The sequence below is a fragment of the Diospyros lotus genome, chromosome 2, assembly GCF_014633365.1.
Source record: "Diospyros lotus cultivar Yz01 chromosome 2, ASM1463336v1, whole genome shotgun sequence".
Classification (NCBI taxonomy): Eukaryota; Viridiplantae; Streptophyta; class Magnoliopsida; order Ericales; family Ebenaceae; genus Diospyros; species Diospyros lotus.
The window spans coordinates 4,016,654-4,088,742 of record NC_068339.1 but is presented as its reverse complement, the minus strand read 5'-3'; the positions used below and the strand labels follow the sequence as shown (position 1 = coordinate 4,088,742).

At 36.8% G+C, this 72,089-nt stretch overlaps 5 protein-coding genes across 6 annotated transcripts in view; 4 read left to right on the top strand and 1 right to left on the bottom strand.

The window, feature by feature from the left end:
- The window catches only part of LOC127795921 (transportin MOS14), a 67,931-nt gene extending 34,553 nt beyond the window's left edge, over positions 1-33,378 (bottom strand). Inside the window, exons 1-9 of one of the 2 annotated variants that reach the window (XM_052327900.1) lie at positions 33,028-33,378; positions 29,751-29,828; positions 29,495-29,557; positions 28,361-28,408; positions 28,117-28,263; positions 26,653-26,784; positions 25,678-25,718; positions 24,112-24,203; positions 4,395-4,522 (exon numbers count right to left, since the gene is read on the bottom strand). In XM_052327900.1, the coding sequence (XP_052183860.1) occupies positions 4,395-4,522; positions 24,112-24,203; positions 25,678-25,718; positions 26,653-26,784; positions 28,117-28,263; positions 28,361-28,408; positions 29,495-29,557; positions 29,751-29,828; positions 33,028-33,150 (852 nt within the window). In that variant the 5' untranslated portion in view covers positions 33,151-33,378. Of the gene's footprint in view, positions 1-4,394; positions 4,523-24,111; positions 24,204-25,677; positions 25,719-26,652; positions 26,785-28,116; positions 28,264-28,360; positions 28,409-29,494; positions 29,560-29,750; positions 29,829-33,027 lie in introns of those variants that run through there. The other variant, XM_052327901.1, reaches the window with a different exon arrangement.
- A 4,199-nt stretch (positions 33,379-37,577) lies between these two features.
- On the top strand, positions 37,578-43,298 carry LOC127796077 (polynucleotide 5'-hydroxyl-kinase NOL9). Its single transcript, XM_052328141.1, has 9 exons — positions 37,578-37,860; positions 38,900-38,997; positions 39,154-39,187; positions 40,004-40,173; positions 40,321-40,504; positions 40,903-41,083; positions 41,318-41,417; positions 41,896-42,023; positions 42,997-43,298. The coding sequence occupies exons 1-9, from the start codon at positions 37,673-37,675 to the stop codon at positions 43,048-43,050; spliced, it is 1,137 nt and encodes a 378-aa protein (XP_052184101.1). The 5' UTR covers positions 37,578-37,672; the 3' UTR covers positions 43,051-43,298.
- A 969-nt stretch (positions 43,299-44,267) lies between these two features.
- Positions 44,268-48,981, top strand: LOC127795459 (probable myosin-binding protein 5). The gene is made up of 4 exons (XM_052327133.1): positions 44,268-45,472; positions 46,296-47,174; positions 47,301-47,525; positions 48,504-48,981. The coding sequence occupies exons 1-3, from the start codon at positions 44,743-44,745 to the stop codon at positions 47,507-47,509; spliced, it is 1,818 nt and encodes a 605-aa protein (XP_052183093.1). The 5' UTR covers positions 44,268-44,742; the 3' UTR covers positions 47,510-47,525; positions 48,504-48,981.
- A 4,280-nt stretch (positions 48,982-53,261) lies between these two features.
- Positions 53,262-57,312, top strand: LOC127795084 (5-formyltetrahydrofolate cyclo-ligase, mitochondrial-like). The gene is made up of 7 exons (XM_052326537.1): positions 53,262-53,556; positions 54,672-54,812; positions 55,239-55,403; positions 56,221-56,262; positions 56,363-56,408; positions 56,726-56,796; positions 56,898-57,312. Exons 1-7 carry the CDS (start codon positions 53,310-53,312, stop codon positions 57,032-57,034), a joined length of 849 nt encoding a protein of 282 aa, XP_052182497.1. The 5' UTR covers positions 53,262-53,309; the 3' UTR covers positions 57,035-57,312.
- A 3,864-nt stretch (positions 57,313-61,176) lies between these two features.
- On the top strand, positions 61,177-62,032 carry LOC127795096 (germin-like protein subfamily T member 2). The gene has a single exon (XM_052326554.1). The coding sequence runs from the start codon at positions 61,252-61,254 to the stop codon at positions 61,927-61,929; it is 678 nt and encodes a 225-aa protein (XP_052182514.1). The 5' UTR covers positions 61,177-61,251; the 3' UTR covers positions 61,930-62,032.
- Positions 62,033-72,089: the final 10,057 nt, after the last annotated feature.

Genomic DNA, 72,089 nt, shown 5'->3' with positions numbered 1-72,089 from the left:
GGTACTATGGCCCATTTCCCATAGTGGATAAGATACCCGAGGAGACACAAATGCACCCGATGTTCCACATCTCCCTCCTCAAGAAGGCTATAGGAGCACAGAGATCCACTGCCTCACTCCCACCTATAGCAAGAGAAGACAAAGAGGAAGCAACACCCATCGTCATCCTAAACAGAAGAGTGATTCGTAGAAATGGAGCTCTCCTCACCCAGGTCCTAGTCAAATGGTCATCCCTCCATGAGGACAATAATACAGGGAGTATTTGCCAGACCTTCTCCAACAGTTTCCCAACTCTGCGACCTTGTTACACATTGCTTGATGACAATAAATGCCTTAAGGGGAGGGGATTGTTACGTTAGTTGCATGTTGAGCCCTATGTAATAGGCTGTTAGGCCTTGATTAAATACACACATATAGGCATAGCTCGAGGAATGTTCCAGCATGTCACGTGGCAAGTTGTAAAGCAAGTGGAGTGGGATAACCGTCTTTGGCACCCATTTTAGGCCATAGATCAATATAAATACAACTGATCTACGCCCACCCCTACATGTTGAATGAAATTGAAAATTATTTTCCAGGCCGAATAGACTAATATATCCTGAACTTTGGGTCAATTTTCAATTTTATCCAATTTTGACATTTACTTCAATTTAGTTATCGAACTTTCACATTTGTTTCAATTTTATCCTCGATCGACCAAGCATGTGCCCCAGCTTATGTGGCGGCTAATGTGACCTTATTGGACACATCAGCAAAACACCCGACCCGACTCGTCTCGCCCCGACCCGCTTGCTTAAAACCTATTATTTTCATCCTTTAGCTAGGGTTTTAACCCCTTTGTGCGTTTGTTGCCGCTGCCGCTATCTTTTTTCGCCATGGCTGTGGGTCTTTTTCTTTACTATGGTTGTGTCGCCAACAACCATGGGGTTTTGAAGCAATGACTTTAACAGGTATAAAGGCGTTGCCTCATCAAATAATCAGAGAAAGGGTCGTTGCTGGCAGCCATAGGCGTCGTGCTGTGGCTTGACGATTTGACCATGGCTGAGACCGCGTCGCCAGTGTCCGGTGGGCTCTATTGACTATCATTATTCAGCTATACTCAAATGCATCTTCTCTGTTTGCACGTCCCTTTTCTTTCAACGAAGATCGATCGGCATCATGTGTTCACCGATTGGTCAAAGGCCGCGATTCCTTGTTCATAGTTGCCATGGCTTGATGGTTTGGCCATGGTCGTGGCTATTCTCTTCACACCAAAGACCGGTCAAGGGTCCTCTCTGACGTGATTTCTCCAGCAGCAACCTTTTCTTTTATGGTTGCGTTCCGCCATTGTCAATCTTGGTTGTTAGCCGTGGCCGATCAACGCGATTAATGTATGAGGTTGCCGGCGGTGAAGGGCGATGAAGTCGCCGATGAATGATGGAGGAGCTTTTTTGGTTGCCTTCCGCTGTTGTCGATCTTGGTTGTTAGCCGTGGTTGATCAATGCGATTAATGTATGAGGTTGCCGGTGGCGAAGGGCGATGAAGTCGTCAATGAATGATGGAGAAGAAAAGGGTGGTCAGCGGCAGAAGGATTGAGGCGATAAGGAAACAGAAAAAAGGCAGTGGTGGTGACGGTAGCGGCAACGCACAGAGGGGTTAAAACCCTAGCTAAAGGATGAAGATAATGGGTTTTAAGCGAGCAGGTCAGGGTGAGACGGGTTGGGTCAGGTGTTTTGCTAATGTGTCAATTATTGGCCACTTCGGCGGCCACGTAATGTGGGGCACACGCTTGGCCAACGAGAATAAAATTGAAGCAAAAGTGAAAGTTTAATAACCAAATTGAAACAAAGGTCAAAACTGGATAAAATTAAAAATTGACCCAAAGTTCAAGATATATTAGTCTATTCGGCCTATTTTCCCTCTCGATTCTCTTTCCTTCCCATTTCTCTCTCTCTCTCTCTCTCTCTCTCTCTCTCTCAATTCTCCCCCTAAATTCCCCAATTCCCTCAAGTCAACCATTCTCAAGCAATTGAGAAATCCTCGTCAGATCAGGAATCTGACAGTCCTCATATTTAGGCCAGATTTAGCATAAAAAAATTGTAAATCCTCACATAAACCAACCACTTTCTTGTTGAACACCATGGAATGCAAGGCTTAATAATATAACATTTGCAAGTCAAGAATATGACAGCTTCCTAAAATTTGAGGGCTTGAATATGCTTTTTTCAACATAAATAGATAAATCACAAGGCATTAAACTTGCTTCCTACACTGTCAATTGAAGTTCAGTTCTCAATTAGTCTGGAATACAAAGCTCTTGCAAGAAAGGATAATCCGATAAAAAGCATGAACAAAATAAATCATGAAAATATCTTCTTTCTCAGTAGGAAGAAGAGGAAAGGTCTGCAAAACAAGAGGAAATATTCAGTTTCAAACCACAGCCATCAAAACACATTGAGAGCTTATCTTTCATTACACAGCTAGAAAACCATTATAACAATTTGATCCTCTTATGCAAAAGTGCATAGGCATTCATCTAAAAGTAATTTATTTAGTTATTTATTTTTTGATAAATGCCTCTATAGTATTTGCCACACAAGCCCAAAAAAAAAATCCAATGAATTCAATAAGATGCTCTGCTAGCCCAATAAAAATATTGCTGCACTACTACAGCTCAAAGTTTCAGGGCATTTTTTATGATAAATTACTAAATCATATTAGATTTTAATTAAAAATTTGAAGAAAAAAGAACTAAGAAATCTAGAAGAAAAATTATCAAACCAGCATAAAAATCAAATAGTCAACTTATCAAAACAAAGAGATAATCACATCAGAAAATTAGAAATAACTACTAGATATTTAGTCACATGTCAAAAGAATTTTCTGCTGACTTTTTACTTTTGCTTCCAGAATCTCAATCAGAGTCATCTTTATGCACAGGAGAGATTCATATCCATACAGGGATAGTGAGGAGTTTGATCTAAATATGAACCTATAGGAGAATGTTGGAATAATCCCCCAGCTTTCTAACTCTCAATAACACTCTTCTTCACAGCGAAAAATCACTCTCAGAATCACTCACCAGATGACACACAAGATTGACGATAAAACAGAAAACAAAACACAAACTGAGAAGCAAGAACACTAAGAAATTTATCCTGGTTCGGTCTTTTAACAAGACGTACATCCAGACTGCCCTAGGCATTTTATCTTCACTATCTTGAATGAAACTTGAAGGATTACATGCACTAATAACCTCTCCAGCCTTATACCCAGAACTGCTGAGAGTTTCCCTAACCAAAATACAAAGATATACCCTCTTAGTATTCAAGTAGAACCTGCGCATACTCCTCTCTTCCCAAGACAGAATAAAGCTCACCCCAAAAGACTAACATCCGACCTCTATTTATACAGCATAGAGGCGGTAACAGAAAACTATTAAAACTACCGGAAGTTACAACCAACTAACCGATTTAACAAATCTGCTAACTAACCATTCTAGAAACAAACCTTCTAGAATAAAACAAGTGATATACAAATGCTAACAGCTAAAGAAACAACTCTCTCGAGATAACCAAGCTAATCTAATACAAGTGATTACAACAGAGAATAAGCAGAGTAGAAACAAGGTTTTCCCAACAGGCACAAGACAGTCAATTACACATCACTGTTGAACAGAGGCAGGATACCTTGTCCTCAATGATCATCAAATACCTTCAACATAATAAGTCAAAAGTATAATTTGTTTAAGGAAACAGTAACTGATTTTAGCAGAGATCGGCTAAGTATGAATAGCAACAGTAATGGTACAAAGCATTAAGGCAGACAAGATAACAAACACATGATAAAATATTGTTAGGCTTCATCTGCTGCTTCATTATAATACAACAACATATCCAGCCGTTATCCCACTAGCTGCAACTAATCCTGCCACTATTAGGTAATGACTAGCTTCTTCTTATGGAAATAAAAATTGGCATTAGCCATTGGTTTTAAAAGTTGAATATGATGGAATGGACAATAATGGCTGAAAGTATTAGACCATACCCCCTTTTAATTTACTTGAGATGATAAGTTCATATTTGAAGCCTAATACACCAATCACAAATAGTAAAAACAACAAGAATAGAACAAAATTTCATTTTAATTATCCAGAAGTATCTAATACAGTTAAAGGGGCAATAGAAAGGGGAATTTCTTCACCACCATAACAAGGGTGATTCATCCCTATGGTTAGCTTCCAAATACCCAAACAAAAAAAAAAAAAAGGCCACCCAGTGCACGAGGCTCCCTGCTTTGTGAGGGTTCCAAACCTCAAACCAGTGACCTTCCAGTCACAAATGAGTAACCGTTGCTACCAAGGCTTGCCCTCTAAGTAAAAAAGAAATTTGTGTAGAACTGTGCCAAAGCAATACCTTTGAAGAATCTCGAAGCTGTTCCTTTAGGTTCATAACTTGAGGAACAATTACTTGAATTAGCAACATCTGCTCAGAAAAACCACCAGAGTTTCTTGCTGCGGTATAATGTATTAATTCAGAAATTACTGCAACAAACACCAAAGGATATAAAATGCATCAGAAATAGGTCCAAAACTTCTTATATAGATTTAAAAACAATAGAGTAAGCTAGAGCCCCCTTTAGCATTTAAACAAAAAAAGGTACTTCTTTTTATATGGGGCAAAAAAGAAGAAGAAAGAGGAAGCCTGGTGTTTGGGATATGAGCATTGTGAAAATAACATTATAAGGTACCAAAAAAAAAAAATTCCCTGCATCTATCAACAAATAAAAAACATATGAATAAAAACTCAAATTCCTAAGATATTGTTATATTGTCAACAGAATTCATTTAACAGTTTCAGCTGTTAAAGAGAGGAAATTCTGCCTTCTCCACAGTAAGCATGACAAATGCATGCATTGTGCCAAATATGTGCGGTTATAAAAATCAAAATTACAATTGAGATTATTTGTAACAAGGTTGGACAGTTAGAGGGATGCCTACTAAAGATAAGATGTGCAAGATGCAATTAAGATGGCTTGAACATATCAAAATAAGACTAGCAGACACCCCAATGAGGTGAGTGGATGGAAGGGAAAGAAGTTTGTAGCCAAAGACAAAAAAAGACAAAAGAAAACTTAGTGAAAAATGTGTTGGGATTCCAAACTAATGCTCTGAATTTCTATTCAATTCCTCAATTCCAATTGGAGTTTTTACACAGCTTGCTAAAAAAAAAGAACAATAGGGCATTCGAGAGGCCCCAACTCTCCAACAACCTTCTACAAAATTCCCCCCTCTCTCTCTCACTCTCTTTCTCTTATTTATACCCCATCCTACTCAGCATAACCGCCTCTGGTAGCACATGCTGGTTTGTTACAAACAAACTAGCTATTTCCACTTTACCTCCTTGCCCCTGCCCCTTGGGACGCCTTTGGTAGGTCCAATGGACCGGGGGCCTATCATTATCCCCCCCTCTCACTTTCACCTTGTCCTCAAGGTGGAAATCTGGAAATTGTTGCTGAAGGAGGTTAACCGGTTCCCATGTTGCTTCTAAGGGGGGCAGCCCCTTCCATTGAATTAAAACCTCCCTGCCTTATAGATTACTTCCCGTTCCCGATCGAACCCCTAGAACTGCCTCGGGCTCCACCAATAGCTCCAAATCTGCACTCAGCTGGCTGGGAACTTGCACACTAGTCCTCAACGCCCCTATTGCCTCGCGTAATTGGGACACGTGGAAGACGGGGTGGATGTTGCAAAGGGAGGGCAGTGTTAATTTGTAAGCAACCGGTCCTACCTCCTTTTCAACTTCAAAAGGACCATAAAATCTAGGAGCTAATTTCTCATTGGAGCGACCAGCCAATGATTTCCGACGATATGGCCACAATTTCAAATAAACAAAGTCCCCCACTTTGAAGTTTACCTCTCTTCTCTTCTTGTCAGCACCTCTCTTCATTACCGATTGAGCCCTCAACAATTGAGTCTTCAAGTCATCCAAAATCTTATCCCATTCAACTAGTTGTCGTTCCACCATTGACACGGGTGTGGTACCTCTTTCAAACCTCACCAAGGCTAGTGGTTCTCTGCCATACACCACCTGAAAAGGGGTCTTCCTTGCAGTTGTATGGTATGATGTGTTGTACCATAGTTCAACCCAAGGTAGCCACATGGACCATGATTTCAGTTCAGAGGAAGCAAAACAACGCAAGTATGTCTCCAAGGTCTGATTCAGTACCTTTGTTTGCCCATCAGTTTGTGGGTGATAGGCGGTGCTTCGATTTAGTTTAGTACCTTGGAGGCGGAACAATTCCTCCCAAAATTGGCTCATGAAAATTTTGTCCCTATCCGATACAATGGACCTTAGGAGGCCATGTAACCTTACTATTTCCTTAACAAAATTTCCAGCCACTTCCCCGGCAGTAAACGGATGTTTCAGCCCGATAAAGTGCCCATATTTACTTAGTCGGTCTACTACAACCAATATTGAATCCATTTTGCCCGACCTTGGTAACCCCTCAATAAAATCCATAGCAATATCCTCCCAAACTTGATTAGGGATGAGAAGAGGCTGCAGTAATCCCCCAGGTGTTAAAGCTGAATATTTGTTCTGTTGGCAAACAGCACAACTACTCACATAGTCGTGAATGTCTTTCTTCATCCCTTGCCAATAAACACTAGCCGCCACTCGCTTGTAAGTCTTCAAGAACCCTGAATGACCCCCGAGACTGCCATCATGTCCCTCATGTAGAATCAATGGAATGAGAGATGACCCTTTCAGTATGTACAACCTCTCTTTGTATAGCAGTTGGCTACCCACCCACTGAAAATTGGGTTGGGCAGCAGGATCAGTGTGTGGATCCTTGATAATTTGCTGCACCCTGACATCTGTTCCTACTTCGCGAGTCAATTGATCCAGTTGGATTACTTTTGGTACTATCAAAGCCATGAAGGCTGTTGTATAGTTGATGTGTGATAACCCATCAGCGGCCTTATTCTCCAATCCCGGCCTATAATGAATCTCAAATTGAAATCCCATTAGTTTCACCATCCATCTTTGATACTTGGGGCTTACCAACCGCTGTTCCATCAAGTATTTGAGGCTCTTTTGGTCAGTCCAAACCTCAAATTTCCTCCCTAAAAGATAATGTCTCCATTTTTGCACCGCAAAGACTATGGCCATCAATTCCCGCTCATAAATTGATTTCGCTCTTCCTAACTGATTGAAAGTTTGACTGAAATAGGCAATGGGTCGGTGATTCTGCATTAAAACAGCCCCCATCCCCTCCCCCGAAGCATCCGCCTCTACCACAAAAGGTTTATCAAAATCCGACAACGCGAGAACGGGCAGGGAAATCATCTTCGCCTTAAGCTGTTGGAAAGCTTGCTCGGCTGCCACATCTCAATAGAAATTATTCTTCCTCAACCATTCAGTTAAGCGTCTTGCCATCTTGCCATAGTCTTTCACGAAGCGCCGATAATATCCCGTGAGCCCCAAGAAACCTCTCAATTCCTTCATTGTTGTAGGAGTAGGCCAATCTACCATCGCTTACACCTTAGCGTGATCAGCTGACACACCTTGTTGGGAAATGATGTGGCCTAAGTATTCAACCTTCGGCTGCCCGAACAAGCACTTTTTCTTGTTAGCAAGTAGCTGATTTTCTGCCAACACTTTTAAAACACAACGTAAGCGCTTTGTGTGTTGCTCTAAACTCTTACTATACACCAATATATCATAAAAAAAACCCAATACAAATCGCCTTAAATACTCCCTGAAGATATCATTCATTAGTGATTGAAAGGTTGCGGGTGCGTTTGTCAACCCGAACGACATAACTAGGAACTCGTAGTGGCCCTCATGTGTCCAGAAAGCTGTTTTGGGAACATCTTCAGCCTTGACCCTTATATCTGATGGTAGCCAGATTTTAGGTCCAGCTTGGAGAAAACCACAACCCCGTGCAGCTCGTCCAGCAGCTCCTCAATCACAGGTATAGGGAATTTGTCAAGAATGGTTACCTTGTTCAAAACCCTGTAGTCGACACAAAACCGCCACCCTCCATCTTTCTTCTTAACCAACGACACCGGGCTAGAAAATGGACTGCAACTTAGCTGCACAATCCCAGCTCCCAGCATCTCGCCCACCAGTTTTTCAATCTCATTTTTTTGCATGTAAGGGTAACAGTAAGGTCTCACATGTACGGGTGTTGTTCCTGGAATCAAGTTAATAGCATGGTCTCTTTTTCTGCATGGTGGCAGCCCCTCGGGATTAGAAAAGACCCCTTCAAACTCGTCCAGCACTCCTTGCAACATCCTAGGGATTGCCCACTGTTTTTCTTCAAATTTTGTTGTAATGGCTCCCAACTCCAGCAACATCCCCTCCCCACTTCCCTTAAGAGCTTTCATCATGGCCTTCAAAGACACCATGGTTTTACTTAAGCTTGGGTCTCCCTGCAGTGTTACTACCATACCCTCCACTCGAAACTTCATTGTTTAAGTTTTCCAATCCACATTCATTTTCCCAACTACGGCTAACCACTTCATTCCTAAGATAACATCCGAGCTACCCAGCTCTAAAGGCAAAAAATCCTCCACAATTTGTAGGTTTTGTAGGTGCAATTTCACCCCCTTGCAAATGCCAGCCCCTTGCACTGCCATTCCTGTCCCCATAATCACCCCATACCCAGCCGTTTTTGTTCTTGGCAGCCCCAACCGCTGCACCAACTCAGCTGCTATAAAATTATGTGTTGCCCCTCCATCAATAAGTACTACCACTGGCAGCCCTTCAATATCCCCTTGCAGGCTTCATGGTTTGTGGCATTGTTAATCCAACAACTGAATTCATTGAGAGTTCAATGACCTCGCTGCCTTGCCCCGCTTCTTCTTCCCTCCCTTCCCCTGTTTCAGCCTCGACTCCTTCCTCTTCCATCTCTTCATCATAAATCATCATAACTTGTAGCTCCCGGATCTTTACACCGGTGGCCAATAGAATATTTCTCATCACAATGGAAACATAGACCCTTCTCCCTTTTAGATTTCCACTCAGCCTCGTTGAGTCATTTAAAAAGGATAGTGCTACCACTCCCAGCCACTGGTAGCTTGTTGCTCGCCTGGCTAACAACTCTCGAATGAGGAGTCGAGCTTTTTGATTGTATGAGAGGGAGTCGAAAAACATTGGTTGTAGAGTGGGTCGGGAAACTACTCATCGCTGGCCCGAACGTCCTACTATAGCTGAGTATGGCTACATTCTTATCCTCGATACATTGAGCCATCGACGTGATCCGATCCAACCCCCTCAGTTGCAATACCCTGATCTCAGCCCGTATTTCCGGCTTAAGGCCATTAATGAAATGGCCTTCCAAGAACGCCTCAGAGACTTCTGACACTGGCACGGCCAAAGTCTCAAACATCAGCCTGTAATCCTTGACAACCCCTTCTTGTCGGAGAGCCAAGAACCTCTCCTCTAGTGACCCCTCTTGGGTTGGGCGGAATCGGTTGAGAATACCTTGCTTGAGCCCCTCCCAGCTACGGATTCCCCTGCGCCTAGACTCCTACTGGAACCAAGCAAGGGCCCCTGCCTCGAAGCACAACGCAACGGACTCGATCTTCTCATCATCGGACAGCTGGTTGATCGTGAAGTACCTCTCCGCTCGGAATATCCAGTCATCCGGATTGTCTCCCTCGAAGGTCGGCATCTCCAGCTGCCAACCTCTCCCGTCTTGCTGCCATCCGGCACTCGTGCCCCCCCCCCCCCCCCATTCTTCGGTTCATGCCGACTCCAGGGGTCACGTCAGAATCTTGGTTAAACTCCATTGGCCATTCACCCCCATGGGTCTTCGCCTTCCTCTCCCGTTCCTATTCATCCAATCTTGTTCGCATGATGGCGAACTGTTCGAGCATCTCTGCTACATTTCGATCTATGGCTTGAATCTCTCCCCTCATCGTATCGACCTCCTCCTCCAGGTCCCCCACTCTCTCGCTCAAGTTTACCATGGTGATCGACAACCTGGCTCTGATACCAAAATGTTGGGATTCCAAACTAATGCTCTGAATTTCTATTCAATTCCTCAATTCCAATTGGAGTTTTTACACAGCTTGCTAAAAAGAAAGAACAATAGGGCATTCGAGAGGCCCCAACTCTCCAACAACCTTCTACAAAATTCCCCCCCTCTCTCTCACTCTCTTTCTCTTATTTATACCCCATCCTACTCAGCATAACTGCCTCTGGCAGCACATGCTGGTTTGTTACAAACAAACCAGCTATTTCCCCTACTACCCTCCACCCACTTTACCTCCTTGCCCCTGCCCTTTGGGACGCCTTTGGTAGGTCCAATGGACCGGGGGCCTATCAAAATGTTTTGACATGTAATGGCTAGAGATGGTTGGACAGCCAGAACTCACATAGCTGACCCCACATGGTGGAAAAAACATTCTCTATAACGGTGATAGAACAGAATGCATGAAAATCCAATCAAAATTAGCCATATAACTTCAATTACCAAACATGCATTGGATTTATGTATTTATAAAGTATTAGAGATAATAATGTATAATATCTAAATAATCTAAACAACAACACACATGTTGTGATATAATTATTTGGTGATACCACATCAACAAAATGACTTGGTAACAACCAGGGGTGGATCTAGAAATTTATGTAAGGGGAGGCTGAAAATTTTTTTTAATATGTAAAACTATACATCACAGATTTTAGGGTGGGCTATAATTTTTTTTAGACTAATTTATTATTAAAAATTATTTTTTTAAATAAAAAATTAATTTTAATTTCAGCCCAAGGCAGCTCGCATGTAGATCTGCCCCTAGTAACAACATTAAATGAATATTTTTTCCACCTAGTGGGATTAAGGCTTGTGATGTATTGTTATTGTATCAACAGATATTAAGTATAATCATGTTTAAAAGTTTCTGGATTAGTTTATTGAGATATAAAAGCAAAGGCAAGTAACCCACAGTAACAACAATTAACAACACATACAAGTAAAGGCAAGTACCTCACAGTAACAACAATGCTCAACATTCACAATAACTTGCTACAGTCTGTAAAAATTTCTTCAGAAGGATACACCATAAGATTTTAGTAAGTTGCATCGATGATTTTCCAGTCCAATTTTACAAATATCAAGCAGGATAAGTAGCAGTAGAGAGAGAAACACACACAGACACATATATAGAGAGAGAGGGAGAGACATCGTTAGGACTATCAATAATGTTAATATCCCAGAGGATGGGAAGGAGAAAAAGTAAAAAGATAAAAAGAAAAAGAGTAAAATCTCACAGGAGAAAATATGATATTAACGAAGTGAAGCTATAAACAGGAAAAGAGCAATAATTCAAGTAAAACAACATAAAAGAAATACCACAGGAATATATGTAAGAAGTATGAATGGCCCGATATACCACACTCAAAGGTACTGAGCAGTTGGAATCCAGATATAGTCTATGTAATATTTTACATATCATGAATCAAGATGCATAAAAAACCCAGTATAGACTAAGTAAGCCCACAGCTCTGGGTAACTGCACAAAACAGCAAAAAGGCAGCCCAGAAAATTTGATGCCACTTAAATGGAACATAATTTAGGAACTATTAATTGCAAGATGGAGAAAAAAAAAAATCACATGTAAGGAATGACTAACCATATTGGTGAATGAATACGTCAAAGGATTCATGTGAAGTTCACTTCTACAACTACTCTATTCACAAAATCATCAAAAATGAGTTCTCCCCTTGAGGTACAAGTGCCGCTCTTAAGTTGATCCAGTTTTTCAGCTACCAGAAAAGAAAAGAAACAAAAGAAAAATGTTCATCCTGCCTTTCCAGGAATATCAAGAATGTTTTACAAGCTTGAATAACTTTCTTTAATCATCAACCGTGTTCCTGTCAACAAGGATAACATGAATCCTGTTTGGTGATATGATTAAAGCCTTGTAGAGAACCATTTAGAGGAGAGGAGAGAGGTCAGAAAACACCTTTTTTTCAATGCCCTCTTTTGAATTTGCAGCCCTGGAAGACTCAGTTAACTGTTTTATACCATTAATGCTCCAGGATCACATATACCTCCTTTCTAAATCATCCCCTGGTTAAGGTTTAAATAACCTTACAAGCAAAAATATCTTATTACAGCTTCAAAGAAGAATTATAAGACAGCTTAATAAGGAAAAGCTGTGAAGAAACCATAAAGAAAGTTTATTCTTCCCCCAAAAAAACCCAAAAAGAAAATAAAGTTTATTCTTCCCCCCAAAAAACCCAAAAAGAAAATATTTTTGAAAGATCAATGCCAAAGCAGCAATAGCACCAGAGGGTATACCTCCCAAAAGATACAAAGAGGACAGGATAGAATCCTCTTCTGAATCATGACTCCCATGCCATTACCAACTTTACCTCTTCACCTTGCCAAGAAAACCCAAGATACAAATAAAAAATTTGGGTAAATTACACCGGTTTACCAGCACCCTTGAGGTGTAGCAAAAAACACAAACATCCCTGATTTATCAGAAGACAATGACAGCCCCTGCCATTAACAGATCGTATGAATTCACCATTTTGCCCCTAGTTTTTAAACTCTCCCTTTCTCTCTCCTCTCCTCTCTCACATAACTCTCGCTCTCTCTCTCTCCTATCTCTCTTTAGATCTCCTCTATTATATTTTAATCACAAAAATATATTGCAATTACAAAAATAACTATGAACTAAAATATATTTCTAAAATATAAATAAATATTTTTTCTATGTATTTACATAAAATATATTTATGTATAACTGTAAACAAAATATATATAAATATATTCTCTCAACAAAAGACAAAAACTAAATATATTTATATGCAGCACTAACAAAAATATAAACTAAATATATATAAATATTTGCATATAAATTTATATAAAATGATAGTAAATATATAAATATATTTAAAAGTTAAAAAAACATACACCGGCAGTAGCTATCCCAAGGCTGAACCCCCAGTGATGGGGGTTGCAGTGTCCTCAAGAGGGTTTCAGCCATGGCAGAAGCAAAAACCAGAAGTGATACGCCATCCTCCAATGGACCAACCTTTCTCGGGGTATGTCCATTTTCAGATTTATTTCAGAACTTTTAGTTGATTCTCTGATTGATTTCTCCATCTTTCATCACTATATTTAAGTTTCCTCATCTCCTTGAATTCGCATTGGGGACTGCTGTGATGATTCCCACATTTTTGTCCCGCTTATAAGCTGAACTAATGTAAGCCAATTCTCAAGACCCAATTGCTTCTGCAGTCAATTTGTGGGTTTTAACTGCCAATGGCTCTTTTGTTTCTTCTAATTGAAAATCGAACAAAAATAAGGGCATGTTTTCTGATTCTCAACTAATTCAAGACAACCCCCAGCAATGGCAGTACTCTACATGAGGGGGGGAGGGAATGAGGAAGAGAAACTGCCACAAACACCAGCATGAAGTCCAAAGTAGGGGAGAGAGAGAGAGTTTCACCAGAAGAGGAAGAGGAAAGAGAAAGGAACTTTTTGTTATTTTTGAAAATGCAACAGTCATTTTTTCACGTCATGGGGGAAAGTGATATGCGGCTAATGTAGTTAAGAAAGATCATTGTCATTTCTGATAACTCAGCTAATAAAAATCATCCTTCTTTTACTTTCTTGGCTTTTATAATGCTCCTTTGATTACTTTTTACTACTTTGTACTTGCACCCGTTTTCTTTATTTTATGAATTTCGTTGCAATATTTTGAGCTTGTTGAAAGAAATTCAATTTTTTAGCCATTCAGACACTATTTATGATCACATGTCAGTGTTTTTTTTTCCTGCCTAGCATGCTGATAAGTCTCAGATCTGAGACTTATACAATTCTGGAAAGAATTGTAGCCGTAGGAATTTGAATAGAAAGAGGGAGAGAGAGAGAGAGAGAATTTGAAAGTAGGAGGGAGAATTGAGATAGAGATTTGGAGGAAAAGAATTATGTCTTATCTCATTTCATAATTCCCATCCTCAGGTGCCTGGTTTCCTTTTATAGGCAGCCTTTCGGTTGTAACCGAAAGTGTACAAGTGGCTACAGCTATAACTGCTAGGTACAACAACTGCTTATTACATGCATTAGGCTAATTACAACCTTACCCCCTTTTAGACTAATTACAATCATACCCTTGCCCGCCCTTAGGGTCGTGACATTTTCCCCTCCCCTTGAGATCTTTCTTGTCCCCAAAAAAGGACAGAAGATGGGCTGCCCATGGATACTATTTCAGCAAATCCGGAAGATTCTCCTAGGTAGTATTGTCTAGGCGTAGATGCCTCCACTGGATTAACACCTCAGTGAGTGGCAGTGCATCCTTGTAAGTAATCTTGCGGTCCACAATGGCCTGGGGCTCCATAGTTACTTCCATGTCTTCATCTACTGAAGGGAGATTTGCACTTGTAATGGCTGTAGGTTCTACTGCTTTTTTCAGCAGTGAGACATGGAACATAGGGTGAGTGAGTGTTCCCTCTGGCAATTGTAGCTTGTAAGCTACCTTGCCCACTTTAGCAAGCACAATGTATGGCCCAAAGTACTTAGGGCTCAATTTAGAAGCTAGAGTTGCTGAGAAAAAGTGTTGGAGGAACCTCTTGACCTTAAGGTGCACCTTGTCACCCACATTGAATACCCTGTCACTCTTTTTTCTTATTAGCCACTTGCTTCATTCTATTCTGAGTTGTAGATAGTCCTCCACTGCAGACACTGTTGTGGGGGCATTCATTAGGGCAACTAGAATAGGAGCCTTTTATCCAAATAGTGCTTCAAATGGGGGCTTTTTAATGGTGATGTAATAGCTTGAGTTGTACCACCATTGTGCCATTGACAGCCATCTATTCCAACTCTTGGGTTTGGCAAAGCACATACACCTTAAGTGAGACTCCAGACATTGATTAACTCTTTCAATTTTCCCATCCATCTCCGGATGGTAGGTTGTAGACATATGCAACCCTACTCCCAACCCTTTAAATAACTCTTGCCAGAAATGACTTGTGAAAATCTTGTCTCGGTCGGACACGATTGATTTTGGAACCCTACGGATTTTGGCCCCCCATGGATCGTGGTCACCAAATCTAAGACTAAATTTACAAAGTGTGCAAATTTAGTCAATCTATCCACAATCACCAGAATGACATCCTTGCCCTCTGATTTAGGCAACCCTTCTATGAAATCCATGGATATCCCTCCCAAGCCTGTTCTGGAATGGCTAATTGTTGGAGTAATCCCGATAAGGCCACATGCCCATGCTTGCATCCCTAGCAGGTAAGGCAGGCTAACACAAACTCCACCACTTCTTTCTTTAGTCCCGGCCAAAAGAAGAGTTGCCTTACCTTGTGGTAAGTAGCATTAATCCTTGAGTGTCCCCCCAAGGGTGAGTCATGAAGGGATTGCAAGATTCTTCCCTTTAGCCTCTGGTCATTCCCCACAACTATTCTGCCCCGATATCTAATCAGCCCATTAGACAATGTATACCCTCTATTCCCAGTTGGCTCCACAGCCAGTTGCTCCTACAATTCCTTAAGCCACTCAGTGTGCACATAGCTTTTTGTGATTTCCTTTACCCAATTAGGTACCACTGCTGTGATTGCATTACAATTGACTTCTCCTTCTCTCCTAGACAGTGCATCTACCACTTTGTTCTCTTTCCCTTACCTGTAGTGGATTGTATAATCCAAACCCAGTAGTTTGGATACTCCTTTCTTTTGCAATTGGGTATGTAACCTTTGCTGTAACAGATACCTTAAGCTTTCATGATTGATCTTTACGATGAAGTGGTTGCTCTCCAGATAGTGCCTCGACTTGTCCACAGCTACTAATACTGCTAATAACTCCTTATCATACACACATAGTCCCAAATTTTGGGACTAAGGCCTGACTAATGTATGCCAGTGGTCTTCCCTCTTGCATGAGCACCACACCAACCCCCATATCACTAGCATTAGTCTCCACCACAAGTTTTTGAAAAATCAGGCAGGGTTTGGGTCATGGCCTCCTTAAGTGTTGTGAAGGTTGTCTCTACTTTGGGATTCCATTGGAACTTATCTTTCTTCAACAACTCTGTCAAGGGTTTGTTGATTGTCCCATAATGTGGAACAAACCTTCTCTAGTATCCTGTCAATACCAAAAAGCCCCTTAGCTCCTTAACTGTGGAAGGTCTAGGCCATTCTGTCATAGATGATATTTTCCTCGGGTCCGTACTAACCCCTTCACCCAAGATCACATGCCCCAAATATTCCACCTCCTTCTTTGCGAATAGGCACTTAGACATTTTGACATACAGTTGATTGAATTTAAGGATCTCAAAAGTTTTCCATAGGTGGGTTAGGTGTGGTTTCAAGTTAGGGCTATAAATGAATATGTCATCAAAGAATACTAATATAAATTTCCTTACGTAGGGTGCAAATAATTGATTCATCAAGGCTTGGAAGGTAGCAAGGGCATTAATAATGCCCGAATGGCATGACAAGAAACTCATATAGGCCTTGATGGGTACGAAATGTTGTTTTTGGGATATCAGTAGGGCGCATTCTGATTTGGTGGTATTCTAATCTCAAGTCTAGTTTGGAAAAAATGGTTGCCCCATGTAATTCATCCATTAAATCTTCTATGATAGGTATAGGGAATTTATTCTTGATGGTGAGGGTATTGAGCTAGCGGTAATCTACACAAAACCGCCAGGTGCCATCTTTCTTTTTTACTAATAGGATTGTTAAGGCAAAAGGACTTTGGCTAGGTTGTATAATTGAGATTGATAGCATTTGTTTAACTTGTCTTTCAATTTCAAACTTTTGCACATGTGAATAACGATAGGGTCTGATATTAACTGGTTCTGAATTAGGTTTAAGAGGAATGGAATGGTCCAGAGATCGGGTAGGGGAGAGTGAGGTAGGCTCAACAAAAAGATCCCTAAATTCAGTTAAAAAGTACATTGAGGGTGTCCAAATTTGTTACCTCATCTTGGGGCAGTGTAGGTTCTGACTTCTTCTCCTCAGTGTCCCTCCTTTCCATGCATTCTCCTTCCTCTTCTTCAATAACTTCTACAACTTCTTCCCTAAAATAAGTTTACACTCCCCTGTTTCAAGACTCCCCACAAGCGATAGTTTCTCTCCTACCACATCCATCGTTACCCCTAGTTTGTTAAAGTCAAATGTCAGAGGCCTAACTGTCCTCATCCAATCAACCCCCAACACAATATTGCATCCTCCCAACTCTAAGACCCTTAAATCCATAGAGAATTCCCTTCCCTACATGAGCCATTTGAAATCAGCACACTTGTAGTGGCTATACATATGGTTTCCATTTGCCACCGTAACGGATAGTGGTGTAGTGGCCATCAGTTTACACTTTAGATCGATGGCAGTAGCTTCATTTAAGAAGCTATGGGTGTTGCCATTATCTATGAGAACCATCAGCCTCCTCTTCCCTACTTGACCTTTCACCTTAATGATTTTCCCCGTGGGTCCCCCTTTCAACGCATGGAAGGAGATCTCCCCTCCTTCATTTTCCACTTTTGCTTCTTTTGCTACCTTCCCCAATGTCCTCCCCTTCTTCATCTTCTTTTTCCTTTTCTCTGCCTTCCATCTTCAACAATTACCTTTTACATTGGTGGTTTGGGCTATATCTATCTCCATACTTGTAGCATAACCCCAATTGCCTTCTCTGTAGTCCCCTTTGCCACATTAGAATTTGTCTTAGGAGATCCCAAAAACACACCTGCACTAATCCCCTTCAAATTCACTCCCATTGTTTGTTGAGGGTTAGAGCTAGTCTTAGGCAACACCTTATTTTTTCTGAATATGGCTTCCAATGTCAACTCTTGTAATTTGGCCTTTTTCCGCAACCTGCCTCACTATGGTAGGCATCATCTTTTTTACCATAAACCTCAGTTCTCCCCTCAAGCCACTTACAAAATTGAATACAAAATACTGCTCAGTTAGATATGGTTGAACATTCCACATCAGGGCCCTCAATTCTTCAAACTCATCCAAATATTCCATCACTGTCCCCACTTCAGCATTTTGAACTCATCAATCACATCAAACATGTTCTTCTCCCCAAACCTTACACACAACTCCTCTGCAAACTCATTCCACCTTGCCTCCATCTCCTCAGCTTTGATCCACCCCTGATACCAGGAGTCAACTACATCATTAAGATAGGTCGCTCCATGGTTACCCTGTGCATTTCAGGTACATTGCATAATTGGAAGAATCCCTCACATCTACGGATCCACCACCTAGGCTTGGATTGGATCCATCAAATAGGGGAATATGCAAACGAGGCATCAGGGTATGACTATTAGTATGGAGATTTAGTCCTCTTACCGATCCTCCAGTATCCTCCTCTAATAACTCACTTGGCTCCACCATTCCATCAGGCCTCAGGAGTATTCCGTGGCCAGAATGACTTGGATCTGCAGTCGATTGGGGTGGGAATTCAGGTGGCAACCTGAATTGCAGTAAGGAGGATATCATGTTGAACATGCTATTGATCCTCTATCCATACTGGTCAATTGTCTCCCAATGCTTCTCCAATTCACGTTGCATTCCTTCCCTTGAAGCGATCTGATCCTCTCTTCCTTGAGTGATCGCCTCATGTGTCTGAGTCATACCGAACTCTAACACCTCCATTCGTGTTACCAATTGCTTCAGACGCATACCTTCCGCCATTGCTTCTACATTGTTGTAACGCCTCACTTGCTTGATCTAATCATTGCCTTTGTAGCCGAGGACAACCAGCTCTGATAACAAAATGATAAGTCTCAGATTTGAGATTTATACAATTCTAGAAAGAATTGTAGCCGTAGGAATTTGAATAGAATGAGAGAGAGAGAGAGAGAGAGAGAGAGAATTTGAAAGTAGGATGGAGAATTGAGAGAGAGGAGGGAAAGAAATTTGGACGGAAAGAATTATATCTTATCTCATTTCATAATTTCCATCCTCAGGCGCCTGGTTTCCTTTTATAGGCAACCTTTCGATTGTAATCGAAAGTGTACAAACAGCTACAGCCATAACTGTTAGGTACAACAGCTGCTTATTACATGAATCAAGCTAAATACAGCCTTACCCCCTTTTAGACTAATTATAATCATACCCTTATCCGCCCTTAGGGTCATGACACATGCCTAAATTTATAAATCATAACTTTTATTAATTAAATTTTAAGCATCATTATTTGTATGGTTAGTCATTTAAATATCAATACCCTTTATACCTATTCTCTAACAAATAAATGAGGCATTTTATACCAATCTTTTTACTTCTAATTATTTGTATACATATACATATTTTCCATAGATTCACATTCTCGTATCATGCTCTTAATCTATGTCTAGTAAAATTTTTGTTCTTTGGCCTCAGTACATGGGCCAATGTCAGAATTTAATTCCTGGCATAGCAACCATAGAGAATCTCAACCAAGAAGCCTTCTACCATCATCATGAACACCACAATGGAAGCCTGTTATATCAACAAACATTTGTCCACTTCTGATAACTCCTTTCCCATTACACTTAAGTAACATTTTTAGATCTGGATCTCCAGGCTGATGAAGTGACATCAATGATCCATACACGAACCATATGAATCAATGTATCAAGAATGCAATGAATATGTAGCGTACAAGAATAAAAATTTAGAATGGCACCAAAATTAAAACTAAGAATCCTGCACAAAGTTCATGTGAAAGAAATAAGCTAAACTGAATGATACCAAAACCTTTGGCTAATGCATGTTTCAATTAAGAAAAACAATAATTTAACACATCCACAGGTAACCAAAAAGCTCATGTGACAATAGATATGATGCAACCTTTTCAAGCATCCAAGAATAGTACACGATTACCCATAGGAAAAAAAAAAAGTACTAGAGGACAATAGAATAGGTGCCTCAAGGTCCAAACAGAATGTCTCCCCCGAGCTTTCCTCACTCATTCATACTTTCAACCTTCATGAATTTACATGATTTTATCTTTTCTACACATGCAAAAGAATATTCAGTGCACCTGACTCCCAGCATTATTGGTTTTTAGAACCTCAGATGTATGCAGATTTATGCCCACATGCAGAGAGGTTGTTTCCATGTTTTGAATACATCACTCAAGCCACAATGGAGCAACCTTAATGATGACCAAGCTCACCCTCTTTCGTATATGGTCTCCTATATGAAATACAAAAGGTTGATCTGAAGAGAATTAAGTCTAGTTTCTTCATTCATATTACCCTTTTCTTAGACATTTAGTTTGCATTAAAACATGGCAGTCAACCACACCCTTTAATGGACCTTCCCCCAACCCTCACTGAAAAGCAGGGAGCCTTGTGCACTGGGGACACCCTTTTATGGCAGCTCAGGATCATTCATGTGGCACCTGACTCCTGGTCAAATAACAATATTTGTCAAGAATCAGACCAGTTCGACAACCTGATTGTTAGAAGACATATGACAACAAAACATTCTAAATACTATGCATATGCCTTTAGGATAAATTCTAAAACAAGTCATATCCCTTAAGGTCCAACACCCAATTGAGAACAAATGAACAATGCATTCCAATGAAGGGTGATCCTGATGCAGCATTATGTCATGTACCTAGGGTTTAACCTAGGAATGGATTGACAATCAAAAGGATCTGATGGAACATTAGAGAGGAAAAATGAACAGAAATGGGGAGAGGATGTAGAGAGAAATGAGGGAGAGCAGTAGAGAGAAACAAGAGGGAGAATGGAGAGAATTGTAGAGAGAGAATCAGATTTTCATTTAATCAATTCAAGCATGAAAATCTCATCCGTTTACATAGCCTTATATAGGCATATTTGCTCCTAACTAACTGCATAACAGCGCCCATATGCTTCTAACCAAATGTTAAAATATCTAAAATTATCTTCTAACAACTATTATCAACCTATTACTATATTACCCTTCTATGGATCCTTGGGTCATGACAATTCCTCCCTCCTTGAGAGAGTTCTTGTCCTCAAGAACTTGCAATAAGTAGCCATGGCTCTTCATCCAATTCCAGCATTCTCTATCTGATTCATCTTTCTTTCCTTCTTCCTCCTAGGTCTCTTCTTCTTCATTTTTGGGTTCTCAATTGAAACAAAAATGATAATCATTTCAAGGCTGCATCTTCCTCCAAAGAGTAACATATTATTTCCCTTGGGTTTGCAATAGCTACTAAATTAAGGTTGCTAGTACCCATAGTCTAGGGATCCAATATAATGCCAAAACCTGTCAATGTGTCCACATCAAATGCCTTCAATGAATTTAGCCGCTCCTTGTCGCAGGTAGCAACTGAAATCTGCAACCCTACAACCTTCAAATGTCGATCATTCCGAAACTCGCACAACCGACCAGCTACCACATATGTTCCCCTCTACTCATCATCTTCGTTGTGTGTTGTTTTGAATACAGAGGGTTGACTAACTAGTTCTTCAGCCATCTGTTCGTCCCTCAATGTAATAGACAAGCATTTGGATTTGCTAACTAGAGGAAGAACCAACACACCAGTGGGAGTTTTGTTCCCTTTGACAAAACCTTTGACTTCTTCAGCTGCCTCCTTTAGCTTTTCCCCAGCTACAACCGGCTTCAAGAATTCCTCACCACTTTGAATTTGTTGCTGGTGAATAGAACTAGTATCAAGGTCATAATTTGCAGAAAACTTCCCTTGGCTGGAAGAGAAATCAGCATCTTCTGCAATCTAGCTTGACCCTTCTGAAATGACAGCAACACCATCATATTGTTTAATGCTAGAGTCTTTTATGTCGATGGTAAGATATCCTCCAACTAGTGTTGTCTCCATCTTCTCGCTGCCTATTTTAACCCAAGCCAAGGAATCCTTAGCTTTCCCAACAATCGCATTCCCCACATTAGTTGATTCTCCATATAATGGGCTCGTCACTTGCGGTAATGCAAGGGGCCTTGCTTCTTCTGTAAATCCCTTCATTGACCCTTCATTTCTTTCATTCAAGTGTATTAACTCTTGTCTTGACTACTCCATTTTAAGGAAGTCCTCTTTGTTAAAACTTCTGTGATAATCATCGAAATATTCCACCGGGAAGTTGAAATGATACTTCCTAGTCAGTACCATCGGAAACTCCTGCAGCTTCTCACAGAACATACGACCGAATTCCTCGCACATTTCATGAATCCCACTGCTTGCTCCCTTGTCAATTCAGCTAGACACATTATCCAACCTTTCCCAAGCCTGATTCTTCTGAATAAACTACTCTTGATTCTTATTGTTGCTAGCTGAAATCGCAACCTTCTTCTGCTGCCATTGAGGCTCCAATTGCCTCATGCTTCCACCGCTTCCCATGGATTCACGAGCAAAATTTCCCACTGAAAATGCAGCATTCTTCTGCTGCAATTGAGACTCCAATGGTCTCATATATGCACTACTCCCCATGGCTGACTTTTCACCAACAGCATACTTCGGCAGCCAAGGAATGGGAATTCTGTACACACTTTTGTTTTGCCTATTATAACAATTCCTATACTTACCTCAATTGCAACTCAATAGTTGGGGCACCCGCTCTTCTCTGCCTTTCCACGTTGACCCAAGTTAGCCAAAATCTACCTCTTGTTTCCTTTGCTCACAGCCTCCAGCACCAACAATCAAGGAGCTGGATAAGTTGTAAGAATCCACTTCTCACACGAAATCCGTTAAATCCTCTGCGCCACTCTGATCTACAACTAAATTGCCCATTAGAGTTGACTAACACAATGGATAAACAGCCTCCTGACTTGCTCGCGATCACTCGAAACTCCTACACCAGTCGCGACCTCATGGCTCGCCTGCTGCCAAAGCCTCCTATTCTCGCCTCAAATGCCTTCCGATTTGGAAATTAGCAGTCTAGGGTGTCGAAACTCACAAGCAACAAAGTCGGAGGAATCCGTCTCTCTGAACAAAATTCGCCTACAACTTCGAGCCAAAACTACTTTGTAGCGATGGAATGGAGAAACAACAGCCTAAGAATTATTGCAATCGCCACCACCAATCAAGACTTACAACGGTCATTACCCACACCCAATCACCGTCCAATGGCCGAAGGACCCTGGCTTGGCTTCGGAATTCAAGCGACTCTGTCCGGATGGCCACTGTAGCAACCGTCGGCAACTGATCTGCCGAGAATCAACTTCTTGTGATTCCCCCAGTTCTTCAAAGTCGCCTTCAGCAACCTAACTCACCTTCGACTTTGATTCAAGGAGTGGCGAATTGCAAGTGTTGTTCCTCTTCAAGTCGAACCTATTGCAACAATTTCCTCCTCGGGCCATGGAATCAAATTCCGAGATTCAACCAAAAATCGTCTGGTTGCTTATGTCCCGAACGTCGAAATTCACCAATGAATCTCAGTTTCAATCAATCCTTGTTTCCTTCTGACTGAGATCTGAAATGCGGAAAGAAAATCACCACTCGAACTCGTCTGCTACTGTCGGTTTTCGTAAACGCCTCTGCCTCGTCTTCTCGTCTAGAATCGATTGAAATTATAGCCGATGAGCGACTGCTCTGCTGTAGTTGAGCTAATCAAAGGCTTAGGACGGGCTCTATTGCAGTCTCCTGAGGATTCGATCGACTTTGTTGGAGCTCCTGGTGAGTTCGATCAGTACTATTGCAGCTCCTCAAGAGTTCACCTGTATCATTAGATATTCGTCGAACGCTGATTATTGCTACGATCGCTGGAATTACTTAACAGAGAGAACTGCCAAGGAACGATGGCTCTGATACCAATTGTCATGTACCTAGAGTTTAGCCTAGGATTGGATTGACAATCAAAAGGATCTGATGAAATAGACTCAAGAACAGAACATTGGAGAGGAAAAATGGACAGAAATGGGGGGAGGATGTAGAGCCTTATATAGGCATATTTGCTCCTAACTAACTACATAACAGCACCCATGTGCTTCTAACCAAATGCTAAAATATCTAAAATAACTTCTAACAACTATTATCAACCTATTACTATATTGCCCTTCTATGAATCCTTGGGTCATGACACATTACAATGACAATATAAATTATCCCAAAAAAAGGAACAACCACATAATATAAAGCGTTCACATAACAACAAAAACAGTTTCATAACTAGTGATGACCAAATATAAGCATTACATGTGCTGATCACAGTACCATTCACAGATGCCTCTGAAAGGATATCAGAATTCAAGCTAGAAAGAGCTGTTAGCACCAATGGATGAGAAGCAAGCGTAGAAGCAGCGATCCTGAAATGGAAAGATATTCAAACAAGTTCTGAGGATTCTATTGTGTAAACTGTGGTGGGGAAGTTGAGCGTTATGAAAACCATGCTCAACAAAGATTTTATAATATTTACATCAACAGAAAATATAAAATCAGGACTATCTCAGATTCTCAAGCAAAACATGGACATGCAAGACAGAAATAAAGAACGATCTCCATCCCAATCTAAGGTAAATATCGGCAAAATCCACCAATACTTCCAATCATAAAGCCATCTACAGTTAACTAGTTTTCTTAGCCAATAGGAAGCCCTTGTTCACATACTAGGCAAATTCCACAAGCTGCATGGAAAATCACTTGAGCTTTAGGAAGTGCTGCTACTAATTTTTATAAACTCGAGTAATTCGCATCACTAGTATACAATTTACAAATGAAAACACTATTCTAATAAACAACAACAATCACAATCCCGAATTCTACTAGGTGAATTTGGCTACGTGAATTCTACCCTCTCCGTAGCAAGAGAATGGAATAAAACATACCATGACCCAGAATAACAAACCAATTTAGCCCACTCTCTTCATACCACAAAATCAGCACACTAACTGTCACGAGAGGACCCTCTTTTCCGAGCTATTTTGAATCTTCTTGTTGCCAACTATTATAGCTCATTACTGCTTGCTGTATTTTCTCTACTGTTAAGAGATCAGCTCTTCATTTTACTGTTGTAACTTCTAGAAGGCAGGTTGTTATCGCCACATGCAGGGAAGTTAGAGATTCCCGAGTTTGTTAGGGGCGTAGGGCCCACCCTGGCAGGAGAATCTTCTCCCCCAGGCGCTGGTATAATTCCCCTAGTCATGTAAGGGAAAGCATTATGAAAAATCTGAGAATTCTCACGGTCTCTCTCCCTATTTTCTCTGCTGCTCTTTGTTCTTCTCTCTGTTCTCACTAATTCTCCTTCTTTCTCTCTGTTCCGCTATCTGTTTGGGCGTAAAGTCCTCATGATTCTTATTGGATTGGGTAGGAAGGGAACTGTCAGGCTTAGGCCGTGACACTAACATACCCCATACCTATTCCTGTACCACAGCATGGAATGTATCACGTTCCTGGTAACTACGGTCATGTAGCAAACCTTAATAACACGCTCAAATATCATGGCCCTCATGTTCTAGCAACAGAACATATTGACAGCTGTTCTCCTTGGGAAAACATGTGAATTCACTCTTACCATGCATCAATTAAGACAAATAATGCCAGAAGAACCAAATACTTTGCCCAGCAGTCAACTCTTATCAGTTGTCATGTGAGTAACATAATAGGCCAGTTCATTTCAGTTCAACACCAGAGTGATACTATTATCTTTGTCAAGGAGGTAACATTAACAACCGGAGCAAAGATAATAACATTATTGAAAAAGGATCAAAACCATTGCCAATTACTTTCATTCCTAAAAGAACTAAATCTTGAATTTAAGAAACCAAAAACAAAAATACACACCTATGCCTAAGACGAAGCCAAGAAGCAAATGCCTCAAGAACCTGCCAGAAAAACAGACAATCAAAAAGTTATAAGAAAAATGATATATAAAAGCAATAGATAATATTTTAAATGGTCAACCTTATCAACTAACAGTTTTTTTTTTTTTTTTTTTTTTTTTTGGGGGGGGGGGGGGGGGGGGGCGGGCGGTGTAAACAAAAAGTAGGTTCCAAGAAATTTTAGTCTCACAAAAAAGACATGATGAATGTATTAAGCGAGAGAAGCTAAATCAAGCTCAATGAAAGATGTAGTGATAAAAATTTCAATAATTTCTTGAAAACTGATGTTAGAATTATTACTTCGGCTTCTTTTTTGTGATGATTGGACTAACATAACCATGAACATTGACTAACCATTACGCAATTTGTTTATGAATCATCATTAACTCAAAGAAAACATATTTCTAATGTCGTGGAATGAATTCCTTTGCCCTTTGCATAACAAAGGATCAACTAAAGGTTTGGTCCAAACAAGGGAAACCTAGACCTTACATAAGAAACCCTTACAGGGGCTTTAGCCAGCAATTTATAAATCTCATCAACAAAGCTAACTCTATTCTCTATTGTTTCACCAATATTTCAAAGATCATTCACCAACAAGCACAAAAAGTAATAAATTGTTGGAAGATCAAAAAAGGCTTATCTGATAGATTTTAGCAATGTAAATATAATAGTCATCCATATAAACAGTAAAAGCAAACTACTTAAAGACAACTACACTCTTTATTTCCATAATCCATTCCATTTCCCAAACTAGTAATTTTTTGTGAGCCTGCAATTTAAAGGGAACTAGAAGCTGATACATCTAAAATCGGTTCTCTCTCATCAAAACTCAAAAGCATATTGGCGATGAATGAAAAGCAATCAACAATTCCAAAAGATCTACTCCAATATTAGAACAGCATTACATCTAAAGCAACAAAACATTAGTTCCCACCTGCTCCTTAAGTTCATTAATATTCAAACAGGCAGTCAAGATACTAAGAGCAACTTCCATTGCAGAGGCAAGTTCCTTCTCAAATTGGCGCCGTCTATCAGGACGAGCTGCTATCTTGTAGTTGAATGCCTCCTGGTAGTAAAAACAAGAAAGTGCTCAGAAAGTTCTGGAAAACTATAGCATCAACACCGTATAGAATCAGTTTCTAAGTGAATTAGCATCTAATTCTTGAAGGGATCTTCTGTTAACCAGCACAATCCATGGGACACATCCATATGCAGACAGTGTCCAAAGCAAGTTCAAACAATCTAGGTTGCAATGTTTTTCCCCAAAACAGACTAAGAAAGAGGATATATCGGGCCTTGCAACACAAGTCAGTCTGTGAGATGTAGCGTGTCACGACCATGCTAACACATGCCAATGTAAGGCATTGGGATGGTGTACCCAAGAATGGGAGCAGGCCTCGTAATTCCTCCTATTCACTGCCAATCCTAAATGATAACAAGGAGGGTTGCATTAAGTAGCTGAGAGGCAACATAAAATTCATCAGATCAAATATAATATATTCTAGACAGATGGATAGAGGTCTAGAATAACCCCACCTAGTGGGATTAAGGCATGTGACTATTGTTGTTACAATTACTATACACCTGTATTCAAGTATCGCATTAGTTTTAAATAAGAATCACACAATTACATGCAAGGACTTGTTAATAGATAAATATTTCTTTTCTCTGGACATATATTGGCAAAAATAGTAAAATAATCTGTGTAAAGTAATAATATCTCGAAGATAGAAATTCTTCTATACCATGCAAACTTCAACCCAACTTGACTAGGATTTCCACAACATCAAGATACCTCATACTGCAGTTGAAGTTGATGTTTTGCGGAAAATCATCAAGGGTTCTTAAGTTCTTTAAAAATCACAAAAAGAAATATGTACAAGAATTTTGATTTCACTTCTTCTTATAACCTTCATTAATATTTCATGTTGTTCCCTACTTAATTCCAGAAACATTTTAGCCCAATTATTTAGTTTGTTAACATTCAACAGAACGAGACATCAAAACCATCAACAATCTAGAAGTATTAGCTAATAATAATTTGGAAATAATGCACCATAATTACATAATTGGAAGTGTTTTCATAAATCAATTCATGGATGAGTGAATCAAGCAAAATAAACAGCTAGAGCTGTATTTCTTTTGCTGATATTTCATACTAATTTAAAGTGCATATATCGCATAACTTGCTCCTCACATCACATTTAAGAAATACCTTAACTTCAGTTAATGTATTTATTTCAAGTGGTATTAATGATCCACATCCAAATCCTGAAGACTAGCATCAGATAGCACTTATTTGTATAGGCCAATTAAACAATTTTGTCAGGTATGATTTCCCTAACAGAGACAATAGTTAGGTAAATTAAATAGTTCTTCTAAATAGAATTCTGTGTACCTCAGGCAGGACTCTTAGAAGTTCAAGAAAACTTGCTATGCATTCAAGATGAGAATTCAACTCATCTCTAAGCCAATTTACAATGCCACCATCACCCCAATCGTGAGCTGGAACGTGAACAGCCAATGCAGCAACGGCAAGACTAATCTACAAAAACAAATTTTAGCAGGATATAACGGCACATCATGCATACCATGTTGTGCATGTGTACAAGCATATGTTTATAGATAGAAAACTATAATACCTGGGTTCTAACTTTTGGAGGGCCTTTGTGAAATGTTTTTAATAAGCTCTGCAATCACAAGAAAGAAAACAAATTTCCATGTGATAGCAGAAGACAGCAACATATTAACAGAGCTAATCGAGAACTAAGAATATCAGAAAATTAGGCTAGAAACTAGGGAGGAGTTTGGGTCCCCTGAAATTGATGGATTCCAGACAACTTCCTTCCCAAAAGAGACCCACCATCACATTTCATGGAAGAATAATGACTGCAACAAACGGGACTGACTAAACCATAATGTATATTTGAAATTTCCACATATTGCTGAAAATGTTAGTTTTCAACATACAAAAAACACATCCCTCATTACCATCACAGATGCTCAAATGTCTTTATAATGGTTGTGGTAGAACACTCCTTGCATTTATCAAGAAAGAAGAGAATAAAAGAGCACACTTTAGATTACAAATGATGCATTGAAAGAAAAGAATGATAAGCACACTTAGCTTATTATAAATGATCAGTGTAAAAGATAACTTTCCTTTCCAATACCCATGGAAATTAGCGATGCCACAGTTTCAATGATATAAATGATAAATGCAAACATAACACAATTCCTATTTCCAATGGGAATTAGCAATGACAGTTATAACTTTCAACAATTCACACAGCATGTTAGGCAGCAAAGCACCAATATGTGCAAAATATGAGTGTGATAGAGATGAGGACATTAAGATGGATGTTAGGCCATACAAGAAAGATAAAATTAGAAATGAGGTTATTTCTGATAAGGTCAAAGTGGCTCCTACTAAAGATAATATGCATAAGACACAATTAAGATGATTTAGTCAAATGAGAACATCAATAGAGGCTCCTACGAGGAGAGTAGACACAATGGATCAAGTATTTAGCAAAAGAGGTAAAAGAAGACCAAAGAAAACTTGGTGAGAGACCCTTAGGTGTGATATGGATTATAAGGGCCTTACAAAAGATAAGGCTATAGATCAAAATGATTGGTGAGCTAGAATTCATCTAGTTGGCCCCACTTAGTGAGATTAGGGCTTGATATGTTGTTTTATAGTTTCACCAATTCCATCAATAGGTGCTATCAAATCTTACAATTATTTAAGTGTAAAAATATAGGCATTCACTTACAGTTAAAGAATCGCGTAATGGGCGAAATGCTTCCGAAGGCAACTCTTCAAAATCTCGTTGTACCTGTTGAAAAGAAAAGGAAAGGTACTTTCATTATGGCGAGTAGCAAGGGACTGATTTGATGTAGCAAAACCTAAATTAGAGTTAATAAATTCAAATAGAAACACATATATTCACAGGTGAATAACATGGTAGAAGTAGCATTTGGTAGGAACCTCAAATGCACTGCAAATGAAGACCAGGAGAAACATATTACCTTGCTTCTGAGGGTTTGGGAACAAAAGATTAATGTTTCTTGATTGCTACTAGCATCATGGAGCAAATTATCAGAGACCTAACAAGCAATAACAAATCAGTTAACCCTAAAAGGATTAAAGGGAAAGTTAAAGAATAAGATATATCATCTTTAGCTTATTCAATTTGTTTGAATACAGCAAAATAAAGCATGCCAATTCTCATAATATGGAACAACCATCATCTCAGCTATACACAGTCAAAGGTATTTTTTTAATGACACAAGGAAAAACTGCAGCTAAGGACAATTGTTAATGGACCAAAAGCTGAGTTAGAGGGAAAAAAAATGGTATCATTTAATAGGAGTCATTGTGCTTAAATACAGATGTCATTGGTTTGTAGCATAAAATTATGAACCAAGAAATATCTATAGCTAAGTGTCGCAAGGCAATATCTAGCACCAGCACTTATCACACTTGCCAAATGTGTTATACAAGCCTGCCAAGCACCTCAGGACCTGACAAAGTACATAGGTAAGCCAAGATATACGACATGGAAGCTTAGTAAAGAGACAGTACAATAGTACACTAGAAATAAAAGCTTGTGAAGCTTTATATTGGTGTCAAGAACCAAAGAGTACAACTTGATCAGAACACTCAAAATACACCAATGTGATAACAGCACTTTGAAACATTTCCAAAAGGTTGGGAGAAATCATTTTTCTTTTGAAAGGTAATGGCACATACAAAAGAACCAATTTTAGGAGAAAACCCTTTACATAAGATACCTCAACTTCTACAAAGTAAAGTCATCCACAAACTTCACAAAAGAGTCAAAAGAGAGAGCCCACTCCCCCTCGAAAAAAAGAGAAAAGAAAAGAAATGTGAGAGAGTGAAAGAGAGAGTATTTCCCTCGAGACAAAAAGAACTTTCAAATTCTCAAAAGCTCTCCTATTCTTTCAAATCAAAGATGCCAAATGACATCATAAAGGGAATAATAAGCCACAACTCTTAATTCTCCTAGTAGAAAGGCCATACCCAAGAATGAGTATAACTTAGTTGAGCTTTATCATGAGATCAACGACGACAACATACAAAACCTCAATCCCACGAGGTGGAGTCAGTTACATGGGGTTTAGTTCCCTGCTCATAGATCCATGATTATATCTTCTATAAGATAATTATAACACGTACCATGCCTAAGAATCTCCCATCAAGTTTAGTTCCCTGCTCATCTCTATCCATGATTATATCTTCTATAAGATAATTATAACACGTACCATGCCTAAGAATCTCCCACAAAGTTTTCTTGGTCTTCCTCAAATCTCTTTTACTACAATTTTTTTCATTCCTCCAATCTCTTCACATGAGCTTTTACTGGTTTTCATCGTGTGATCAAATAACCAAGCATTTCATCCTCAATCTCAATAATCTACCCATGTTTCTAAGCAAATTGATCCAAGATATTTGAACTACTTTTTCTCAAAACGACATGATCACCATCCACACTTTGCTTTTTTACTAAACTTAAATTACATAATCTACTCAATCTAAATATTCTTGGATTCTAAGATGTTCCTCCATACTTTGGCCTTGGCATGCACATATCCTTTTGTTTCATTCAACAAAGCAACGTTATCTACAAACAAATATACACCAAGACACGTTTTCCTAAATTTGTTAAGCGCACTCATCCATCACTAAAGCAAATAAATTTAATTATCATGAGATTTTGGCCAATGGAAAAAAGGGCAATTTGGCTCTTGAACTTTTGTATTTTGATCAATTTAGCACCTAGACTTTTTTTTCTCAAATTCACCCCTAAACTTTTTGAATGAGTTAATTCAAGAGTGAATTTTGAGCCCAAAAAAAGTAGCATTACAAAGGCAAAGGCAAAGTGAACCCAGAACTAGCATTCCTAAGACAAAGTGAACCATTTCAAAATGTTCAGGGGTAAGTTTGAGCCAAAAAACATTTGGCCTTTTTCCTTTGGCCAAATCACAAGACAATGACTCAACTAGTTATTCTCCTCAACTCCTAGGAACATAAAGCACTGAAAAAACATGCAGAGAGACATGTAATGGTGAAATTTTCAAAAGCCCAAAAATCTTCATCAAGACTCTTTGTCTAGTAATGGTTTATGTAAAAGAACTAACTCAAAATTTTAAACTGGCTTGGGTTATTTGATATATCATTCTTGTTGCTCGATGATTTGGGAAATAACGAAAGTCTAGCAACTGCCTTTGTCATTTAGCGCCCATTTGCCTGTGCTATGGGATAACCCAAAAGCATTTTTACTTATTTAAAGCGCTTTTCAATATTAGAATTGGGGCATTTTATATATAGCAGAATCTATTTTTATACTATGGAGAAGAAACAAAAATTAGAACTTCTCGTCACATCAAATATTTCTAAAACAAAATTAAATAAACCCTTAGATCTTTACTTGATGAAGCAAGGCAACAATTGAGTGAGAGACTTCTAGATGGTAAGAGGTTTTTTTTTCCTTTTATAGGAAATTAGATCCAGACTTAAGAATGCAACCTAAGATGCTGGGGTGTCTCCTGAGGGACATCTACGCGGTCTGAAGTATTCAGACTATAACTTAAATTCTTGTTTATGCAAAACTATTGTCGCAATAAGTCAGAAGGTCCCTCTATGCTGCCAAGTAAGCAACTCGACGGATGTCAGCTCCATGTACTGTCACCCAGTAAAAACTGGTGGAAGGTAAGTTAAATCCATTATGGCATCCAAATTGGAGTGAAGATAAATCAGAAAAAGAAAATATTAAAAGCAACAAAATATTTGCATTATGCTCTGTCAGACGGAGATTTTCATCCAATCCAACTTCTGAAAAAGGCCAAACTCTATAGTCAAATGCTGTTTGTTTGCCCGACACGGTGGCAAATGTGGGGTGTTGGCAGACCGCAGTAGGTTGAAAACCTAACCTCTACCAGTGACGCCAGAGGGTTTCTGAGGATTAACAAGCCTGTACGTTTCAATTTACACAAAACTTCAAGACCCCCAAATTTGGAACTCAATTCATCCAAATTGACATACATATCCCACGCGTACACAATTGAAAACCCTGTGCCGCCGAACAGTCCGCAGCAGAACTGATCGAGCAAACATTTCTCGACCAACCAGAACAGTTCGAACTCTATCTCAACTACTCGTAATCGACGGCATGAACTCCACGCCCATTTGCACATCGGCACGAACGAATCAACGTCCCAAGTATAACAGAAGGGTTAATTCGGATTGACGACAGATAAAGTGGAGATAAAGAGAATCAATCACCTGCCAGGCATCGAGAGTTCGCTGGAACTCCTGAAGCCACCGATCGGCTTGCATGCGAACGGCATCGTCGGGGTGGTGGTACAGCGCGTTTAGGGCTTCTTTCACTGTGTTTTGCAGCTCCATGAATCGCCAGAACTGAAATCGAAATCGAAATCGAATCCGAAACGTATCGGTGCTCGCAGATACACGACTATGGATGTATCTATGATGTGATGTGAATGATAATAGCTGGGTTTTGTAATCTTTCTCGGCTTTGAATTCTATATCTTCGTTTTGGGGCGAAGTTTTTTGTTTCCTCTCTCTCTCTCTCTCTCTCTTTCTCTCTCTTGCCTTCTTTTTTTCTTTTTTTTTTCTTTCTTTATTCAGGGTTTTTAACTCGCCGGGGTTTTGGCGCCCCCCCCAGAAACAAGCGGTCATTGATTAATAAATCAACAGTGAATCACAGCCGTCGGACCGGCGCCCTTTGACTGATGGTCAACGCTTCTTCTGTGAGATCTGACGGTCGTGCCTCCAAACTCCAATCCTGTGGCACCGCCACTGCCAATCATGTGTTGCCACGTCTCCCGTTGGAGTTAGTTCCAGTGCGGAATAGTAGGTAATATTTTTACTACAGTTATAGTAATATATGATAATGATTGTTTTATGGAAATTATGAACTAAACATTTTAAAATGAGATAAAGCTTCAGAATTGATTAGGTTTCTAATTTTATTCGGTTTAGTAAATTTTAGGGTATTTTAGTCAATTTTAATATTTAATATATATAATAATAAACATTTAATAGGCCAATAATTGAATGCCTAAGCATCATTCTTAAAGATTATCTAAGAGAAAGGTGAATTTGATGTTAAAAAATAATTAAAACATCTTAATAATCTTGATGTAGTAAAGATGTTTGATAAAAATAATTTGATTCAGCTCGAAATAAGTGTGGCTGCTAATGGAATAAATGAAACTATAGACAACTAGACAAATGATATGAGGAATATTTTATATAAAAACTTAAGTTTAAATATATAGAATAAATGTATGTATCGTGAATAGTATAAGTGAAGTAGATTTTTGCATGCTTTATCAAAACTAATATCTAAAGAGCATTTTAAGAAAATTGATCGCAAGAATAAATCATTCAAAGAGAGTCTCATGATAGATTATAGAAAAATGAATAACTTATATCACAATTTGCAAGATATAACAAAAATCTAATTTTTAAGTTGATTTTAAACGTATAAACATTTTAATGATAGTTAGAATAACTCTGCAAATAATTAAAATTATTATGAATAATGAATAATATAGAGAATAAAGAATAATGTTATTAAGGATGTAAATATTACAAGCAATCACAGTCAATACAACATTTTTTAGTGGTTTGACCAATTACCTAATTCATTACCTTAACTTCTCATTAAATATTCATAAAATATTTACTAAGAATAGTAATTTATGTAGGTTCAACTATAACCTCCATTTTGAATGGCTAAATAAAAATCTCAGCTTTTACAAAAATAACGATAATCTTCACTTTTAACAGATTAAGTAAGAACATCCGCTTTTCACATATTAAACAGTAACATCTGTTTTTCACATATTAAGTAGTAATCTATACTTTTCTTGGGTTGAGTGAGAATCCTTACATGAGATTTTTTCATAAAAGACTCAGCCACAACCAGTACATTACATTTTAAGGCGCAAGCATAATCTTTATAAGTTTACACAAAACATGTGTAAGGTCATCTTAAGAGAAAAATACAAGATGTATAATGATATCACTTTTCTCTTTGACAGAGCAGAGTTTGAAATAATGAATAAATAAAGCATTAAACTCTATTCTGCAATCTCGTTTAGAAATATAAACAAATAATCACACCGAATAGTAGTTTGGAAGTAAAAAAAAATTAAAAATGAAGATCTTTCATTTCAAGCATTGGCCCGAAAGAAAATAGGCTAGCTAAGTTTGAAACAACACTAGCAGCTTGCGGTGACTCCTCAATGGAAACTTCATCTCTTGTTACTTGTAGCCTTTTATAGAAACTTCATACTTGTAAAGAAAAATTGTATAAAAACCAGCACACACTCACAACTTATTTGATTTGACGGTCAAATTCTTTATAATCATATATAATTTATACATATAAGCATTAAGCACACTTGTATAAATATATTATAACATTTTTTTATAAGTTAACGTAGTTAGACACATTGGAATGGCAAATAAACTTTAACAGTTAAAATTATATATTTTTTGTTTTTTGAGTAACGATTATAAAATTTAAAATCACATGTCAATTACTTGACTAAGTCATAGACTCACTCGACTAATAAAACACATTCTCAATTGGATAAGTCTTATAATCGATAATATGAAAGTCTTGCAAAAGTTTTACTTGAGTATGACAAATTAATTACTCGATTGACTCACAAGTTACAAAGACTTTGCATTAAGCACTCAACAACTTGACTAAGCTAACTCAACTAATAGAAGCATGTACTCTAGTATACATAACTAATACTCAATTAAAATTAAGCACGTAGATTTAGTCAATTATATCAAATATTTATTTGATTAAAATATATAGATAATCAATTATAAAAATATATTAATCGATTGAGATAAATATATACTCGACAAATGAGATATTTTGATTTTTTATATCAAATAGTTGCCTGATTGAAAAATCATCATTACTTTAGTGATTTTTGAAATACAAAATATTTGCGTGAAATAGTCAAATAAGAAATTTTAATAGTCAATTGAAATAAGGTTTTGTTAAGATATATAATCGACTGATTTGAAAATAATTAAACCAATACTAGATTGAAAAATATATTCAGACAACAATAACAATAAAAATACTTAATTATAAAAATATCATACTTGATTAAATATTATAGTCATTTTAAAAAATAAAGATGTTTATAGCATGTGTAAAAAGTATTTATAACTTTTTAAAAATAAATACTTTTTATTATGTAAAAGTATTTATAATTTTCACAAGCTATAAACGGTTTTTTTAAATCATTTATGATAAAAACAATTATTGATAATTTGTGAAGATGCATTGTTAATTTATTAAAGAAATATTATTTATTTTGTAAGTATTAAAATTGAATGTCAACTTAACATTTTGTCGATATAAACAAACAAATAAAAATAAAATATTGCTATTAATAACATTATTAAATTTTAAAGTATTCATATTGTTTTCACATTTTATTAGTTGTAGGCTTGGTTTGTTTAGAAAAAAAATATTTTCTCTATGTTTTTTGTATTTGGGATTAGGAAAATAAGAAAGTTAATGAAAAGCGTTTTTCATTAACTTTAAAATAATTGATAAAATGATGTCTTATTTCAAAATATAACTTCTCATTTGTAAAAAAAAAAATCAATTTATATCAATTTCATCAACACTTACTCCACGTTTCTTCATAACGCGCCTCATTTCTTTTCTTGCATCATCATATGCGTTATTGTCTCTATTGCTCTTTACCTTTTTCAGTATTCACTTGTATTATCATTATTATTTTGGTCTTATTTTATTTTTCATTGTCTATTATTTATTTTATTTTTGTTGACTATCTTTTAGTGATTAATTGTCTTCAATATTATAATTTATTATCTTAATTTTTGGCTTATTTTCTAAGTTTGTTTCTAAATTTTTAGTAGAGTTAGTTTTTGTCTATGGTTATTGTTTTTGAGCTTCTTTACTACCTTCGTTTCTAAATTGATAAATTTTGAAAATTAATTTATTGGATAGATTATGTATGTTATTATTAATTTAAAATATCAATCAGGAAATAAGTTTTTAATAATATTCATAGATTATAGCTAAATAACTGAAAATACATCTTAATAAATTCATGTTAATATTTTGTTTTTCAACAAATTTATTTTCTTTAAAAAAAAAAAAATCTTTCCCCAAACAAACCAAACCGTAATATTTGTTGTTTTTTCTTTTGGGCCAAATTATTGCTTGACTAACCCTTCAAAACTGAATCGTTTAATTCTTCATTCTCTGTTAATTTTGAATTTATTTTTAAAAATATAAAAAGCAAACAAATATATGTGAATCATTATTTTTGACATCATATTAATACTATTTTGACAAAAAATTAAATAATTAAACTTTATACTATATAATAATTTCATTGATTTTTTAATAATATATAATAATTAAACTTTATACAAATATATGTGAATCATTATTTTTTAATAATATTAATTGTGTGTATTACATTGATTTTGCGATTTTGAATAAATTGCAGTATTATGTTTAAAACTTTATACTATATAATAATTTCATCATTCTATTATATATTTATTATAAAATGTAGTTATTATTTTATTTTTTATTAAATTGTGTTAATGAAAATTGACATGGGATTTAAAAGAGAAGATAAAATTTAACAAACCCCAAATTTAAAAATTTATTAAGATAAAAATTAAAATATAATTGTTAAACGATTAAAAATGTAATTTATTATTATGCTTGATATTAATTGAACGATGAAATATGAAAACAAAGGACTAGTGAGATTTCCAAGTTACCCCAGGGGCGTTCCGACGAGAAAAGAAAAATAAAGCACAGAGAAGCCTACAAGCATTGGCGGCTTAACCCCCCCCAGAGAGAGAGAGAGGGAGAGAGATGGATTCGGTTGCAGAGAGTGAAAGTCCATCGACGAGCATATTCATACCGGAGGAGTGGTCGGAAGCGGCGGACTCCATAGCCCACGGCTCAGACACTTCGTCCCCGCTTATTGCCTTCATCTGCGGCGCCAAAAACAGCGGCAAGACCACCTTCTCTCGCCACCTCCTCAACGTTCTCCTTCATAGGTTTAACTTGAAATTTATTATGTCAATCTTCCCTGCCAAATTGATTTTTCCTTCTCTGCCTGGATTGGAATGCATGACTGTAATGTTTTCCTGAAATTTCGTAACTGCTGTTTTTTAGCTTACTCTGCATTCACGGTGAATTGGGTTTCTGTAAGTATGATTGTGCTTGGAACAAGGATATTGTGGGGGGAGAAGACAAGGAGCGGAAAAAATATGATAATAAAATGAAAAGGGGTTGACCTAAAATTATTCTCAATTTTGCTGGTTGGGTAGTGGAGGGGTTGGTTTTGTTCTCACCCTCGTGCTTGCTTTGAAAGAAGGATGTTTCCATAAATTGACCTTATGAGACTGTAGTCACAAAATGCGAAACAACCATACCGTTCTGCTAAGGCGCACCTTCTAAATGAATGGGTATTATTGTTGTTGTTGTTGTTGCCTTTTTATTTTTTTTTTTGGGCGACCGGGGGGGTTGGGGTGCTACTGGGCTTGATTAGTCAAAGGAAAAATTTTACAAGATGGTTATAAGATGCTAGATACGTTGTTAATTTTGTTGCTGCCTTTTGGGCTTGATTTATGTATACTAGAAAGTCTAGAATTATGTACACAGCATTTTTCTCTCACTGTTCTTTTCCCCTGAGAAAGCCTAGTCCTGAACATAACATTAATGCAATTACTGTCAAATTGATTCATTCTTGTTTGACATTGAATTTGGAATTTCTTCAGCTACGATACTGAACTTGTTTCATACTTCGTAATACTTTCCAGTTACTCATATTTCCTAAGTTTAATGCAGCCATTAAATTCGAAATAGATCGGAGTCTTTTGACAATATATGTGAGGAATTAGTCAGTTTCTGATTATCTCAGCATGTTTTGGATTAACATGCTCAGTCAAGAATGTGCTTTTCTTTGTGATTTTACTTTTTTTTTTTTACCTTTTATTTTTCATTTTTTTGAAAATATGAATACCTTATACTTTATCTACATGCATACTTGACGCCACTGTTTTTAATACTTGTATAATTTGCATTTGCATGCAGATACAGAAATGTTGCTTACTTGGATACAGATGTGGGGCAGACAGAGTTCACTCCTCCTGGATGCCTATCACTGACTGTAATTGACAAGATGACTCCAGGTAGTATCCAAGCTCTACTTCCGATTAACTTCGGTCAATTCATCCATGTCTGGTTCTTTATTTTTATTTTTAAGTGCAATGCCATTTTTTTTTTTTTTAATCTATGATGGTTTTTATTCTAAACAGCTATTTATGTTCTTTTTGTTTGTTAATTAGATTTGACAATTCCATGCCTGAAAACACCTGAGAGGTATGCCCTTTTAATCTGAGCTCCAGTTGTTTGGATCTGATCATATCTAATAAATTGTGATGCTATAAGGACCCCACTTCCAAAGCGGGGAGCTTTGTGAACTGGGGACGCCCTTTTTTTATCTAACTTTTATGGAATAGAGCTGAGCTGAGCTCGTTTATTAAATGAGCTTCAAAATCTTGTTTGTTTTTGCTCAATTAACTAATAAACTATCATAAATAAGCCAGATTGAGCTTGTTCATGAACTGTTTGCCGAATGTATTGATTCACTTACACTCCTATTCAGAACTATACATGAACTATTGCAAGACTTGGTCCCCTCAATGCTGCTTGCTAGAATTGACTCTTTTTATTTTTATTTTTTATTTTTTTTTATGTCAAGAGTACTAGCAACTAGAGGATAAAGCACACAGAGATTATCCTGGAAGTTGGGCAATTGACAAATTGCAGAAGTTCTAATGGAAGTTTGAGGGGAATTTAAGCTTTTTTAAATTTGTTTTGTAGCATGGTCTTTAGTTCGAAACTTAAGTTTCTCTGGCAGGTGAAAAATTTTGTCAACTGTCTCATGTGTAAGTTTTAGTTTCGCAGAGTAAAATTACTTAGGAGGCTAATAATGGATCTAAAGCTGGACATCTGTTATTTGTTGCCCCATCAAATATGAGTAATGGTCTTTGAACATGTTTTGCCACTTTTTTTCTGAACTCAATTTTTGACAGGCAACCTCATTATTTTGCTAAATATAATGCAATTTTGTTATTGAACAAGTCTTTGGGACAGTAATACGTAAATGTTCTTTTTATCTTCCCACTATTCCAGGTGTTTTTTCTATGGTGATATTTCCTCAAAGAGGGATCCAACAGCTTACTTGACATATATTTTTGCCTTATATGACTACTATCAGAAAGTATATTACACATCTAAGAACAATGAATGCCATGCTAACACTGGGTTGCCGCTTCTTGTTAATACACCTGGCTGGGTTAAAGGTATGCTCATTTACTTATTTATGTACACTTTCCTTCTAAATTATGCTCGTAATTCACCTTGTTTGGTTTTATATTCGCTTGGTGACTATTCCTTCTTTATTGTTTCATTTTGTGCAAATTGTGCTTATGCCATTTCATGTTTTCCAGGTATTGGTTATGATTTACTGGTGGATATGCTGAAATATATATCTCCTACTCATGTAGTTAAGATCTGCATCTCCGCTGAGAGTAAGAACTTGCCACCTGGAGCATTCTGGTCCGATGAGGGACACGATGCAACAGTGACCCTAATTGAGGTCAAATCAGCTCGACAAGATTCTTTAAATAGATCGTATGTTCTTAGCTGTGTCCAGGTTTGATAAAGGAAGTTTTGTATGCATGCTCTCTAAATCAACAAATTTAATTGCAATGCAGCCATTTATGAATGTCAGCTCTGATATATTATGTTGTACTCTAAAGAGAGGTTATTTTATTTGATCTTTTATATTGGGATTCATTGTTCTAAATTCTAATTTATTGTAATTACTAAATTCACTGATTTGTGGCCAAAAGCTGCAGAAAGAAAAAAGGAAAGAACTTTTTTGATCCAAATTTTTCTGTTCAATGTTTGCCTTCTTCATGAATTTCATAATTTAATTAATTAGCAAAAAAATTGATTTGCAATTAACTAGGAAGTTCTCAGGGATGCAGTTCTTCTTTCTTATACCACCTCTCCATTATGTTTCCCAGGATTCTAGTACACAAAGATGCACACCTGTTACGGGATTTACGTATAATGGCTTATTTCAGACAGTGTTTTCCAAGTGACTTGAATATAACTACAACCAAGGAACTTGCTCATGCATTAGCTGCACACCCTCCTTATGAAATTCCCATGTCAAGTATCAAGGTTAAACATCTCCATTGCCAGGTTTGTTAAATGGTCAGCCAAGTGCTTCAAAATCATTTTGGTAATAGAACATGCTTTGATGCTTTTCAAGCCTGTTCCACTTTGAAGCCCACCGGTTCTGCTAACTTTAGGATAAACCGTATATCACCACACCACAAGTCAAGGATGACAATTTACTGGATACAACATTGTCATTTTATTGGCCTTTTGTATTCATACAGAAAAATGACATTTTCTCCTGGTTTTTTCTGCTAGGTACCAAGTGCTGAAATTTTCTACAGCTTGAATGCTACTATTGTTGGCTTGGCAGTTAGTTCTCAAGATTCTGATCATTTGCCTCACTGTGTTGGTCTGGGTAGCGTTACTGTCTTCATCTTTATTTGTAGCTTATTTGTGGCTTAAGTTTATGTATTCCTTTTGTTGCCTCACCCCAATGTTTGGTATGGTCATGATTTTATTTTGATTCTAGCTTGTTGCAATTAGCTGGCTCCACTTGGTGGGATTACGGCTTGACATGTTGTTGTACTAGCTTGTTGCTGTACACAATTTGAGATGATTTATCTTCTGCAAATAAAAATCATTTATGGAACAATTCACCGGACATCCTCAATTTATTCACACTCGTATTTTATATGTACTGGTACTTAATCATGCAACATTTTATGCCATAAACAGAGTTGGTCTAATAGTTGTTTGATGTAACTTTCCTTCTTTTTTAGGAAGTTTTTAACTGCATAAAATATTGGAAGCACTTCTCTACTTTAATAACCATCCTGCCTTGATTTTGTTAATAATATCTTGCCTCGTATTGTTTGATTTGTTTTATGAATCAGGAATGGTGAGGAGCATCAACACTTTTCAACGGTTACTCTATGTAATTACACCTGTTCCTCAGAACATTCTCGAGAAGGTTGATCTTTTATTGCAGGGATTCATCCAAATTCCTACTTCTTTGTTGCAGGTGACATAGAGCATCCTACTATGCATTCTATTCTACAGAATTTCTTATATTCTAGAAACTCCTTGCAGTGCTTGTGTCTCTTTACCATTATGGCACATAGTTTCTGATGCTTTGGTTGCTTTTGACTGAAGGAACTTCAAGTTCTTTAGCTCTTGATTCCATCCCTCTTAATTTATTCCCCCTTTAAACTCTGATCTCTAATATACAACATGACTTGTCAAAGTTTGACATATAACAAAGAAATAGATATATTACCAAATACTTATGATAATAATAATTCTCATAACAATAAAATGATAATTGTTACAATTCTCATCTACAGTCATTGAGTTGTCACAATTATAACTACAAAATTCATACAACAATAATTTTCTAAATAATGATACAATCTTGTATAATTGTATGTTATATAATGGCAATGTGTAATATTAAAATAAAAAAATATATTAATAATATATGCAGTTCGAGTACAAGTCAGGGGCACCATACTGGTCCCCAGACCTGTCCATGTCTGCCCCAAACAGATTGGATTTGTTACATGTTGAATCGGGTAAAAATTGCCATCCTTAAGACTAGCTAGATGAATTCTAACTTGCTAATCATTTTTGTATAAAGTTCTCACAACTCATATCATATCTAAGAATTTCCCACCAAGTTTTTTTTCTTGGTTTTCTTCTATCTCTTTTGCTAAAGACTTGTTCCATCTACTCTTTTTTTTTTTTTTTTTTCCATCCACTCTCTCTCTTCACAAGAGGCTCTGTTAGTTTTCTTTTCATATGACTAAACTATCTTAATTGCATCTCATGCAACTTATTTTTAATAGAAGCCATTCCAGTGCTATCACATAATAATATCATTTCTAATTTTATGTTTTCTTGTATAGTTCGGCATTCATTATAACACCATCATATTCATCATACTCATATTTTATACATAGCTGCTCTTTATAATTCTCTCTCTGAATGTTTTCCAGGTAAATGGATGCATGTCGCCATACGTGTCTAAAAATGTTGTGCCTACGAACTAGAGCTTCCGGGTGTTTTGAGAAGATTCTCTTGCTATGTCCACCTACTATTGGTGAAAGTTTTCTCCGAGCTTGCATTGGATGGATATCGTTTGCCTAGCCATTTATTTTTCTTCTCTGAAAGTTTACTAAGCAAAAGACATGTAATATAAAATATACTTGCAGAAGGCAGAATCACAACCATATTGTAGGGATTGCACTCTGTTTCGGTGATACTGTGAATCAAAACAAGCGTACTTCATCATTGATAAGTTTGCCGTTTGATCTGGCAGCAGCGTCATCAGCTCCCGTCTTGCTCTGAAACCCGTGTACAGTGCGTGCGCGTGGCTTGTGTTTTGCAGTTCCACAGGCATTTTTGTACTGGTTAAAATGCTGAATGCTGACCAGTTAACTGCTGGATGTGGCAAAGAGCCTATCTTCCTATTTGGTGATGCAGATGCATGCATTGTTTGGTTTGGTTTCTATACCGTAGAAAATAGACGTAATGATTGCCTGAATATGCGATTGACACAGTTGAGCTGCCTGAATCCTGATTACAAGTTATATAATTAATTAATTAATTATGTGAATTGCCAATGGCAAGGGCAAGGGCTGTTCATTTTGTTTTTATTTATGTTGATTAGTTTTCGCTTTCAAACCAAATGACGTTGCGATGTCAGTATCTCACTCCATTTCTCTCTTTATAAATTTGTCGTCTTTTTCGATCGAACTACCGAAGAGTTTCTATGAGGGAATCCATTATCAAGTCAGTTGGTGGGTTGCCCATTTCTTGTTCTCCTTTTTCTTCTTACAATTATAATAATGGTGATTATTTAAACTGTTTCAAATCAAAAGAGTATTGATTATAATTTTTGAAATAATTCATGGTGTTACAAAAGATACATCACTATATGAAGAAAAAAATTTATAATAGAAAATTTATTATCAAATTACAAATGTAATATTATTATTTTTAATTAAAAAGTAAAAACAAATACTAAACATGAAAGGGAGACGTTAAAGCTTACTAACAAAATCAAAGAATTTCAGAACTAACATATTAATCATCAACAGGTTTAGGTTAGTGTGGAGCGAGAAGAAAGGAAGAAAGAGAATAATTATAAGTAGGAGACCACATAGTATTGGTAGTGGCGTCGTCGTTATCATCACCAACTTAAACTTTACTACATTATAACACACCGCACGTAGTATCAGGAAGGCGCATGGAATATGGAAAAGAGGCTGTTTTTGCAAACGAATGGCGCGCAGTTGCAGGGCGTGAATGGCTGGTCGGAAATGGGGTCGATGCAGCGTGGATTCCGGCAACACTCTATTTTTACACCACAACTGATCTCCCAAGCTTTCCTATACTTGACCAATCCCACGCCACCACCCACTCTTCTTTGAAGCCATTTTGCCGTTTTTGCGCGCTTTCTCTCTCTCCCCCCCTCTCCCTCTCTCCTGATCATAGAAGGAAGAGGAGAGAGACAAAACCAAGAATTTTACCTAAACCAAAGAGAGAGCGTAGGCCGGTCATGATCAACGACTGACTACTGCTGGCTGCTGGCTGGTTTTGATCATGATCTGTCTCCTCACCGCCATCCATCCCCTCCTTTGATTCTCATTTCATATTCCTACCCCTATTCAATTTATTCATTCATTCAGCGATTTCTTTATTTGTATTTCCGTCCGTAACCGATCGACCATCGAATATTAATGGCGTCGCCGCCTTCCTTCAGGCGCTTTGTCCAGCAGAGGTGGGGAAAGTTCGCGCACTTCGTCGTCTACGCCGTTCTTGAGTGGCTGATGATTATCCTCCTCTTCATCGATGGATTCCTCGCGTTTCTTGCCAATGAATACGCCAAGTTCTTCGAATTAAAGACGCCTTGCTTGCTCTGCAATAGAATTGACCATCTCCTTATGTGCAGAAACCCTAACTTCTACTACAATGACGCCATCTGCGAGGCTCACAAGCGGGACGTTTCCTCGCTCGCCTACTGCCACGTCCACCGGAAGCTCTCTGACCTCCGAAGCATGTGCGAGGGCTGCCTCCTCTCCTATGCCACCGAGAAGGAATCCGATTCCGATGCCTCCAAATCCCTGGCTGGAATTATGGATGCCGATCACAGGATTAATAACTTCAAATCCCTGGCTGGGAGGAGAGACGATGTGGTGCCAGTCGAGAAGATTAATGGCAGCGAGAGGTGTTCTTGCTGTGCGGAGCCATTGAAGGGGAGGCCCACTTCCAAGGGCAATGCTTTGAATTCAAACTCCCCTGCCAATCCAAGCCTTCTTTCCCAGGCGCCTCTTCCGTCTCCTCGAGCGCCGCCAATGGCATTCAAATATGAGGAGTTGCGGAATCTGGAACTGCCTCATGCTCGTTTCATGGAGGTCAAGTTCATGACGGACAACGAACACGACCTTCCGGATGACGATTATAGCCAATGTGAGTCGTTCTCTTCTTCTTCTTCTTCTAAATGCTCTTCCTGCAACTAACTAAGATGCTAACAATATCATATCTAAGTCTTTATTCCAAATTTGGGCTTAGACTATATAATTTTAGGCTATTTCTATTGTCTTTTTTAAGTCTCTTATAAATAATATAATATTTAAGTGTCTTAGCACTAAATTTTTCTTCATCTTCCTCTTCCCATTTTAGTAAATCTTTTTAGTCTTGATTCACACATTTTATCTTTAAATGAGCTATTTTAATCTTATTAGGAATAATTTTTTTTTTATTTTTATATGGTCACACATTTATCTTAATATCATTATTTTCTTTTTATTCTGATATTTTGATACTTTACTGCCCAACATTCTACATGTTAGGTTACAAAAGAAACTTGTCTTAATTTTACCCGTTTATATATTTTTTTAACTTAAAATGAAATTTAGCATTACATAAAATACGGGTTTGAAACTACGAGGGTAGTTAAGAGTTGTTGCTTGGCTTTTTACTTCTACTACAAATAGGTTAAATCCATCAAAAGATGAAGGAATAGATTATATGAGCAATTAAGTAGTACAGGGAACAAGACGAACATAATTTTGATAGCATTAACTAAAATTCTATAGGAAGTGGTAATGCGAGTGTTAACAGGTCCTGATGTTTTCTTCTAAACAATGATGGATGATGCACAATTTGTGTGTTTCCACGCCTAGGTTGCGTTCTTAAGTTCATGCCAGCTGGTTCACTTTCGAAAAGAGAGACTTCACTGGAGTGGAGTATTAATCGTTATGGCACTGAATTTTCTTCTGGTTTTGTCCAGCATGTAAAGAAGACAACAAGGCGGCTTCCCTACCACTGCTGCCAGAACCTGAGGACATAACTGAAGAGGTTAAGACACCAAGCTTCTTTAAAGGAAACAAGTTTTTCGGAATTCCACTTACAGATTCAGCTGCAGCTAGTCCAAGATTCTCTAGGATTCCCAAGAAGTTGCAGCTTGAAAGGTCAGAATTACTTTCTGAGTCTAACGACCCAAATGAAGCAGATGGGGACTCCATTTTACAACGGTTGAAGAGACAAGTTCGTTTGGATCGCAAATCACTGATAGAGCTGTACATGGAGTTGGATGAGGAAAGAAGTGCTGCTGCTGTTGCAGCAAACAATGCAATGGCCATGATCACCCGCCTGCAAGCAGAGAAGGCTTCGGTTCAAATGGAAGCCTTACAGTATCAGAGAATGATGGAGGAACAGGCAGAGTATGACCAAGAAGCATTACAAGTGTTGAAGGAAATGCTGTTGAAGAGAGAGGAAGATGTTAAGGTTTTAGAGGCTGAACTTGATACATACAGATTAAAATTTGGACCGGTAAATAATGTAGATAGTGTGGCACGTGAAGTGGATGCTGATGAAGATTTCCAAGATCTCAAATCTCAATCTTTTTCATCGCGGAGCGAAAGGTCTGATTATGGCAGCCCCAGTGGATGGAATCATTCCGGAGAAAATGAAGGTAATTCTAGAAGGCATGGGCGGGGAGAAAGCAGAGAGTGGGCATTTGATGAATCGCCTTTAGATTTCGAAGGTGAGAGATCTTATCTTTTGGGTCTGTTGGCTAATTTGGAGAAGAATGTCAATCCGTCTTCAGAAGATGATGGGATGATTTCATCAGAGTCTGATACGGCAAAGCGTGAAGCTGAGCATGCAGGTAACAACACTTAAAAACAGCGAAAAAAAAAAAAACAGAAAAATAGTTTGCTTGATTGAATTTTGTCCGTCCACTTATATATAGTGTTTTTGATGACGGTAATTAAGGAATTTTGTCGGGTGGCAGGGCATGAAAATAAGACCATAGTTGCAAGAGAAGTATCTCTTCTGAAGGAAAGATTAAGAGCAATTGAAGCAGATAGTGGATTCCTAAAGCATGCTGCAATGACACTTCAGCAGGGTGGTGAAGGTACAAAACTATTGACAGAGATAGCTCTTCATTTAAGGAAGCTCAGGCAGTCAGTTAAAACACCCCCAGAGGATATAGATGCATGACTTCTGTCCTTTTAAGGTACTTAAACCTTAATCTCGAGGTACTGCCTTTCGATCCCCCCCCCCCCCCCCCCCCCCTTTCTCTCTCTCTCTCTCTCTCTCAATGGCCCTTCACATCTCTCCAGAGCGCATAGACAAGATTTGAATTATGTATGCATATCAGCAAAGCTAGAGCAATGCAAGTGATCTGGTACTGCTGAAGTAACACTAACTATGAAAATGCATTTAAAAACTGCAAATTTTAGAGGTTTGGCATGTAGTTATCAAATTTGTCTAGCAACTTAGGCACCCGTATCAAATGAGTAAAATGGTCTTCACTCCAGTTGGTACAAAGACAGACATACAGTTACCAAATTTGTCTAGCAACTATGTATTCTTTGCTTATTTAGTTTCTTGTTTAGTATCCTTATAATTTTTCTGTTACCTAATGAAAATGTCAAGCAAAATGGCACGAAGTTGTTAATGTAACAATTTTAAGTTTACAGATACCCTTCACCCGGTTTCAGAAGATAAAACGATGCAATCCTAGGGACTAACCATCAAAAGCACGGGAATAGCGAACAGTACCATTTTATCTCTATAACGGGTCAATTTGAATATCTTGATTATCTCCACGTTATTAAAATTGTACGTTGTTGACCAGTAGTTCAGTTGTAATGAGCAGCGAGAAAATAAAGAAATTGATATGTGCTGCCATGATTCATCGTGTTCCTTGGCGAACTTAGATTTTATGATTATCTGAAGGGCTAGTGGTTTAGGAACATAAGTAGGAATTTAATGCCAAGAATATCATCCTTGTATGAAATGTTTAGGAATTCTTTGCATCTATAGAAAAAATTGTGATCCTATAAACTTTGAAATAAACCGAAAAAATAATCAGATTGGAGGGAGGCAGGGGATGATCATTTATCAATATATCAAAGAAACATTGCCATCTCATACTAGAGAGAGTAGTTAGTTGGAGCAAAATTTCATGGCTGACCGAACTCTTTTACAGGCAAAATGGCTTCCAAAGCGCGCAACTCCTGATATCTCCAGCAAGCTTTTCACCTTCAAAGGGGCACCAACTGTCTCAACATTGAGAGGAAAAAGAAAAGTTTTCATCAGTGAACATTGAGATGAGTTGTTTTCGTGCCTCTTGCCCCAACTTACGCGAGTGATTGTTAAAGTCAAGAGGTATTATTTCTGGTAGATCAACTAAGCCAGAACGAGGAGGAGAACAAGAAGAAGAAGAAGAAGAAGGTGAGAGGCAAATTTTTGGTGATATCAGGGGAAGGCAGAGTATGGAAAGCATGTAAAATCCATCACTGATTTAGTCTTTGCTGTATTGAACATAAAAAGAGGCTTATAGCAGAGTTTTAGTTTCAAGTTGATTGTTCAATTTTCAACCAAGGTGTTGTATCATCCACATATCATCGCATCTTTCTGGTTGTATGAATTGGCTTTTACTCATAAGCTGTCTAAGCTTGAATTCCTTGGCCCACACCTCTTCATGGATCTTTGGCTTGTGTCTTCTACTGAATTGTTAACTACCAAGGAAGGGTCTTGAGTTTGACCCTTGTTGCCACCTTGTTATTTAAATAGTCACATTAGTTTGGGTTAATTATATACATGTTATGGGATGTTTAGAAAATAAAAATAATAATACAAAATATAAAGTTATTATTCTCTTTACAAGTTTAAAACTTGTGCTTTTAAGATGTTTATTATGAAAAAGTAAAAAATATTTTTATCTATTTTTTTCGTTATATTTATTTTTCTATATTATTTTCTTTAATGAGATTATTATTTAAAAAATCACATGAATTTTAAATTTTCTATTTCAAAATTATAACCCATTATATGATTTTTTATTTATTTATTCAATTTTTCTCACCATGAGCTAAGCAAATATAAGATTTAATTAATTTAAAAAATAATATATTACAATTAGGTATATAATTAACGACTAAAATGAGTTTTAGTCTTTGTTGAATATAACAAAAACACAAATAACCTAAAATTACATCATAAATTTACGAAAACATATAAAATCATGTGAATTATATTTTTTTATTATATAATAAAAACTTATCTAAATTATGTTTTATATATCTTATTTTTAGTAATAACCACTTTGATCTCATGACATATAAATTCATTTTCTCAACTTTAATATCTGATGTGAAGTTGATTGTCTATTTTACTGATTGTCTATTTTACTCTTTGGTCTTAATTTTACAAGTAATTACAACCAGAGCCGGCCCTATAGTAAGGCCAGCAGGGCGGCCGCCTGGGCCCCCCAAATTAGGAGGGCCCCAAATTTTAAAAATTTGTTATTTATATATATTTTTATTTTTTAATAATAAATATTTTATTAAAAAATTAAATAAAAAATACAATTTGATAAAAATATCAATGATGATAAAATAAAATCTGTTAAAAAATCCTTTAGAGTTAATTATTTTATGTACACAATTGATCAAGTCATTTCTTCACTTCAAAATAGGTTTGAGTAATTTGGAATATATGAAAAATTTCTATGTAATTTTAAGAAATTAAAATCAATGGATGAAAATGTTTTAAAAGGATATTGTTTGAATTTTAAAAATGTTCTTAAATTTGATGGATTTTCTGATATAGATGGTTTAGATTTATTTTTAGAATTAAGAGTGTTAAGAGAAACTTTTTAAAAGGAAAAAAATGGTACATTGAAAATTCTTCACTACATCAAAATAATTGATTATTTTTCAAATGCATATATTATTATTTATAGAATATTATTTACAATTCCAGTTTTAGTGGCTTGTGCTGTAAAAAAAATTTCAAAATTGAAATTGATAAAATCATATTTGAGGTCAACTATGTCACAAGAAATATTAAATAGATTAGTTATATTATCCATTGAACATGGTTTATTAGATAAACTTAATTATGGAGATTTAATCAACGATTTTGTATCTCAAAAAGTAAGAAAAATTAATTTTACATAAAATTGAGTATAGTTTAACGCATATTTGTGAAATAAAATTTGCTTATTATTGGTGAACTTTACCTTTTTAATGTTATCAATTTAATACTTTATTTTGTTTTCTTCTATAGAAAAATTAGGAATGTATAGTTTTTTACTCGAGTTGCACTAACCTTCTTAGAGTTTCAAGAAAAAAATATTTTTATTTTTTCGTTGTTTATTGTAGTAGGTTGTTTAGTATTTTTTAATCTCTGAGATATTATATTTTAGTTAAAAATTTACTATCATTAAGAAATTATCAGATTTTATAGTTAATTGAACTTTAATTTTTTTTTAATTTAATGAAATGATAAAATTTTTTAGTAAAAAAATATATTATTTATTTTTTTATAAAAAAATTAATATTCTTAAGAAGGTTTCAATAAATTTTTTCGTCTAGAGCTCCTAAATTGGTTGGGCTGGCTCTGATTACAACTACCTAACATAGTCTGCATACTTCATAATTCTTCATATATAGATTTTTACAGTAATGTATTATTAACGTTACTATTATCTATATAATATGGCAGAACAGTTTTTGAATTGTCTAAAATGTATAGACATTTTGATGGCTGGGATCAAATTTTGATACATTAATGGCTGGGATTAAAAGTTTTCCCGCCCAAAGTCAGGCAACCATCTTCAACACAATCGCCCACACTCACACACACATATATATATATATATATATACACTAACATCTATATACACTCGGCTATATACACAGGCACACACTCACAACGCAACCGACTCTCTCTATATATATACAGAGAGCAAGTAGTGGGCGAGGGAGTTGAAGGCCGAACGGTAGTCGATGGCGGACGATACAGCGGCTGGGTGCGGCGGTCGAAGGCGCTGTCGATGGTGGTCGGACGATGCAGCAGCAGGGTCGAATGGCCATGGCAGTCCGTGGGCGCAGGGTCGCACGGGGTTTGGTGGCCTGCGGCAGCGAACGACCGGCGGAGACGGCGGTGGGGCGGCGACTGAAAACGACCGGCGGAGACGGCGTTGGCCACGGCGGCGGCCGGCAGAGGCTGCGCGGGTGATGGCTGGTGCTGTGCGTTGCGTTGCAGGAAGAAGAATCGGGAGGAAGAAGATGAACAGAGAAGGGGAAAAAAATAAAAGAAAATATATTTTTTAATTAATACATTGCTATGCACAAACTCCAAATTATTAATTAATACATTGCAGTAGTTGCTGTGCACGTTCCATTAATTAAATAAATGTATTTTTATAGGTGCATGTTCCATTAATTAAATATATTTTTTATTGTTGTGCACGGAATGTATTTTTTATTTGTATTTTTATAGTTGTAATCTCTGTGTGTATGTATGTTAATGTATTGGATTAATTAAATATATTCTGTGTATATATTTTCTTTGTGTGTAACTGTCAATTAAATTTTATGATAGAAATTTTATGATATAATATTTTTATTTTTTATTTTAAAATGTCACTATATTCTATAAAATTTTTCATAATTATCTATCATTATATATTTTAAAAACTTCAAACCTAAAACCAAACAAATCCTTTGCCCATAAGCCCTCTTAACCCAACAGAAAAATATTGAATTTATTATGTAATCAAAATGTATCATGCAAACTATCAATCAAAGAAAATGAGTATGACATTGAGTCCAGCTATGATTTACTATTTAATAACAAAAATTAATTTATCATATAGGATATTTGTAAATAACTAAAAACAATCTCTTCATAAAATAAAGATAAAATTAAATATAAAAAAACTCTCTTATTTTAAATTATGTAAAAATAACATTATTATTATAATTTCAATGGCTGAGATGAATTTTAAATATATATCAATGGTTGAATGATGTTCCCACCCATTCACTCCCTCACTCACGACCCCTCTCTCTCCCTTTGTCTTTCTCTCTCTTGCATATCCACTCACCCACCTCTCACTCACTTCTTCTCTCTTACAAACCCACCCATTCATGCCATCGATAAGTGCAACGGCAATGGGAGAAAGGGAGGGCGAGCTATGGGTAGGGGGGTCGATGGGTGCAACAACCACTCACTCCCTCACTTATTGCCTCACTCCTTCTCCCTCTTTCTCTCATAGACCCACCCACCCATGCCATCAACAGGTGCGACGGCAGTGGGAGGTCAGCAAGTGTGATGGCAGTGAGGTCTACGGGAGGGACGACGCCATGTGGGGGCTGACGGGTGTGACGGCCACTCACTCTCTCATTCATTGCTTCTTTCCCCCCTCTGTTGTACCCTCTCTCCTATTCCTTCATTGCCTCTCTCATTCTCCCTCTTTTTTTTTTCTCTCATAAACCCACCCACCCATGTTATCGACTGGTGCGATAGCGTGAGGGGGGGGAAGGGAGGGTCTACAGCGAGTAGGAGGGCTAGCAAATGGGGGCGAGGCGTTGTGAGAGATGGCAGGAGGGCGATGGAGGTCTAAGATGACCCACGGGCCCCCGACCGGTCGCTGTCGGGGGCTCCAAGGGTCCTTGGTGACGATTGGTATGTATTGTTTGATATTTAATTTATAATTTAATGTATTTAAGTTGTAGAACACTTAGTAGTGTGCTTTATTATATAGATTTAGTAATTTTTTTATTATAAAATATTAATAAATTTATAATAATTTTAATTTCTGTATTTTATTCAGTATTTACAATTTTTTATAATACTAATAAATATTATTATATTTTAATATTAATATTATTTACTCCGTGCCTTCAGGCACGGGTATATGCTAGTTAGTTTATATAATACTCTTCGATTGGTGGAAAATTGACCCGAATCCGAATGCCATGAAAAGAATCTCCCGGTGGGAATGGCCCGACAGTGCACGATAGCCATTACGGAGGCAGGTAGAGCGCTCGCCCCCTCTTGCCCCCTTAACCTGTGCCCGCCACCGCGCTCCGCCGCGTCTGGCGCCGTCGCGATCATGAACCACCGTCAAGGCCTCACCACCATAACATCAGCTGATCTAGACGCCGTTTTCAACCAGAAACGGGCCGTCCGGTCTAGAGTACGGAAGGAGCTCAAGAACATGGACCCTACCCTCAGATCGCAGGAAGGTAATCGTTTTCTGTATCTCTCTCTGTAAGCAAGTGGTGGAGTATGGTTGGATGCGGGGAGAAAAGTTAATTGCAGGATTCCAATATTCCGTATTGCTCGATTCGTTTATGTTTTATATATTTTATATATTGCTCCTTTAATTCAGTTGTAGAATTGTTTCGTCTTTACAGAACTCTAGATATAAAGATAAGGTTATCTATTATGTTCAAATCTATCATTTGGCAGCATTATCACTTATCTCTGTCTCTAATGCTCAGTGTTAGTCCCCCAGGTATCATTTCTCCTTTCTTTTCATAGGTTACTTATGAATGTTAAATTTAATTTTTTAATATGATGCCCAGAGAAAACTCAATGCAAATGATTTTTATTCTAGTCTTCCCTTTCCGTTTCCTGCCAATTTCAAAACCAATAGTTCGACTATATATTTGGGATAACCTCAAGGATTGGATCATTAAACTTAGTATTTATTCTTGTTTCTTTGTTTAGAGTACAAATTAAGCGTAGACTGTGAGCGGCATTGCTGTAAACTGTTCAAATGGTGCCCTCGTGCTTTGTGGTCTATCTTATCTTATTTTTCTTTGCTGGGTACATGTTACTTTGGATTTAAGGAGGTCTTGTCCGAGTCCCTTTTTTTCATTTATTAAATAGTTGGAAAAGAGCCACTGACAATGCTTTTTATTTTACTCAATACTTAAGAAGTTAAGGTCCCTTCCCTTTCACTAATTCTACACTAAAATCTCCAATATCTGCCTTCTTGAGCTGGCTGAAGAGGCACATTTACGTTCTGTTACTCCATCTTGTTATGCCATTAAATAACAAGAAAGAAGGAACTAGTTGAAGGATGCATCACTTATAGGCTTCGTAGAAGGACTAGTATAAATTGGAGGAAGGTTTTCTTTCTCAACTGTGCTTTCTGATGTGGGAAGTTAACAGTTCATATATAATGGTTGAAACAATATATTTCTTACTTTGGAGCATACTATAGTCTTCGGCATTTGCTTTGGTGCAGTGTGTTTGATGGATTCTGCAATAGCCATTTTTCATCTAAGAATCTAAATGAGAAATATGCTGTTGTTCTTTCTGACCCTTACGAGTTCATCTTTCTCTTTTCCAGACCGTGCAATTCAAAATATTGTTCTGGAGGCTCCATGGTTCAAGTCCTGCAAAAGATTGTGTGCTTATATAAGCTGTAGTGCTTTACGAGAAGTTGACACAACTAATATTCTGTCAGAAATTCTAAAGAATCCAGCAAAAGGTGTGTTCTAAGCTTCATGTTCAGTATTTGTGACATGCTCCCTGGGCCCAACAGCCCCCAGGGAGAAGGGGGGGGGGGGGGGGGGGGGGGTGATTTGTTCCTGCAGTATAAAATTAATGGCATTCCTTTCCTGTTTGTTGTTTCTTTGATTTTTTCTTTCTTTTTTGAACCTCCTCTTATACTTGTAGACCTCTAAACTCGCACGAGGAATGTGGGATGATATCTGGATCAACACTTGTAAAAGAGTTTTTTTAGGAAATAGATGGTTATATGAGATCAATCAGATATTTGTCAACTTATCCAAATCTACATTTGTAAATAATCTCCCACCTTTTTCTTTATACATGTAAGAAGTGCTCATGCATTATTGCTTACTGTTTAACACATATGGGTTCTTTTTCTTTCTTAATCCTTTTTCAACCCAAGATGGCCATTCATTGATGGGAAAGAAACTTTATGTTCCACGGGTGGAGGACAAAAATAGAAACATGCGGATGCTTAACATTTCAAGTATGGATGATTTGATTGCAAATGCAATGAACATTCTGGAACCAGTTCCAGTGGATGCTGAGGGTAATCAATGCGAAGATGGTAGGTTACTGAATTTATGGTAAGCTCTTACTAGGCATATGAGCATTTCTTTTGATTTTTTTTTTTTTAGTGTGTATGTGCATGCGAGTGTGCATGTTTGCAGGGGGAATTGCACCAGCTACCCTGAGGTTTAGCCATAATACACTTGGTACTGTATGGAATTATAAAGTTTTAGTGACCTGTTGTATTAAAAAATTTGTGTAATAGAGTTCTATATCCACGTTGATGTCAAAGTAATACCAGAAAAATCGAGGCTTAGTTTAGGTTTTGGGTCCAAATCAATGGCTTAGAGCAAGTTGGAGGAAAACATATGACAGATGTGGGCAAAACAGGCTTAGGCCACTTGCATCAAGTATGACGTTGATTTTCTAAATACCCCAGTATGTTGAAATATGGAAGTATTTTGTTAATGTATATGAGCAAAATACTAGCATTTTCTTTCCAAAACTTCTCCTTCAATCTCTCTTGCAACTTCTATCTGCAAAGTGTTCTCTGAAATCACATGGTTTGATTGACTAGTTTGACAGTGTCGCTGATTTTGCTAATTTACGACTTTAAAGGGAGTTCTCCTATTATGTGAAAAATGATTTATGTTTGCCTATAACTGCAAGTCTGCATTAGCATAGCATCCACAGTTGGCATTTTATACAATGTGTGCATGCCATAACTTTGAAGAAAAATTAAAATGTTTTCATAGCATATTTCAAATACTTTTTGTAACTACCTTTATGTATGTTCTACTAGAAGATTAATCAGCTTTTGGATCTGAGAGGTGGATTTAATACTCACGAACCTAAAAGCATTTTTAATCTTGCAGTTATGCTAGCAAATGAGCCGGTCGATTTACTTCTATTACCTGGTACATGCTTTTTACTCTATTTTCTCAATTTATCAATCACATGCTCCAAATTTAAACAATAAACTTAATCAGGGTACATTTTTCTTCATCTGGCTTGCAGGGCTTGCATTTGACAGATCAGGACTGCGCTTGGGGCGTGGCGGAGGGTAGGTCTATTGACCTTGGCCTTTTTCAATTGGATTTGTCTCAGTCGAACTGGATCTAACAAATTGCTTAAATACAATTATTTCTGTACAAATAAAACCTGTCTTTTGTTATATCCTGAGTGGTATTTTTATTTGTTAGTGAATTTCAAGTTCCAAATTAACCAACCTTTGTAATGGAGTTTTTATGATGATCCAAAAACCAAAACCCTCTGGAACTGTGCGCTGGTCCAATTACTTGTATCAGTTTCTAATACTGCTCCCTTTCCCCATCAATTCACCTTTTCATTCGTTGTGTTGACATGGTGATCTCCGGAAAGTTACTATGACACCTTCCTGATGAGATACCAAGAGCTTGCAAAGGAGCGGAACTGGAAGCAACCTCTCCGTGGTATGTGCCATTCTACTTTTACCAGGACATGTTTTATGCCCTAGTACAGTGGGATGATATCGGCCTGCTACTTCGTGACTTGCTTTGGCTCTGATTTTCAGTGGCACTGTCATATTCGCTTCAAATTATGGACGAGGGAGTCATACCGGTGACTCCGAATGATGTCCCTGTCGATGCCCTCGTCACCTCAACTGGCGTGATCCCTATTAGCCCTGCTGCCATGGGTTGGTGTCACTGAGGTTTTCTGCTTCGCTGGTTCTTCCTAATGCTGGTAAACATTTTTTCTTTCATATCAAGCCACTAGCATGTGGAAAAACAACATATATGCCTCAGAAGTCGTGGCATGGCCTGCTTGCAACCATTCAAAAGTATTCTTTCTTGTCTCCGCATCAAAGGATTTGTTGAATTTACGAGGACAGAGAAAATTGTACCATGCTATTGGAAGCTGTGATTGTAAGTTGACAAGCCTTTGCTAGATCAAGAAATGGCCACATCTGGGCAGTATTTCTTCAATAATGTGTCTCGGGTGTTCCTTAGTAGCTATCAGCATGATCTGACAAGAAGAGGGTGAACTAAAGTTGCTTCTCTTTACTATTTTTAACCCGTTTTAAGTTTTTAATTTTTTAAAATATTAAAAATGTATTTACTTTACTATTTTTAAAAATAAAAAAAATTTATAAAAAAAGTCCAAAATAACAAAAATGAGTGTTTTAAGCCAAAATATGTTGAAAACACTCAAAACGCAAAAAAACACAGTGCCTCCTTCTTTTCCTCTCACACATCCATTATTTCTCGTCTCTCTCCTCTCTTCTCTTTCTTTGGTCGTTGACTGCCATCACCATTATCGACCACGCCTGCCACTGCCACTACCACTGTCGATCGCACTTGGCCCTTGTTGTTCTATTGCTAGTTTTGTCTCTTCTATTTTCTTCATTCTCTTGTTGATTTTTTGATATGTTAGTTAATGGGCCATTGGGTGTCAGGTGGTTGTCTCTAATTGTTGAAAATCACCGGCCACGATGTTCGGTGGTGAGTGGCAGTGCGTATATAGGTGGGTTTTGAGTTTGATCGAATGTTTAAGTTTAAATCTAAGGAGATTTGATTGTTGGATCTTGTTGGTTTTTGGGTATATTGGTTGATGGGTCCTTAGGTGTCGAGTGGTTGCTTTTAATTGCTGGAAACTATCCGCTATGGTGGCTGGTGGCGACTAACAATATTTTTTTCACTTGTGGTTTAAAATTAAAAATTAGATTTACGAAAATTCAATTATTAAATTTGACTCATTTTTGTATATGTAAACCCTCTTGGCTTGGAGTTTTTAATGGTAGGCTTCGATTGAGTGAATCTTCAGCCAACGATGGTCGCCAGCGATAGAGTAAAAGAAGAAAAGAGAAAAAAAGAAAAAGAAAAAAAAGATAATAAGCGAAAAAAAAGAAGAAAATTTATTATTAAAATTTGAAAATAAAATTATATATTTATTTGAAATTTAAAAAATGTAGTATATTTATATTATAATTAAAAATATAGAATAACATATAGTATATTATTAAATGTATAATTTAATATAAATTATTATTAAGATGTATGTCAATAATTTATTAATTAAATTTATTATTTTATTTTAATAATTTTTTTAAGAAGAGTTAATTTTGTTATTTAATAATTAAATTTATTGAATAAAATATTATAAAATATAATTTTTTTAAAATTTTAAAGTAAGCATGTTTTTTAATTTTATATTTTTAAAAATAAAATTTTAAAATAATAAAAAAACATATTTTTCAAAATCTTAAAATTTAAAATTGAAATACAAAGACAGCTCACCTAATTTTCTTGGGTTTGTGCTAACCTATTTGAGTTAACCTTCCATTCAATGCACCCACAAAGTCAACCTAGACTCCCATAGAGACATAACGATTGGTGTCTTCTTTCTTCTTATTATTAATACCCTTATGATTATTATTGATTTTAATAATGGAGATTTTTTTTTTAATTCTGGGGTGTTTGACCTTCGCTCGACTAATCTTTAGAGATAGGTGACATTTCCTCTTACTGCACCTCCCAAGTAAATTTAGATGCAGACATAATTTATACACACCCAAAATTAGACATTCAGTGTAGTCCATACAAAACTTAAACCTTTCAGCAGGTAAATTTTTAAAATAATGGAGGTTTTTTTTGTTTATTCACACGGAGTGTTTGAGTTTCGCTCAACTAATCTTCAGGAGTAAGTGACTTTCCCCCTTAATACACCCCGGAGTAAATTTGGATATGAATACAATTTATACACACCTAAAACTAGACATTTAGTACAATCTATGTAAGATTTAAACCTTTCAATAAGTAAAATATTAAAATAGATATTTAAAACATAAAATTAAAAATGAATTCAAATCTTAAAATTTAAAATTAAAATACAAAGACAACCCACCTAATTTACTTGGGTTTGTGTTAACCTTCCTTTCAATGCAGGCACAAAGTCAACTTAGACTCTCAAAAAACATAACAATCGATGTCTCTCTTTCTTATCATTATTAAGGTCCTCACGATTGTTACTGGTGCTAATAATGGAGGTTTTTTTTTTTATTCACCGTGTCCGAGCTTCACTCAATTAATCTCCAGGAGCGAATGATCTTTCCCTTAATGCACTAATTGAATAAATTTAGATGTGGACACAGTCTATACATATTCAAAATTGGACATTCAGTACAGTCCATGCAACACTTAAACCTTTCAGCAAGTAAAATTTTAAAATAGATATTCAAAACACAAAATTAAAAATAAATTCAAATCTTAAAATTTAAAATTGAAATACAAAGATAACCCACCTAATTTAGTTGGGTTTGTGCTAGCCCTATTTTAGTTAAACTTCCCTTCAATGTAACCACAAAATCAACCCAAACTCTTAGAAGACATAACAATTGGTATCTCTCTTTTTTATTATTATTAAGACCTTATGATTATTATTGGTTCTAATAATGAATTTTTTTTTTTGATTCACTTGGGTACCAGAGATTCACTCAATTAATCTCCAGAATCAGGTGACCTTCCCCCCTAATAAATCCTTCAAATAAATTCGGATGCGGACACAATTTATGTACAATCAAATTTGGATATTCAGTGCAGTCTATACAAGACTTAAATCTTTCAACAAGTAAAATGTTAAAATAGAGATTCAAAACATAAAATTAAAAATAAATTTAAATCTCAAAATTTATAAGTAAAAGACAAAGACAACCCACCTAATTTACTTGGGTTTGTGTAGCCCTATTTCAATTAAACTTCTCTTCAATACAGCCACAAAGTCAACTCAGACTACTAGAAAAATATAACGGTAGGTGTCTCTCTTTCTTATTATTATTAAGACCTTTATGATTATTATTGCTTCCAATAATGGAGATTTTTTTGGAATAATCATTCTTGTATTGTCCTTCTCATCTGTACTCTTAATTTTAATAAAAAAATAAAATATATATAAAATTTTTATCTTATTATACAAGATAAAAAATTAAATTTATAATTTATTAATACGAATTTTAATTTATGCCACCCAACCACTTAACTGATGTGCTCAGAGTAATAATGGAGGTCTTCTATTCCATATTAAGTGGCAGTACTAGTCCCCATCATGATATGATAGATAGGATGCTTACGGCCGCACAAATACTTCTTCTTTGTCAACAACGAGTTATCTGGTGGGAAGGAAAAGAAAAAGTCTAGTTATAGGTATTTATGAGAAATTTCGTAGTAATCTATGTGAGGGCAGTTGTATTTTTGAATTGTTCAATCTTTCATGTAAATGAAATTAAAAAAACATGAAATAACAACGCTGATTTTACTCTAATCCCCACTTGCTGTCCAAAACAATAGACTTCTTCCCCCTTTTTTTTTTTTTTTAAATAATAAAATTTTGGATTTTTTTTTTAATTAACGGACCATCACGAACGCCTCCGTTATTCAGCTCCATAATTTTAATAGGAGAGATAAATTAGGAAATCTAACTGGTAGGTTTCAACGCCTACCACAATCGCAAACGTGAAGGTAATAAATATTTTTTATTTTTTAAAATCACTTCTTACTTGCGGAATTATCTCCTAGTTAAGACTTGAACACGGAACTCAGGCGCTCAAAAAATAATACCCCACTACATTATTCCTTTGTTAGTTGGTTTACACCTTGGGACATCTCTTTTTTCTTTTCTCAGGTATATATGTATACAATAGTCTCCAAGTCTCCGGTCCTTAAATTTAATTTGGGTTCTTATAAGTGATAGGGTGTTACCATGTCAAACCAAACTAATCCCCGCCAATTTTTCTTTGGTTATCTAATTCTGTATTTTTTAAGGGGGACTTTGTGAAGTCGAAAGACCAGCATATTGAAAACCATGACTTTCCACCTTTATAAATCCCCCTCCAATACCTTCATCTTCTTAAAAAGTGTAGAAAACTAAAGCATATGGCTGCCATGGTCACCCTCTCAAGCTCCTGCGTCCAGCTGATCCTCTGTTTAAGTGTCTTACTCCTTTTACCCTTGCCTTACTCTTCTGCTGATCCTGAACCATTACGGGACTTCTGTGTTGCAGATCTTAATTCCTCTATTAGTGTTAATGGCTTCCCCTGCAAACCAGCCTCAGAAGTGAGTTCAGAAGACTTCTTCTTCGACGGGCTGAGCAACGAGGGCAACACAAGTAACGTATTCGGCGCGCATGTCACAACCGGAAATGTTCTTGCATTCCCCGGTTTGAACACGCTAGGGCTTTCGATGAATCGGGTTGACTTCGCTCCCGGCGGATTAAATCCACCTCACTCGCACCCTCGCTCATCAGAGACCGGTGTAGTGATTAAAGGGAAGGTTCTTGTAGGGTTTGTCACAACAGGGAATGTGTTCTACTCAAAGGTTCTGACTGCTGGGCAGATGTTTGTGATTCCCAGAGGGCTGGTTCACTTTCAGATGAATGTTGGGACGGGGAAGGCCTTGACCCTTACTGCTTTCAACAGTCAACTACCAGGGGCTGATGTCCTGCCCTTGACTCTTTTTGCTTCAAAACCATCTATACCTAATGATGTGTTGACAAAAGCATTCCAAGTAGATGAAGATGTTGTAAATGGCATAAAATCCAAGTTTGGTGTCTAGAATGTTATTCGTGGGTACTGATATCTGTCTCTACTATGCATCTGATTGTGTTCGTTTGTATCTTTTCTCATAATACACTATCAAATAAACAAACAATTGCAAAGGGTTCATATTGTTACTGGGGTAGTTGAATTAGGATGGGATAAATACTAAGATAACTGTTTCTTTTGCAAGAAATAATCATTTCAACTTCTCTTAGCACTTGTTTGAGTAGATCACACAATTTTTGGCTGTTTTCTTTATTAGGTGTTCCATAATCAATTTAAATGATAAAATCTATATCAGCTAAGTGAAATCATGAACAGCGAATAGGGAACGATCCTCTGATTATATGAAGTTCAAGTAGTACAATCATCCTAAGTCTGTTTAGTACCAGTACAACGAATTAAGTTAGATGAGACCGAATGAAGACGGGAATTTTCTACACATAATATGGTATGCTTTTGATTACAATTTAAGAATGGTCATACTAAAAAAAAGGATAGGGGTGAAAAATAGGAGTGAAATTATTTTTTATTTAAATTTCAGAAAATTTCATCAAATAATTTTTTTTCATAGAATTCGAATTTATTTTAGTTCAAAAAGTAAAATCAAAAAATTAAAATTTATAAGGGGTGATCTAATTTTATTAAATTGAAATTCTGCTGCACTTTATGCGACGCCTTGCCTTTTTAAGGGCGTTAAATAATTTAAGAATTTTGATTTTTTTTTTTTACATAACTCAATATAAATTATTCTCCGATAATCTCGTTCTTTCTTCTCAATCTATTAAAATAAGAATCAATAAGTTAAGACAGGAAATTATCATAAATGTAGAAACTAAAATCGAAACCTGATATGGTACATAACCAAATTTGCTTTAATTATAATACAAGAATCTATATTATCATATCATCAAATACTTAAATACATGGAGACTCATTTCTCGAAATAACAACTAAGCACCTCTGATAAAATCTAATGATACCTCAAAAATATATTAAACCGTAATAATTATACATGATCATCAATATAATATGAACTTCTAAAGATGACTAAAAACATTTGCTGAACCCTTGCGAAGAAATAAATATTAGAACAACTCGTCGAACCTATCGGTCACTTCATTACGTGCCATTATATCCCAATCATCTCCTTGCCATAGCTGCAAATCCTAATTGGAACGTTTGAATGTTTTAGAGGTATAACCCAATTAGAAGATAAATCTTCTAGTGAAGGTTTAAAAAATGATACATGAATGCATGATGTAATAGTATGAACAATCATATGCCCCAATGTAACTTTCCTGCCTCACCAGCTCGGCACGGAACCTTAAGCACAATCCCGACTTATTTTCAGGATAATTCTAACGTTGTTCCATCATCTGTCCTTAAAGAATTACGGCTATACTGTTAGGGCAACATTTCATCCCGATGCACAAATATCAATATGCCAATAATATCATGCCATATGAAAATCACGACTTTTCATGCAATAGTATATGAACAAATATGACAAAATGATCATAAATTTTGTGACTATCATACTTAACATAATTGTTGGTCCCATAGGGTATGGTCACTCAAGAGGGGAGGTGAATTGAGTGATTAATTTTTTTCTCAATTTTAATAAATATTATTGATTAATAATTTTATTAAAAAATATATATTTGATAAATATATTAAATTATATTTGAGATTAATAATAAATGTAAGGCACAAGATATAACAAAAATAAATACAATGAGATATAACACAATTTATAATGGTTCGGTATCTTCATATACACCTAGTCCATTCTCCCAAGGTCTAACCATAATTGGGGTTTCACTAAAATAATTTCATCAAGATTTTCACACTACCTCACATTAGAAATTATATACACACCTAGATTACAACGGGTTCTAGATAACCATTACACCAACGTTTCCTTCCTAACTTACATTGGAAACTATATTCACCTAGATTTTAATGGTTCTAAGAAACATATACAATTCACAATGATAATTTAAATGTTACAAATAATTTGTCCACACTTGAACACAAATAAACAATTAAGAACAAATTATACAAGACAATAATATTTAAATAAATAAATAAATTTATAACCTCAAATGGAGAAGTTCGGATTTGTCGTAGAAGACTTGAAGAACTTTTCTCCTTTTGTCTTGTGACTTTTCGGTGGATGTGCAATAATATTTCGAGAGCCTCAGATTGCTTGGATGCTTTGCTTGAGAGCGTTTGGGAGCTTTCGGGTGCTTTGGATATGCAATGGAAGCACTTGGATACTCAAAAAATAAGTTTGAGGGATATTTATAAGTATTTTAGCTACTAAAGAAAGGGTTAATATGAAGTTTAAAATTCAAAAAATATTTAGAGTTTCTCAAACAATAAGAAAATATGTATCACATTTAATTCAAAATAAATTTACTTTTTACATGAGAAATCAAGATTTGAAAATTCAAATATAAACTTTTGAGACAGAAATGATTAAAATAAGAAAATATGTTTAAAAACAATCTCCTTTAATTCAAAATAAATTTACTTTTTGTATGAATAAGAGAAAACATGTCTAAAACTAATTCTCCTTTAATTCAAAATTTAAAAATTCAAATATAAGTTTTTGAGACATAAATGATTAAAATAAGAAAATATATTTAATAATAATTCTTTTTTAATTCAAAATAAATTTACTTTTGCATGAGTAAGAGAAAATATTTATATCATAAAAATACTTTTGTTAATCATCAAAACTTAATTAATATGAAGAAGTTGGCTCAACAATAACATATATTAGTTTTTGGAAAAAACCACTCACTTGATGAATAAAACTCAGGATGCCTCGAAAAATGTGCACCACCTCGATTCGCATGTTTAACTTCGAAATTTGCACGAGTCACTTCACCTCAATCCTCAAAGCACCTTATCTATCGTTTTATTCCAATAAACATTAAAACCTATTTTTTATAATTTCTTTATATTTTTCTCTTATTTTTTCCACTAATATTTTAAAATAAATATCTAATTAAATATTTCATCAAATATTTCTCCATAGAAATTCATAACATATTTTTCTAAGAATTTAAAAAATTCCAAAACTCACATAGGCTTAGCTTTTAAAGCCTTCTTGATGTGTATGCCTTGACCTCGAAACACATATCTAAATAATTTCCTGATTTCGGCATACTCATCTGGTCCCAAATTAATTCATAGATTTTTTTTGACATTTTCCTTCAATCTTTCCTATTTTTCTTTTATTTTTTTCTTTCTCCTCTGCTCCTTCCTGTGTGCGTGAACGACCATGCCAGCCGCCTGCTTCGCTCGTTGTCTGGCCATTGCCGCCCTCACCGGTTGTTGCTGGCCACCGCACGACCAATGCCACAGGCCGCCACCGCCACAACCGGCATCGGTTTCCCGCTCGTAACACCTGTGCGCTGCCCAACTCGGCCTTGCATCGACCATGGTTGTCTGCAACGCACCAGCACGCGACCGCTGCTTTCATTGGCCTCCGGCTACCTTTGTGCGCCGCCGCACGACCGTTGCCCGCTGTCCCCTTGCTGCTTGCAGCTGCTGGGCGCTACCATGGCCGTGTCTAGTTGCTGCAACAGCAGCTTCACGGCTGCCATGGCTTTGTCTCCGGCCATATTCGTTGCTTCTTCACTCCACCGCGTGTTTGTTGCCGCTATTAGACCACCACCGAGACTGCTGCCGACCTCCTTCGTGCGTCCCATACTATTGATCAGCTGCTGCAACAGCAGCGAAGATGCTGCTATGACCGCTTGCCTTTGCTGCCTTCGGCCAACATCTTCTTCTCTCGATCTTTCTTTGTTCTCTCCCGAGCCCTCTTTTCTCTCTTTCTCGATCTGTTTCTTGATCTCTCAGCCTTTCTCTTCTCATTTCAGATCTTAGATATGCTGAAAAGAATCCTAGGCTAGCCTACTCATATGCATATATATATATATATACATTTAACCCTTCAATTCCTCATTAATTTTACTTGAGGGATTTATAAATTTCAATTGAAAATTGATAATTGCACTTGACCCTCCAAGGCTTTAAATTAATACCATCAAGCCCCAAAACTCTTGATTTCTCCAAAATTAATAACCAACATTTACTCGATAAAGATAAATTCCGTTCCTGCGCTCTCGCAAGACCCTTGTTTCATCTCGAAACCACTTCAGGATTTATCCTTACGAAAAATCAGAGTCCCTTCAAGATTCCATTGACTTTCTGGAAGTCCCTTACGACAATTCGATTTTTGAACTTAAATCATAGTTGTATTTTAGCTGTATCGAAAATTATTTCTGATTCGATTTCTTTCGATGCCATAAATCTTATCTCGAATACTTGTTAATATCATATTATTTTCCTTAGACATTTCGACTCCATAGACTTATAGTCGATTCGATCATTCATAACGATAAAAAATTACTCTATAATCTCAATTTATCTATAAATTTCTTTTTCACCCCAAGATAATTTACTCTTTAAGTGCTTTAAAATTTATTAGGTATTACACTTTTACACCTCCAATCACACCCAACATGTGGAGACCGATAATGATGGTTCCCTAGATTAAAGAAGATGACATGGAGGCTAATAAGCTGCTGGATTCCATAGTTACCACATTGACGGGTAGTCAAATCATGTTGCTCTGTCAAAGCTACTACCGACCTGCATATGAAGCCATTCAGGTTGTGATCCTTGCATATATTCCCTTCTTGCTTGTCGGCCAAAAATCATGCCAGTAGCATCAAATGTTGGAGCCCCAACCTGAACCGCCAGATTTATTTGTCAGAAGCATAAAAGAAAGGGCAAGAAGAACAAAATCACGCACAATTCTTCTTTTCATAAGATTCATTGCTTCAGAGAGCTCTTATTTAGAAAATAAGGTTTAATGGTACTCAATACAGAGGAGAATCTGCTGTATCTTCCTTTGAACGATAAATGCAAAGCACAACTCATAATAGGACATGGCATATGAACTACAAGGAAACAACTAATGAATAAAAGGAGAAACTGATTAGGGAAGATAAAAAGGGAAGGAAGGGAGGGGTAGGAAAAGCAAGGATACTAGATGTGCTCAACCGGGAATCAGTTCATAACCATAACCATCTCTATCTGACATGAAGAGCACTACCCAGGAAACAGGGTCAAAATAAGACTGTAGAAATTGTGAATGATAGGAGAGGTAAAAGAGTCATATCCTGTGTTGAACTGCAAAAAAAGCAAGAAAGGGATATAGACTGTTACTACAACCCATTTAGATTTACAATCCATGTGAAGTCTTTTGCTTTCACAATAAGTTTAGTTACAATACAAGAAATTCATCAACGAGCTTTGCAGGTCTAGTGCTCTTCTCTCCGCATCAAATGATTTGTTGAATTTACGAGGGCAGAGAAAATTGTATAAAACAATTGGAAGCTGTGATTGTAAGTTGACAAGCCTTTTCTAAATCAAGACATCGCCACATCTGGACAGTATTTCTTCAATAATGTGTCTTGGCTGTTCCTTAGTAGCTATCAACATGATCTGACAAGAACAGGGTGAACTACAACACTAAAGCTGCATTCTCTTTGTTATTTTTAATTTATTTAAAAATTTTATTTTTTTAAAATATTGAAAACGTATTTACTTTATTATTTTCAAAAATACATTTATAAAAATATTTTTTTTTTTTGTAAAGCAAATCCAAAACAAAAAAAATGTTATTTTGGGTGTTTTCACTCAAAATACACTGAAAATATCTAAAATGAGAAAACACACAGCCCCCTTTTCCCTTCTCTCACACACCCATCATCTTTTGTCATTCTTATCTCTTCTCTTTCTTTGGTTGTCGACTACCATCACTGCCGTCGACCTCGCTCGCCATCGCCGCCATCGACCGCACTTGCCCCTCGTCATTCTCTTGCTGGTTTCGTCTCATTTCTCACCTCTTTAGGGTTGTACTTGAGATTTTGGGATTTTGAGTCAAAATTTAAAACTAGGCCCCCGTAACATAGAGTACATTCAAATTTTATTTTTTCATAATAAAGTATAAAAAAATAAATAAATATTTATACCATATCAAAGAATAAAATTAATTTTTTTAAATTATCAATTAAAAACTACTCTCCTTGCAAGTTTGCAGGCAAAAATATCAATTAAGTTTACATAATCAAGTTGTTCGAGCATTTTTTTCTCAATAGACATAGGCAAGCAAGCCAAATCTCCGAATGCATCATAAACAAAATGAAATGAAGAAGCACCTAACCGCTAATTAAGAAGTCGGATAAAAAGAAAGTTGGAAGCACATCTGGAAACTGGAGTTAGAGCCTCTAAGAAGCAAATTTGAAAGACTGAATCTGATGAGTGAGAGCCAATCGACAATTGAGAGGCAGCGAGTGATCAACGACAGTGAGTGACAAAGAAGAGGCAAGACGACAAGAGTAACAAGCCATTGGTCATAAGGGTGAGCCGGCGAGGGCGAGCGATGAAGAGCGAGCCATCAACCACGAGGGCCAAACGAGTTGGCTAAGGCGAGCGACTGAAGGACCGATGAAACGAGGTTGCGAGAGAAAGGCAACGAGCGACGATTGACGGAGCACGTGAGCAGCGAGAGGCGAAAGGGAGGGCGAGTCGTTAATGGCGAGGGTGAAGCCATGAGTGATGAAAAGAGAGAGAGAGACTGGGTAGGGCAGTGAGTGAAAGTGAGAAAGGGAGAATAGTAGGGGTGGGTCAAGTGTGTAGAAGAGGAAATGGTGGGCGGCTGGATAGTGAGCCCTTACAAAGAGAGAGGGTTCCCAATTTTATGGTCCCCAAATAATCAAATATTCATGAGCCCTAAGGCAATCGCCTCATGAAAGGTCCGGCTCTGCTTCTCTTCCTTTCTTTGTTGGTTTTTGGCTATGTTGGCCAATAGACCATTAGGTGTCAGGTGGTTGCCTTTGATCGCTAGAAACAATCGGCCACGATGTTCAGTGACGACTGTCAGTGCGTATCTAGGTGGGTGTTGGGTTTGGTTGAACGTTTAAGTTTAAATCTAAGGAGATTTGACTGTTGGATTTTGTTGGTTTTTTAATATGTTGGTTGATGGGCCCTTGGGTGTCGGGTGGTTGCCTCTGATAGCTGGAAACCGCTAGCCATGGTGGCAGGTGGCTATTGATAGTGCTTTTAGACTTGTGTGAAAAATTAAAAATTAGATCTACAAAAATTCAACTGTTAAATTTGATCTATTTTTGTGTATGTTAACTCCTTTGTTTTGAAGTTTCTAATGGTAGGTTTTGATCGTGTGAATCTTCAACCAACGGTGGTTGCTGACAACAGAGAAAAAGAAGAAAATAGAAAAAAGGAAAATAAGAGAAAAAAAGAAAAAAATTATTATTAAATTTTGAAAATAAAATTATATATTTATTTAAAATTTAAAAATGTAGTATATTATTAAATGTATAATTTAATATAAATTATTATTAAGAAGTTTGTCAATAATTTATTAATTAAATTTATTATTTTATTTTAATAATAGAATTTCATTAAATAGAGTTATTTTATTATTTAATAATTAAATTTATTGAATAAAATATAATAAAATATTTTTTTAAAATTTCAAAATAAACGTATTTTTTAATTCTATATTTTAAGAAATAATTTTTTAAAATGATAAAAAGAAAGCATTTTAAAATATTTAAAATATAAAATTAAAAATAAATTCAAATATCTAAATTTAAAATTAAAATACAAAGACAACCCATTTAATGTACTTGCGTTTATGCTAGCCCTATTCCAGTTAAACTTCCTTTCAATGTAGCCACAAAGTCAACATAGACTCCAAAAAGACATAGCGATCGGTGTCTCTCTTTCGTATTATTATTAAGACCTTTATGATTATTATTGGTTCTAATAATGAAGGGTTTTTTTTTTTTTTTTATTCACTTGGGGTGTCCAAATTTCGCTCGACTAATTTTCAGGGGTGGGTGACCTTCTCCTCTAATGCACTCTCCGGGTAAATCCAGATGTGAACATAGTTTATACACACTCAGAGTTAAACATTCAGTACAATCTATGCAACACTTAAACTTTTCAGCAAGTAAAATTTTAAAATAGATATTCAAAACACAAAATTAAAAATGAATTCAAATCTTAAAATTTAAAATTGAAATACAAAGACAACCCACCTGCCTCTCTTTAATGAAGCCACAAAGTCAACCCAAACTCCCCAAAAGACATAATAATCAGTGTCTCTCTTTCTTGTTATTCTTTCTTGTTGGCTGTGAAGCTCCAAATGGCGTCGTTACTCTTAGCTGATTGGAGGGCTACGTGCAGCAACCGCGTGCTGCCATTTGGCAGCCGTTGGATGGCTGCACGTGGCAACCATCAGCTCACCTTCAGCTGGCGCCTGATTATGCCCTCTTAGCCTTTTGCCCGATCATCTCCTGCTTTCCTGCTCCTCTGCCGTTTTCTGTTGGGATTATAATCGTGCTTGCACGATTTGATTTGATCCATCCATCTACACTTTATGAGGCGCAATCCCAGCCGCTCTTAATCGCTTTTATTGATGCCTCGAGATGTGAACCATGGGAGGCGAAAAATACGAAGAAAAATCAGAAAGGTAGTCGGGTTGTTCTTGCGGGTTGAAGGCTCTCGCCTTTTGGCTAGGGTTTCGTTCTGATTTGTTCCCGATTTCTTTTTTGTACATGTTTGTATAGTTTTTATGGTTCGATAGGTTTGCCTTTAATCTGTATTAAGTGATTGATCGGCGGTTTTGTTTTCTCGAACCATTAATTGTTTTTGAGGGTTTTGTTAGTGAGGGCTTATGAGTGTGTAATCTGATTATTCATCTCATAGTGCAGTGAGCTCTTCTCTTTCGAGCTCAACGTGGACGTAGCCTTAGTTTGAGGTGAACCACGGTAAAAACTCTTGTGCCTCCGTTTCATTTTTTGTTTCTCTGTGTTTGTATTTTTGATTCCAGCACTGTGAATAATTGTTTCATTCAGACCATCGAATAGTCTGTGATTACTTAAGTAAAACCCTAAGATTTAGTGTCGAGTCTCAACAGTGGTATCAGAGCCGCATTAAGTTCGGCTTCTAGGGTTTTCTGTAAGGTCAATCGTTTTTCAAAAACTTAGGGTTCTCTGATAGAGTCTGTGTCAGCGGGTGTTTGCTGTATTGATTCATTTCAGTGAATAGAGCCCTTTAGGTTACCTTCATGCAATACGAAGATGAATTCTACCCGATTTGAAATCGGTATATTTGATGGAAAAGGAGACTTTGGAAGCTGAAAGAAAAAGATGAGAGTATTGCTCTCTCATCATAAAGTGCTTATAGCACTTGAGACAGACGATTGCAAATGGTCATCAGACCAGCTTGCAAGGACAGAGGAAATAAGGGAGAAAGCCTTTAATCTGATCTTCCTCCATCTAGGTGACAGTGTGATTCGCAAAGTGGATGGTATGACTACTCCCTTAGAGCTATGGAATAAATTAGATGCTTTATTTTCTGTCATTACTGCACCTAACTTAGTATATCTAAAAGGCATGTTGTTTAATTATAAAATGAGTACATCTAAGACAATGGATGAGAATATAGATGAATTCACTAAACTTGCATTGCTATTTAGAGGTACTGATCAAGCATTAGGTGACTTGAGTGAAGCTATGATTTTGTTAAATGCATTGCTTGATGATTATGATGTTGTTAAACATGCATTGAGATATACTGGCATAGTACCTACTTTAGACCTTGTTATTTCAGGCATTAAAGCTAGAGAATTAGAACTGGGAACATCTAAGAAATCTGGAAATAACTTATTTGTAAAGAGTAAGAATGAGAAAAAACACTTTACAAGTAATAATGATCAAACCATTGGGTCAGGGCAAAAGGGTAAGAAGAAAGATAAAAAGGGTAAGCAAAAATGGAAATGCTATCACTGTGGGAAAGAAGGACACATCAAGAAATACTGTTATGACTTTATTAAGAAACAAAAGCAAGAGGTAAATATAAATGCTAATCCTAATAATTCAAATTGCTTAGCTGAGGTACTTACTGTTTCAATTTTTTCTATTGATAATGAATGGATCATGGATTCCGGCTGTTCTTTTCATATGTGCCATAACATTGATTGGTTTCAAAAATTTGATAAAAGAGAATCGGGGACAGTGTTTATGGGTAATAACCAATCCTGTAGGATTAGAGGTATAGGAA

Coding starts and splice junctions, on each gene's coding strand:
- LOC127796077 (XM_052328141.1), top strand. CDS start 37,673: ATGGATTCGGTTGCAGAGAGTGAAAGTCCATCGACGAGCATATTCATA. Junction 37,861..38,899: donor CTCAACGTTCTCCTTCATAG/GTTTAACTTGAA, acceptor ATTTGCATGCAG/ATACAGAAATGTTGCTTACT. Junction 40,505..40,902: donor CAAGATTCTTTAAATAGATC/GTATGTTCTTAG, acceptor TATGTTTCCCAG/GATTCTAGTACACAAAGATG.
- LOC127795459 (XM_052327133.1), top strand. CDS start 44,743: ATGGCGTCGCCGCCTTCCTTCAGGCGCTTTGTCCAGCAGAGGTGGGGA. Junction 45,473..46,295: donor GGATGACGATTATAGCCAAT/GTGAGTCGTTCT, acceptor GGTTTTGTCCAG/CATGTAAAGAAGACAACAAG. Junction 47,175..47,300: donor GCGTGAAGCTGAGCATGCAG/GTAACAACACTT, acceptor GTCGGGTGGCAG/GGCATGAAAATAAGACCATA.
- LOC127795084 (XM_052326537.1), top strand. CDS start 53,310: ATGGCCCGACAGTGCACGATAGCCATTACGGAGGCAGGTAGAGCGCTC. Junction 53,557..54,671: donor TACCCTCAGATCGCAGGAAG/GTAATCGTTTTC, acceptor TCTCTTTTCCAG/ACCGTGCAATTCAAAATATT. Junction 54,813..55,238: donor TCTAAAGAATCCAGCAAAAG/GTGTGTTCTAAG, acceptor TTTCAACCCAAG/ATGGCCATTCATTGATGGGA.
- LOC127795096 (XM_052326554.1), top strand. CDS start 61,252: ATGGCTGCCATGGTCACCCTCTCAAGCTCCTGCGTCCAGCTGATCCTC.